At 41.1% G+C, this 71,478-nt stretch overlaps 1 protein-coding gene across 3 annotated transcripts; it reads right to left on the bottom strand.

Annotated features, from left to right (window-relative positions):
• Positions 1–27,664: 27,664 nt before the first annotated feature.
• Positions 27,665–53,252, bottom strand: MFAP3L (microfibril associated protein 3 like). 3 transcript variants are annotated; one of them, XM_030492790.1, is made up of 3 exons: positions 53,054–53,252; positions 40,766–41,173; positions 27,665–36,721 (listed from the first exon to the last, which is right to left on the bottom strand). In XM_030492790.1, the coding sequence occupies exons 2-3, from the start codon at positions 41,046–41,048 to the stop codon at positions 35,856–35,858; spliced, it is 1,149 nt and encodes a 382-aa protein (XP_030348650.1). In that variant the 5' UTR covers positions 41,049–41,173; positions 53,054–53,252; the 3' UTR covers positions 27,665–35,855. The 3 variants fall into 3 exon arrangements, with proteins under 3 accessions (XP_030348650.1, XP_030348652.1, XP_030348651.1); XM_030492792.1 differs by having other exon boundaries at positions 27,665–36,718; XM_030492791.1 differs by lacking the exon at positions 53,054–53,252 and adding an exon at positions 44,955–44,974.
• Between the last annotated feature and the right edge of the window lie 18,226 nt (positions 53,253–71,478).

Raw genomic sequence — 71,478 nt, 5'->3', positions numbered from 1 at the left:
TCATTATTACTACATTGCCTTAAAATTTACCCACTCAGGGTAAGCTTCAGTGCCTAAAACTCGCATCTAATAGTCTAAAGGAATATTGAAACTAACTCCAGGTTTATGTTGAACGATAGACAGAATGCACTGAAGGGAAAATACAATTTGACTTAGGGAATAATTCAATTTGGTCAATAAAACTGGAAATACAATTTTTATAATAATGGGCTTGTTCAGCCTGGAGAAGAGAAGGCTCTGGGGAGACCTTACCGTGGCCTTTCAATACCTTAATGGAACCTTCAAGTAATCCAGAGAGGGACTTTTTACAAGGACATGTACTGACAGAACAAAGGAGAATAGCTTTAAACTGAAAGAGGGTAGATACAGATTAGATATTAGGAAAAAATTTTTCAGTGTGAGGGTGGTGAGACACTGGCACAGGGTGCCCAGAGAAGCTGTGGCTGCCCCATCCCTGGCAGTGTTCAAGGCCAGGTTGGACAGGGCTTTGAGCAACATGGTCTAGTGGAAGGTGACCTTGCTCATGACAGAGGAGGTCGGAACTAGATGAGCTTTAAGGTCCCTTCGAATCCAAACCATTCTATGATCCTGAGATAATAATCACAAGTCTCTTCAGCAGAGCTAGGGACACTCTCTTTGTTAATGTCTACTATTTTCCACTGAACTAGTGAGCCTGAAGGGGAAAAAAATATCCACAATTTATAGCTTGGACAGTATATAAAAACCAAAAAAGTAAGAAGTGACAGTGATGGTTTTATACAAGCATATGCAACAAGTCATAACCGAGTTGTATTTTGTATTGGATTTGGTTTTGTCTTTGGATGTTGACATTAAAAATGGAATCTGATTGTAGAATTTGCTTTTTTGAGTAGCTGGATATGGAGTACATTACCATAAGCTGTAATTTTCTGATTCTCTTCACTCTTGTAGTTATGAGTTAATATAACATAAGGGACTGATTCTTTCACACTTCATAAAACAATTTTCTGTAAATTTCTAAACAAGAATAACACTTAAAATGGCACATAGACAGCATTTGCCGTAAATACTCTTATTACTGATAGATTGTTCTAAGTGCAGCTCCTGAACAACAACTTTTGAACATGTAATCTAAGAAGTATCTTAACAACAGAGCAGAGTATTGGCTTGCTGCTTCAGCTGTCCTACTAGAATATTTTATTATGTTTTTATTTCAGCTATACATAGAATGTTTGTTTATTGAATACAGATTAAAGATAGGAAATATTTTTTCAAAGCAACTTGTTGCATTTCAAATATTATATATTCTTTTTTTCTTCCTTCCAAAGACAACCAGAGCGTTTACTTGTAAAAACACCCAAACAACTGAATAGCTTTTTATAGTATATGAATAACTCTAGCACATAATTATTCTTTTTCAAACTTTGCCATTAAACATTGTAATACACAACTGTACTGCATATATCCCATACAGATGTATATAATCTGTTTTGAGTGACTTATTTTTGTTCATTTAAGTTCCACTTTTGTTAAGCTCATAACCTAGAAAGCTCTTGGCAAGAAAATTTAATGATTACTGTAAGGCAAAATGTATTTTTGGAGAACAAGTATATTCTTTACCCAGGCTTTTCCCAGAAATAACCTTTCCTTCTATTTTCACCATGTTGCCATTGCTGTACATGCATTCGACCATTTCCTGATCAGTGTGGCCAAACAGCCGCCTACCATCACATCCCCCGCGAGTCCTTCTCTATTCACAAATAGCACGTCTAGGAGGGTGTCTTTCTAGTTGGTTCGATGAGTACCTGTGACAAGAAGTTATCTCCTACTAACTTCAAGAATTTCCAAGACCTGCTTGTCACAGGAGTATGGTATTCTGAGTTGATGTCTGGGAAATTAAAATCTCCCATAAAGACCAGAGTTACCAATCTAGAAATTTCTGCTTATCGAGTAACTCAGCAGTGCTTGCATCCTGACTGGGCGTCAGATAGTTGACATACACTACGACATCTCCTTTGCTTTCCAGCCCTCCTAATCCTCACCCAGAGGCTCTCAATTACATCATCACTAACTGTAAGGGCTATACAATCAAACCTCTCCTTTACATGTAGTGCACCATCTCCACCTCTCCTGCCCACATTCATGTTTGAAATAGCAAATAACTGGTTAGCAATGAAAAGAAGTAGAAATGCATGAGAAAGAGGTGCCAAGATGATGATGCGGTATCATGAAAATAGAACAGATGTTGCTTTATTAATCAGTTAATCTATAACATTTGATCTATTGCTGCTGAAATTCTGGTTATTCTATAAATGCCTTCCATTGTCTCTTATTACCTAAAAAGCCCAAAGGCTGTTTGGAGAGGGTTGTTATTTTAAATGTTTTGCAATTTAAAATATGTAATAATCTGCTTGCAGCTCTTTGCTAGACAATGCTGTATGCAGATACTCTTTAGAGAAAGGATGAATATGAACTAAACCCCCACAATGTTCAGCCTTGTCAAACTGTGAGGAAGTTTTACTCTCGATTTGAATCAGAATTAAAAAACTTTCCTGCCAGCAGCCATCTCTGCACTGCCTTGGAGACAGAGTACCTGAAAGATATTCTTTAAGACAAAATTGAAATACTTATTTAGGCTTTGTAAAGATGGCAGATTCTGAGCCTGCTTTTTGTTTCTTATGTTGTCAGTGCTGAAATCAAGTAGTCAAAAGAGTTGAACTAAACAAATTTTTAGCACAATATAAGACCCGTAAGTGAAGAAATTCTTCATGTTTCACATGTCTATCACAGAATGTGAAGTGATGTTTGAATCTATTTATCCAGTTTAGATTACTTACATTTGCTATCCAGGCATCCCATTTCTATGGTTTTTGTAAGCAAGCAAAGGTCTAATTGCTGAAATGTCTCGTAAGAGTGTGCCATAGCTACCAAAGCATGGTAGCTTCTGTGGATTCCATCAGAAATTGTAACTTAGGCATTGATGAAAAGCAGTGAAAGAGGAAAGGAAGGTGCAATAACCAAGGCATAATAGAGCAGTTACAGAAACATGGCTAAAAGAAATACTCTGACAGTGTCACATTTATTTAATGGGAAGAAAAAAACCCCATTAAATAGAAAGTGGGAGGCTTCTTGGGCCCAGCAGAGGCCTTGAAGCTGTGAAATGATGCCGTGGATTTAGCCATATAAAAGAATGCAGGGAAGGTCAATAGGGTATGAAAGGAGAGAAAATCATACAAGGTGCCTAGAAATTTCAAATTGCATACTGATTTAGGGAAGACCATAGGAGAATAGGCATATAGGGGAAATTATAGATGTTATGTGAAAACTTCCACAGATTATGAACAGCCCAAGTAATAGGAAAAAGAAAAGGAAAATAAAGAGGTTTTGGAGGATTTTGTTTGTGTGGGTGGAGTTTTATTTCTCCCTGGGGTTAGCTGAATTGTAAAATAGCAGGATGTAAATAATTCACTACAGTCCCAGCTAACTGAAGTTTTCTGCAGGAGAATACTACTCAGTGCCTGTGTCTGTATACAGTAATATCAGCAGTCCTGATCAGCTATTCTCTGGTGGACTTTAGAGCCTTCTGGGACTTCTTTCCAGGGCAAGCCCAAATAATGTATTGTGTATTATTGGATGCAGAAATAACCTGACAAAAAAATTACCCCAAACCTCATAAGTAAGTAAATAAATAAATAAATGTTTTTCCCTAAAATATTTACATCAAGAGATCAGGTAAAGTGCTGATTATAACTAGCAGTTTCTGGGCCAGAGATATAAGGCAACCTGTTTTAATTGTATCCAGCAATGGGCAGTAGTACGGCCACACATTTGTCACATCCTCCCAGTGGGTCATGAGTCATTTGTACTACCTGCTTTCAGTCGAATGTTTTACTTGGACAAGCTAGGATTCTCAATTCACTCTATAAATTGTTTAGATTGTGCTAGTGCTGCAATTCTAATAGCATTGTAAAAAAGGCTGGTAAATAAATAGTGCTACTGCCATGCTTGTGAATTCAGCCTTCAGGCAGATTTTCAATAAATGATGAGAATATGAGAGGTAACAGCATGGAGTCCTGAAGAACTGCCAGTTTTGCAGAAAAGAAAAGTAGAAAATAAAAAAAGCAGTACGGATAACCTGCTTAGAACAGTTATTTTTTGGCCACCAAAGCATTTTTATAGAAGCACTATGCTGAAGTAAAGATGCTTAAGCAAGTACTTAAGTATTAGTCCTAACTATCGTGGTGGTTGACAAAATATGATGAAAGCAGTATCAGCTATTCGGGGTGTATGGACACAGTTTAATGTCTGAACCGGTTTCAGTCAGGATTTTTCATTTTCATATAGTATTTATTCTTTTTCAGGAAGAATCAAGGTCAGAAAGAGGGCTGTGCCTTAAAAGTGGCTTTACTGTGACTGTGCCTGGTTTCATAACATTTTATAACATAACATAACATTTAGTTACGAGATTTTTCCTATTGACTTCAGAGAAAGTTGGGCTGGGCTCTTAATGCTTGGTACATGGAACATTTAATTCACATTGTTCTCTTTCTAAATATCACAAGTTTCTTTTTTGTGGGGGGGAAGGGGAAAGAGTTCTGTGCTAATGCTCGGGCTGTGCAGAATTTGTTCGATAGCACAGCTGATGTGTTACTGGCACACCATCGCAAAAGTGAAGCAAAGTGTTCCTACTTCAGTATGCATCTATTGCTGTTTATTAGCAGGAGGGTTAAAGTATTATTCCCTTTATGTGTCTTTTTGCCTTTGATGTGGTGGGGAAAGGATTAATACAATTTGGGTCTGAACAACTGTAGTAAAGAGAGACTGATGCATAGCATAGCACTGTATACAGATGCATGTTCACCTGTGTTTACATATAAAGTGGAACTTTATTCTGATCTCATTTACATTAATGGGAGCTGTGAATAACTTACTTTAAGTAAGTGGATTTACGTAAATGCAGGACTAGTAATAGAGGCAAATGTGTTAGACTAACAAACTGCATACAGTCTAGGATACTCAATAAAGGAAAATAATTGGATTATATTTTTTGTGCAACAGTTTTTGTGATCTTTCAACAAAGGACTTTGTCCCCATCTGCAAGTGAGTATTTTCAGTGGGTAGTTTAAAAGACATTATCTTAATCTGGCATCAGTTATTCACACTTAATCATTTCTCAGTTGCGTAAAACAGGAAATGAAGTCTGCCATACTTACGCACTCTAGTACAAAATGTTACTGAGAAATGTCTTCTGCCTCACAGATCATCAGTGCCACACTCAAGCTGCCCCTTCTCTGCTAAAATTCCTACTGAATTTTGAATTATATCACTGCTTTGACCCTGATAGTCAACATTTTCCATGGTATATCTAAACAGCCAACTAAAGTCTCAAATAAGAGCCATCAAACTGTCAAGCAAACTTTCTTTGCTTGACACAGTGCAGCTTGTATGTTCAGATGTCATATGTTTTTCTGGCCAGTCTGACATGGGGCTAAATGACCACAGAAATTAGACTGACACAAACCTCCCTTCCCTGCACTTACAACATAACATGCCATTCAGATACTTACCTTCTCTAACTTCAGTACTTGGTACCATATGTAGTTATATAGTTAAAAATGTTATATGAAAAATACTCAGTAAATACTCTTTTTTTTTTTTTTTCTGTAGAGTAAGATGAGAGCAGAAATCTACATTCAAAGGTAGAGGTAGGTGGTCATGTTGCCTTTGCTGAGTATGATAAAAGCAAATACTGTGGTGTTGATCCACAATCATACAATAAGTGGTGCTGTTGCTGATCCAGACTGGTCCAGAGCTGCAACATATGCTGCAGTGATGTAGTTTCATGTAAAGGAAGAGTGGGAGGTCAGCAGTAATTTTAGGAAGAATGCTTACGGCAAAATGAAGAAAAAACATTTCTTCCTTTAATTTCCTTTTCCTGTGTTTCTCTTTTATTTATCTTAATTTTTATCATTGCAGTTGTGTTGAATTCAGATAAGGATTATTTGATGCAGCTCTTTTTGGACATTTACAAATTGTTCTTATCAGTAATGGTGAATTGTGGCAGCCCTTTGCTAAGTTTTAGTGTGTCGTGGTTTGAGCCCAGCTGGTAACTTAGAACCACGCAGCCGCTCGCTCACTCCTCCCCTTCTTCCTCACCCCGCTCCCAGAGGGATGGGGAGGAGAATCGGAGGAATGTAACTCCCACCGGTTGAGATAAGAGCAGTCCAGTAACTAAGGTATGATACAAACCCACTGCTGCTACCACCAATGATAATAATGATTAGTGAAATAACAAGGGGAGAGGATACAATTGCTCACCACCCGCCGACCGATACCCAGCCCGACCCAAGCAGTGATCTGGGCTTTCCGGGTAATTCCCCCAGTTTATATACTGGGCATGACGTGCTGTGGTATGGAATAGCCCTTTGGCTAGTTTGGGTCAGGTGTCCTGTCTCTGCTTCCTCCTGGCTTCCCCTCGTCCCTGGCAAAGCATGAGACTTAGAAAGTCCTTGGTCAGAGTAAACATTACTTAGCAACAACTAAAAACATCGGTGTTATCGGCGTTGTTCCCAGGCTGAAAGTTAAAAAACGCAGCACTGCACCAGCTACTAAGAAGGAGAAAAATGACTGCTATAGCTGAACCCAGGACATAGTGATACCAGATACCTCATTCATACCCTCAGGACAAGAAGCTGGAGTTTTAGAATATTTTGAGAGGAGCCGTAACAGCTTGTTTTTCACTGCAATACTATGATGACTGACAGTTAGAAAGATAATGTCAGTAAAAGTTTTGACATAGAAGAACTGTGAATTCTTCAGACAACTTCATCGTATTTCCTAACATTTACAACATAGTCTAGCTCTTACATTCTTCACTGGAGTTGACTGGAGTTTTGCCTAAGTACAGAGCAGAATGTCAGACTTCAATTGATACAGCCTAATGATCTATTAATTCCTTTTTTGTTCACCCTTGTTTTGCAGTTTTATTAGTGGCATTGAGTCAACTGGTCAAAGTCTGTTGTTTAAAATAGGTGGTAGATTTAGAATTACTTGTCTAGATTTCATGGAAGGTTGTAACTTTCACAGACAGTGGCTCAACATTACAGATACGTAGCACAGTCAATACTTCATGAACATGTTGTACAACAGTAGTACTTTTTCAGTGTTGCCAGTTTGTGTCTTGAATCATAGCCTTATCTCATTTAGTGTGTTTCCCTTAAATTATCAGATTTGAGATTGAGACTAGAACTGATTTGTTATCAGACACAATAGTGCTTCTATTAAGAACTATTGAGGGGAGCACTTCCCACTTCTGGGACCTGTGCAGGAGCCTTGCGCCTGCCCTAGCTCCATGCTGGGATGAGACCTTATTTCACACTCTTTCTCCTCTCTGCTTCACTTTTTAGTGGAGGTGAACCCAGCTGTGTGGATTAGGCAGGCACCCCCACAGTCACTGCTGAGGTTCTAGTCTATAAAATCTGCTTAGTTTATACGTAGCCTGGGAGCGTTAGTTTTAATAAAAGAAAGCTCCTAGCCATATTAGCTGTGAAGAAAAGCTTGAAAATGTGAACATAAATGTCCTCATATCAGAAGACAAAACTATCAAAAATCTGAACAGTTTGAGATTTAGTTTTTTTAATCAAATTTTCCTTTTTTTTTTTTTTTTTTTTTTTTAGGGACTGGTCATATTTTCCTTACTACAGTGCTGTTTGGAAATAGATTTTTACTTTTGTTGAGGGTGTCTTTCTGTTTGCTATGTTAAAGCTTGCAGAGATGATGCTTGTCAAACAGATGAATCCCCTGTGTAATTTCATTGGCTTCCCTGGAGCTTTTCCCAGTGCTGTTTCAGGAGAATCTCAGATGGTGCATAAATGCTTTCTCTGGTTGGAGCACTCTCTTGTTCTGCATACATGGAAATGATGACTGTAACTTGGCCTTTAAGCCCTTTGGCTGTTCGAAGAGCTGTGTTCCCCACTAAGCTTCATGGTGTGCGTCACTGGCGTTAAGTCTAATAATGATGAAGATTGGTGTCACATTATGTGTCTCACAGCACGAAGCTTGAAACAAGAGGTTTAGGATTCACCCTTCATCCTCTTCCGAGGCTAGTTAAGTGCTGAGCTCACACCTAGAAACACCAACCTTTTTCAAAGCAGAATGCACTTGAATGTTAAAAAATACTGGACTGTTTTAAATAAAATAGTCTTATAATTGAAAGGGTGAAGTTTATTCTATGAACCTCTTTTTCATGAAGGGAATGAAGCAGTTTTCCCTGTTCTCCATAGGAATCTTCTACAGATTTTCTTACAAAAGTAGCCAACTCCCAACTTCAGCATACTGTGCTCTCCTGGACTTCTCACCTCCTCCCCTTGACTCTGAGCTGATATATCCATCAGAGATAAACCATTTTCCCTTCTTCCTTCTCTCCCTCCCCTCTTCTCCACCTTAATAGCACCTGTTAAAGACCTGTTGACAAGCATATCAACTACATAGTCATGAGGAGGCATTAACTTCTGGCGGGTATGTATGGCAATAGGCCAACCTAGACAGGTTGTGGAAAACTCGGTTTTTGTCTGCCAGCAAAGGAATAGTGAGCCTGAGAGGAAGGATAGGAGATAGAGAGATTGATGAATCTGTGCCTCAAGAAGAAGTGCATGAACCCCTCCTTTCTGCTCCCTCTTCATCTTCTGGGTCAGACTTAACAAGTACAAAAGAGCTTGTTCCAGGAGAAAGACTGAAAGTGTGTAGACAAGGAGAGGTGGTGCTGGGGTAAACAGCATGTTTTCTGAAAGAAATGTGATGGGTCAGCTGGTTTTTAGCATGTTCTACTTAAATTGTTGGCTGATGGTAAAATATGTCAGTTGAGTATTTTATTCACTTGAAAATGATGCGAATTTAGATTAAGCAAAACTTTGTGTGAATTCAACAATTTGGTCAAGAAACCCTATCAGAAATTTAAATATTTTCATCAAAAGTCAAAGTATTTTTAGTTTACTTTTTTATTATTAACTGCTTCAGATTTCCATTTCAGAACATTTTGTATCCAAGCAGTAAGGAAGAATAGCCATTCCGAGGTGGCATCACTTTTACAGGCTTCCTTTTTTGTTTCTCTAGAGAAAAACTGAATAAACACTTCAAGCTGAGGTGTTTTATTTTTCTTCTCAGCTTCCAAGTCAGTGCTGATGTGATACAGTCTCACAGATTTAGCTAAAAGCATCCCCTATGTCCATTATTTAGCATGTAGAGACATGGAGACAAAGCCGATCAAGAGTCTCCCAGGTTTCAAGAGGTACAATTGATATTCGTATAACACATCAAAGCTGAGCTTTTCAGGGTTTTTTAATCATTCTTTTGCATGAGACCATCTTGATGAATTCATTTGTTTGCTCATTCCCAGTTCAGTTAAACATCATTTGAATGTGGATCCACTTAAAACTGATATTCAGATTCCTGGAAATATGTCCTTTACTTGAATTTGTGGTTTTACTTTAGTTTTAGTTATTCTGTATCTCATTGTAATTGATGTTAAAATTTGACCTTTGAAGGTGTTCAGAAAGATTTTGCGATTCAGTACAGATTTCATCCTTCTGTGACATGCTCCAGTTTCTGCTTATTCGAAGAATGACAAATACAGAGTTTCTAGAAGAGCAGGATTGAAAATTAAGTGCTAATTTTCTGTCATTATGTTACATTGTCAGAATGATGGTCTGCAGAGAAGACTGGCTTTAGAAAACAGTGTACTTCTATAGTGGAAAAAAGGCTGATAAAAGAGCATAAAACTACTCTCCAGAACTAATAAAAGTTGCAAATGATTACTGGTAGTGGCTTTATCTCTAACTCAGGTCTTCCACTATTTGAAGAAAAGTGCTGCTATCAAAATGAAATTCCTAAATGTGGGTATGTGGGCATCTTACAAGAAGTTTTCAAAATTTCAGTACATTTTCAGGGTTTTTTTCTTTGCCGTAATCTCATTGCTAAATGTGGTTGATAGCAATCAGTCAAAACCCCAACAATATCTTACCAAATCAAATAAAATCAAATCGAATAACTTATACTCCATTAAAGGAAGGACTGTTGGTTTTTTTCTCCTACACTGATGCAAATATCAGTAGTTTCATTGCTGTAAATAGATCAAATCAGTGCAAGTGAGAACACAGTCCGTATTGAAACGTTTGACTGTTTTGTATGGATACCAAATAAAATCAACACAATTTATGTGCTGCAGGATAGCTTAGGAAAAGAAATTATTATGCTGAAATTATCTTTGTCCATTTTTCTAAATGAATTCTTTTCTTTGAAATAATGACATCATCTTGTTATTAACAGCTAGCAGAATAGCACGTTTTTTCCACTAACAGAAATTGAAATTATTAATTGAATTGAATTGAATTGAACTGAATTGAATTTAAACATAATCTTCAGTCATTGTCACCGTACCCATATTCCGCATGCCCTTCTGTTTCCTGTGATGTAAAGTAAAAAAGTTGTACAACAGTTGGACTTAATGATCTCCTAAGGGTCTTTTCCAACCTAAGACATGCTACAATTCTATGATAGTAAATCAAATATTTAATAATCAACCACCTGTAAAAGTGGAAGAGCAATACAGATTCATGTGCTTTTAAATTAATGCCCTTCATAATTCTTTTTTAATATTGGCAGATAGAAGGGAAAAAGTTCACCAGAGATATGCAGTAAGTTAAACGTTTTATATAAACTCTTAGAGAAACACACTGGAGAGCAATAAAAACATGGAACTTGATTTCTTGTTGCTTGATTTGCTATGATTTCTTGTATAGCAGCAATGCAGAATGGCTGTGATTTACCTAATAGTTTCAGAAGACTGAGAAAATAAAAATTGTGTAGAAGATATGATTTCAAAGAGAGGCCCTTCTCTGAGTATCTGCTCAATACCAAATCAATTCAAGTCGCACTACCTTTCCAAGTGCATCTGTTTTTCTGAGAGCTGTATATCTTAAGCTTAAAGCATACGGGCCCATGTGAATTTGTCTACCAGGTCTGATTTTGTCTCAGGTTATGGCTTGTTAATTGTTGCTTTGGTTGTAGATTCTTTGAGGACTTTTTATGCAGTGTTTGCATAAGAACGTAGAAGATAGGCTGGTCCTTTTTTAGGGTACCTACTTATTATGGTGATACAAATAAGAAATAAATATTAATCACAAGAGTGTCCAGTAGAAATTTCTGGCTCATTGTTGAAAAGTTCTTAGACATAACACCAATGTCACAACATTTCAAACCACCTCCTGAGAAATACTGCTTCCTGCCAAATCGCATTGGTAGTTATACGTAAAACAACTGTTAAGAGCTTGCACTGAGTGAGAATGTGTTGACGTAATGTGCAGCTTAATCCAGGTGCCGTATCTGCATTCTTTGATATATTTACCCACATTTTGATGGTGATACATACACATGGATTGTAAAGCCACATATGTTTCTGGGGAATAAATTAAACAAAAAAATGTTTTGATTGGATTTGTAGTTTTGTAATTGGCTCACAGTTTTGACTCAAATGTTTGCTGAGATATAACACAATTTTTAATTGTGACTTAAAAAAGCATCACAAGTGACCTCTGAACAAAATAATAATGGAACAAGGGGGAAAATACTGGTTTAACTAGTATAAAAGTTGAGAAATATTTTTCATTTCAGATCTCTGCTCTCCTCGGGCACCATCTGTGGGAACCTCTTTAGAGAAGTATTGAGATTCAGCAGATCTCTGTCATTAATTTCACAGAGGGCAGGCAGTCTCCTGCAGCAGCACTCAGTGTTCTCTTTTCTCCTTTTTTAATCAGTTAGGATGCTGTTAAACAACAGGAAATTCAAGTAGTATGGTTAATGGTGATAATGAAATAAACTGCCTATCAATGCTGAAAGCAACAGATAAATAATTTTTGATTGCTTCAGGAGAAAAAAAACCCAAACAACTAACAAACCACAAAAACCCCAAACCACTCAAAATAAATATATTTAGTATATGTAAAACCCAGGTTTGTTGAAATGTCAGTGCTGGGTTTTAGCTAGGGCTGAGTGGCAGCTTGAAATGTGCAGCATTTCTAAAGATGGCAGAGATCATATTAAATTAAATTGGATTTCATTGCAGAACATGATTTCAGGGGCCTGTGGAAGCTCCTCACCAATATTCTGTCACTAAACTGAATGACAAGGTTGCTGTGATTCCCTTTTATACAGTGGATGAATTAATTCCAGTTCTGGTTATTGTCAGATCATTCCTGTCAAGAAGCAGCATAGTCCCACAGGTAAAGTCCTGGAAAGAAATACTGGGGGGAGTACTTGGAATGAATGACTGCACTAGGACTAAACTATTAAAAAAAAAATAAAAAATGAGGAAAGCTCCATGTCCATTGTGAGATACTCATTTACCCTGTGCTATTTCAAACACAAATTAAATCCAAAGCTCATTCTTTAAAGACAGAGAAAAGGATGGAAAATTACAAAAAGTGTGAAACCAGTTCTTGGCGTAAGTAGGAAAGAGTACAAACTCTTTGTTCCTGGTGACTGGTTAAATCCACTTGGGATGGGGATGGTCATATTTACTCTGGGAGGTTATTCTGGGAAGGAGTGAACCTTTCCTTTCTCCTATTGTAGGTGGCCCTTGTGCTGACTCACTGACAGCTGTGGCATGTCAGAGACAGCTTGGCTCTGTTCAATGCAATTCTTAGCCAAGGATCCACCTGGGCATCAGTCCCTCCAGCAAGCTCCCCACCCAACAGTGCCAGAGCTCCTTCTTGAGCAGACGTTTTTGGATATTCCTTTTACAGAGATTAGTCTACATTGCTCCACAGAGTAGAGTATGATCATGATTCTCTTCATATTATTCCATCACCTGTCCTACTCTGTGATTCTGCTAAGTCCACACTAAGGACTCCTTCCTTATGGTTGAATGGCTTGATAACTGCTTTGAAGGGCTGTTGTCCCTGAGTGAATCTCTGGAAAGACACATCACAGTTCCAAGCTGAATTAGCTTTTGCGTGTCATCTCTGCTGAGTTGGGGACAGAAATGTAGGATCAGTCTTGGTCATCTGTGATTGCCATCTGTGATTGCAGCACAGTGAGGAGGGGGATCACACATAGAATAAAACATTGATACTTACAAATAGTGACCACAAATGAAACTGTGTTGTCTCTAAGGCCATCTCGGAGACCATCAAGTAATTGTTTGATGTCAGTGAACTTTGCCCTTCATTCCATCTGTATTTTCTTTCCTTGCATTCAAATCATGGCTGTCCTCCCCTGTAAGTACCTGTTCATTCAGTGAGATCAGAATTCCTCATCTTAGAATTCCTCATCTTAAATTTCCTCATATGAAGAAGTTATCAACTAAAGCAGTTGATAAAGGGCTAGGAAAAAGTGGCCCCACTGCGGCAAATGTTTCTTCATCTGACCACCCCCATGCCTCCCATAGTTTCATATTGTAAGGAAGTCAGGACCAGGGAGTTCAGTCTAAGCAGATTCTGGTGAGTCATTTTTCTCTCTAAGGAGTCTGCCTTGCCCAGTTCTCATCTCTGACTCATTGTAGCTGTAAATGGTGGGGCATATAATTTTCAAAGGGCACATACTAAAACTCCTCAGAACAAGTAATCTGCTTTTACGAGTAATTTCTCTATAAAGTGCATTTTGTTCTCTTCTAAATCCTGATTCCTGGCATTGGCAAGTTCTTCAGGACTGGACTGCAGTCAGAAATGTTAAAAGTTTCCAAGTATTCCTTAAATAACACTTATTTATGTAATTCTTTCATGTATATAAAAATAAATTTTCCTGACTCAGTTAAAGCTATAAAACTTGGATATAGAGAAAAATTAATTTTTTTTTCTGTGGTTGAAACAAAGGTGTCTGCTGTTTGTGCTGTTGTACTATCCTGGATTTAATAAAAACTCTTGTATTTGATGGATTGATCTTTTTTCAAACTTTGGCCATTCTATTTCTAATTATATCGACATGTGAAACTGGCATAAACTTTTGCTGTTTTGATGCAGGCAGAACCTGTATTAATATCTGAGGTGCTTTCTGTGTGACAAGATGATACCTGTTTTTCCTTGCATGCTAGGTGCCTCAGCTGTAGGAGAAAATCTTGTAGATAGAGGTACTGAGACTCAGCTGACAGAGTGATGTACCTTGCTATGGTTATTTGACTAGCAAAGGGAAAAAACCCAGAGTCCTGTCTTTCTGTGCTTCTATTTTAGGAACTCATAATTTCTCAGAAATTTTTCCTTTGGGGTGCAGTTCTCTACTCCTGTTCTGAACTCACAGGTGATTTCTGAAAAGCAAATCCAACAAAAATGCTAAAACAATTGGTAATGTTGTAATCCTAAAAGAAAATGTTACCGGACTTGAAAGAAAAAGATGTGATGTTAGTGGATTTTTGTCAGGTTCCAGCAGTGAAGGAACTCTAAACTGTAAAAAAGTAAATACAAATCAACTACAGTCACCTCCCAGGCCCATCTTCCGTATGCATACCTACATGGTTGTAGAAGGCAAGATGCCTATGGTATAGTTCCTGTATAAGGGATTGTTACTGTTTAACACCTTACGTTAGGGTTATGGTTGGACTCGGTGATCTTAAAGGTCTTTTCCAACCTAAGTAGTTCTATGATTCAATGATTAGGCAGGAAAAATTTGACCTGTAAATTGAGCACTAGGATCCAAACTTTGCTTGGACCTAACTCCAGTTAGTAATAGAACTGCAAAATCATATCAGTAGTAACTATGATAATAATACTATATCTACTTCTTGCATGACGCTTTTCATTATGTGGTACATTGACCCTGGGTGGACACCAGGTGCCCACCACAGCTGCTCTGTCACTCCCCTCTTCAACTGGGCATGGGAGAGAAAATGTAACAAAAGGCTCATGGGTGGAGATAATGACAAGAAGAGATCATTCACCAGTTGCCATCACAGGCAAACAGACTTGACTTTGGGAAAATTAAGTTAAATTATTTCCAATCAAATCAGAGTAGTATTATGAGAAATAAACCCAAATCTTAAAGCACGTTCCCCTTCTTCCTGGGCTTAACTTTACTGCTGAATTCTTTACGTCCTCCCTCCCAGCAGCCCAGGGGAACAGAGAATGAGGGTTGTGGTCAGTTCATCGCATGTTGTCTCTGCCACTCCTTCCTCCCCACACTGTTCCCCTGCTCCAGAGTGGGGTCCTTACATGGGGGACAGTTCTAAATGAACTTCTCTAGCATGGGTCCTTCCCATGGAGTGCAGTTCTTCATGAACTTCTCCAGTGGGTCCCCCATGTTGTCACAGGTCCTGTCAGGAGCCTGCTCCAGCGTGGGCTTCCCACAGGGTCACAGCTTCCTTCAGGCACATCCACCTGCTCTGGCAGAGGGTCCTCCAAAGACCCTATGGTGGATATCTGCTCTACCATGCACCTCCATGGGCTGCAGGAGGACAGCCTGCCTCATGATGATCTTCACCACAGCCTGCAGGGGAATGTCTGTTCCAGTGCCTGGAGCACCTCCTCCCCCCACTTCTTCACTGACCTTGGTGTCTGCAGAACTGCTTCTCTCACATATTCTCACTCTCCTCTCCTGCTTCAATTGCTCCTGTGCAGCAACATTTTTCCCTTTTATCTGTTATCCCAGAGGCGCTACCATCATGGCTGATGGGCTCAGCCTTGGCCAGTGGCGAATCCGTCTTGAATCCATCTGGCATAAGCTCAATCAGATGTGGGGGAAGCTTCTAGCAGCTTCCCAGAGGAGCCACCCCTGTAGCCTGTCTGCTACCAAAACCTTGCCACATAAACCCCATGCACACTGGTAGATCATCTTTTTCCTGTTTTATGGGTGATGGCTCCAAATGCGGAGAAGTTTAGTTTATTCACCGGACTTGTTACAAAGCTCAGGTTTTCTGAATTCCAGTTCAGTGCTCTGTACTTTGCTTTGATAGAGCTATGACATTCAAGCTGAATGCTTTTGTGGTCAGGTAGCATTGGAAATTTCTGAATTGGTCATGAAGATGTAGACATTTGTACTTTATCAGCTGTTGAAGTATTGCCTTACTTCCTGCTGGAAGGTTGGCAGGTATCTGTAGTCACAGCTGCTGCAGGAGACAGTAACTGTGAAGCGTGAAGTGCTATATGCCACAGAGCTTGAGCACATAGGGAAATCAGGCAAAGCCCTTTTCCGCAGGCACAGAACAACCAAACAGTTTGCTTGCTTAGATGTTGCATGCCCAGCAGCCTTAAATGACGCAGAGAAGCTGCCAAAGCTGCCAAAGCTAGTTGATAAAATTTGCAGGAAAGAATTACTAAGTGGCATCATTTGTTTGTTTGCCCTCAGCAGAATTATGTATGCTGCAGCAAAACAAAGTTCAGACTGAGCCTAATAGCTCAAGAGCTGCAATAAGAAAGCAGCTCTTTTCATTTTAAGCACAGTTTCCATCACAGTAGATGAGTAAAAGATAGAATATTAATGGAGAAACAGACAGTATGATGATCAAGACTGAATTTCTGCATGCTATAGGTAATGATCCTCTTTAAATAATGTCTGCACTGACTACCACATTTCCCTTTGATAATTAGCATATCTTTTTACAGACACTTATATCCACTTTTGATCTGGGATTTCTAGGAATGTAACCCTGTATAAGTTATTCCAAGATACCGTTTGAAGCTTCAGTATATTAAAATTATTGCTGCAATATATACATGGAACCTAACAACAAATGAATGTTTTCCATAGAAATATTCAGTAGGAATCACAGAGAAAACTCAAGACAACATGTCATGAAAGATGTTGTTTCAGACTAGCAGAACTTCTGTAGTGTTTAGTGTCACCAGCTCATTCCGTCAATCATGTCACACAAGAGAGGTCAGCTTAGTTTTTTGCTGGAGTTCTTGTTTTATGGATATGAACATATAGCTATGAATATATAGCCTAGCTCAAAAAAGTATAAAATCCATTATCTGCAATAGTAATTATAATTATTTACCATGTGTATATATCACCTCTTATTTGTGATTCTCAAACACTTCTGCAACAGTAGTTTTATTAGAGCTGGTTGGGAAGATATCAGGGATGAATCTGACTTTGAAGGCCTTTGAAAGTTCCTTTTTGCCCGTGTTCATTTTGGAAGAAAGAAAAAAGCAGGCAAGCAAAAAAGCATTTGGCATATTTAAAGTAATGAATTTTGTTGAGGTTTTTTATTGCTGTTTGGAAAGATGTATCTATTTCAATTCCTTTCTAAACTTTTATTAGAACAAACAAACAAACAACAAACCACAAACCTTAAAATTGAATCAAAGGATTCTGCTAGAGCAGAAATGAATGTTTCGCTTTTATTCCCTTTTAAAAAAATTGTCTCTGTGCAGAATTTGGAAAATGTTGATGGGCTCCTTCCCAACTTGAAATATCAACACCTTTTGTTAGACAAAGTTCTGTTTTCCACCCAGGTCTAGTCTGCATTATACACTTGCAATCCCTGTCTTTCTGCAATAGCTACCAAATTGGGAAACTTGTGAAAGGATCTGTCCAGCATGGCAATGGCTGCTGGTAAAGCAGGACCCCCCTTGACTCCAAAGCCATTTCTCTAAGTACCAGATTTGAGAATGGAGTCAGATCAGCTTAGCCCACAGTCTCTTTTAGTGCACGCACTTCCTATTTCTTAAAAGGTAAAATGAGAGATCTGGAGGGGTGGCTGCCCACCCACTAACCTGCCAGCATCTGTCACAAATCAGCAACAGCAAATTGTCTCTTTCTCAAAAGTCAACCAGCAGGTACTGACACAAATTATGAAGCAGAGCCACATACTGTTTTTCTAATAAATACCAAGCAGGCATCAAAATCACTGCCTCTGAGATTGTTGGGCTTTTTTTTTTTTTTGAGGTAAGTATAATGTATATTGTACTATATAAACAATATAGACACTATGATATGAATAGTATGTTATATTTCATACGATGTATAGAATGTATATGTAATGTGTATTTTTATGCTATACAGAGGTATTTTGTGCTGGTAAACAGTCAAAGAAAAAATAACATCTCTGAATGGTATGCAGCTCAGCCTTCCCTTCTGCCACGAACGTTCCATGTCCTTCTGTGTACACTGTGTAAAATGCAACCCTATCCCTGTGTATCTTTGTGGCAAAACATTGCTACCATTTACCAATGTAAGATCATAATCTTGTGCCTCAATGGCACAGTGTGAAATGGGTGTTCTGAGTCTTCTGTTTCCCTGCCAATTTTCTTGCCTTATCTGTTTAGCCCTCAAGTTCTTTATTTTCTGAAACAGAGCTGATATTTTATTATGTACATGTTTCTACTACACAAAAGGGACGTGCATCTGAGTTGGAGCTGCAGAAATAAATAGAGTAATATAAATAAAATTCAGCATCAGCTGATGTATCAAAGGAAGATAAATAAAATAAGCAAAAGACAAACATGTATGCTTGAAATCTTGCCTTAGAACAACCTTTTGCTTACCTTTAGAAGCCAGCAATAAGCTTTTGTCTTTGTTTTTGTTCTGCTCAGATACTGATGTGGGAGTCCACCCTTGCATTAATATTTTTACTTTGTTGGGTTAAACTTCTGTTTGCCTGATCAGCTCAACTGACCAAGCTAAATGACCTGCTCTGAGAATACACTTAAAGCAAAGCATTTTTGTATGGTTTCTCTCATAAAAGTTTAATGCAGTGTATACTCAGGAAAGGTTTAGTGCTTCCATTACTTTGCACATTTTTCTCACCCATTTATTCTGATAAACCTAGTATTTTGCTGACAGGATGTATCTAGGCTTGATTAAAGGTGTACACAAAGACATTGTACCCTAGAAACGACATCCTGCAGGAAGGGAAACAAACCAGGAGTTTTCAGGAGACGTTTGCTGTCCTCTCAGAGCTTTAGGGAAGATGGAGCACTCTGTGGGAATGTTAAAGTCTGGGAATCCCAGATATGTGCTTAATGGAGCTGAGCGATGTGCAGATCAGTAAGATGTCCCAGAGGAACTGGTGCCTCTCCGTTTCTGTTGCAGATCCCTTCCTCTAATAGCACACGCTGGGCAGAAAGCACGATGTTGCCATAGTCATGTAGCAGCAGCAGTAAAAAGAAATCTGCAAGAGTTAATATTTCTTGAGGCATCATTAATTCCTAATGGGACCTGAGGAGAACAATATTGTGACGATCCAATCCTGCTTGAAATCCCATGCAGTCTAATCCCTCTGTGTACCTGTAACAGTAGTGATGTAAAACTATGCATAGGTCTCTTATTACATCGTTTACTTTGCTCTCTGTTTATATCTCTTCATTGGAAAGACGGCAAAAATGAGGCTTTCTTGGGAATTTGCAGAAAGATTTATCCTTAGGATTATGACTTCAGGACTCTGAATATTATGTATATTTCTGTTTTACTTTGTGGTTATAGCAGCTTCCAATAAATCTTGGAGAGTACTATGTAACTTCTTACTGAAATAATTTTAATACTTTCCAGACAGTATTGCTAACTTCAGAATCGAATTAATGTGGAGCAAATCAGTCCACAAATGTGTCTTACAATACTCACCCCCCTTTTTTGTTGTCAAGTTTCGATGCAAAATTTTGCTGGAATGCATATATTTCCATATTTTAGTACACTGAGCTACATGTCTTTAACACAGTCACCTCTGATCATCTCAGGGAGATGATTTGATTAGTCTCTGTTGGGTGGCCCCAATAATATGTGTGTGTGAATTTTTGACTCTTCTGGACCCAAGAGTACAGCAGCCTTTTACCTCTCCTTAAAACACTTCACACTCCTTGGCAAAATAACACTTCAGTGATTCCTGAGCTGGTAATTTGGCTGCTGCATCAGTTCCTAGCAAGGTCAGCACTGCAGCGTGTTGTAGGTAATGGAAGGCAGCTCTTAGAACAAATGTGTATCCTCTTCCCGCAGAACTATTCCCCTCTTTTGTGCTTGTATCTAGGGAGGGCTCTGTGTACGTGCATGAGCTTGCATTTTAGCTTTTTTTCTTTAGGTTTAGTTAGTTCATCACTGGAGTATGAATGTTTGGAAGTTAAAAGACTTTGTACCTTTAATAAAAATTTCTAGTAAGTAGACACTAAACATATGTTCAGATTGTTTCAGTTCTTCGTACTGCTAAGATGTCTGTCCTACTCTCTGCACACATACAGGGGTACAAATTTAAGTTACCTGTCTTTGAACATCTTTCCCATTTTTCCAGAAACAATAACTGTATTGCAGTATTGCTGCAACAATATGATTCTGTTCCTTAGACATGCACCCAGATTTTCTGAAGGGCCAGGAAAAGAGGGAGCAAGACTCAAGAGCCAACTGTCTTCGTAAGAAAAAAGTCAGCAACGTTTTCCTAGAAGAACTGAAACATTAACCCACAGCCAGATGTCCTAACTGCTAGCTGTTTCTCTGAACCAGGCCTGCAAAGTTACTCCAATGCTTTTAATTTGTAGCAGAGCATCTAGCACGTAGGCTATAATAATCTCTGCCATGGTGCCACTGAGATTTGTCAGGGATGTCAGGAATGGATTTGGCTCCACTGTTTGTTGGCCTCTTGTACTTTGTCAAAAAGATTTTCCATTGTCTGTTTCCCAAAACAGTTGTGTCTTTCCATAGAGGGCTGTACTGAGTCTAAAGGAGAGGGAACAGATGCCTCATCATCCACTCCAATTAAAGAATTTTTAGAGAGAAGGAAATCCTGCCATGGTGCCTGAGTCACCAAGCTAACATCAGGGACCAGCATCTTGTTCCCATTGTGTGTTGAATTGATACTTCCTGATATAATTAAAATTATGTAACTTTTTCCACTCTTAGGAATGTGGGAAATGATTCTGGGTTCCTTGTTGTATTGTAATGGGTGTCTTTTACTGAAATTTAGGGTAGAAGTCAGGGATACAAATACTCATGAACTTTCTGAACAATTTATCTGAAGCAATTATGGTGCGACAGAGTTTTTGTTTCAATTTTAAAAAATTGAAAAGCAAAACAAAGAAAAATAAATTAAAATATTCCAAAGCCTTACTTGTCATGATTGTAAGCAAAACCTTAAAACTGTTCCAGGCTTGGTTATATGATGTTATTCGAGAACAGGTATTCCCGACTAACTCCATATGTGGGTATTCTTATTCCCTAATTAGCATGAGTCTCATTTTTAGCTTAACTCCATTTCAAAGTGCATTAGGTTGAGCAAAACCGTAGCAGTTTGGAAGATGAAGTGAAATTTAAAACCATCCGCCTGAGGAATGCCTTCCTGTCTTAGTAATGTAGTCAGTTTACAGGAGGCTTTGCAGAAGGAAGATGGGAAAGATCGTAACGAAACAACTGCCAGCCCAAAGAGGTGACATTATTATCACGTTTGCAGTATAGAGCTAGTAATAAGGCTCATGTTAATTTCTTTTTAATACAAATTTATGACTATGCAATATGGACCATAAAGGTCAGGTAGGAAATGCTTTAAACTGAAAGACGTGCATTGAGTCACCAGAGACAAGGGAAGAATTTTGCACCTTGTTGATAGAAGGAGCCGTATGGTGGTTCCTTGACCCTGGGTGTCACCACAGCTGCTCTATCACTCCCCTCCTCAGCTGGACAGGAGAGAGAAAATATAACAAAAGGCTCCTGGGTGGAGGTAATGACAAGAAGAGATCATTCACCAGTTGCCATCACAGGCAAACAGACTTGACTTCAGGAAAATAAGTTAAATTATTTCCAATCAAATCAGAGTAGTATTATGAGAAATAAACCCAAATCTTAAAACTCCTTCCCCCCACTCCTCCCTTCTTCCTGGGCTTAACTTTACTGCTGAATTCTCTACATCCTCCCTGTGCAGTGATACAGGGGGACGGGGAATGGGGGTTGTGGTCAGTTCATCACATGTTGTCTCTGCCACTCCTCCCTTCATACACTGTTCCCCTGCTGTAGTGTGCGGTCCCTCTCATGGGAGACAGTTCTACATGAACTTCTCCAGTGTGGGTCCTTCCCATGGGCTGCAGTTCTTCATGAAGAAGGGTTTTCTGGTAATGGGTTATATCTGATGGCAGAAAAATACTGACAATGAGAAAAATACTGGAGAATTTTCAGAAAGATTTATCCTTAGGATTATGACTTCAGGACTCTGAAGTGGAGAATACTCTTGGACTCTGGCTGGCCCAAGGGCAGTTCACTAGTCAGCAACTGTTCTTGGCTTGCACAAACTGCAGTTGCAGCACCTCTAGTTTGTTGGAGCAGTAAAAAATAGAAGTATCGCAAAGCACATACATAATACCTCAGTACACAGGCCACACAAGAATGGTTATAAGGAAACACACAGGACAGCTCTGTATAGCACAGGGAGACTTCCAGAGTCTGCCTCAGTGACTTCATGAAGTCTTTGGAGACTCTGTGGTGGTTTTTATGGGTTGACTGAAATTGGAAGGAATTGTCTGCTCAAGTGTTGAAAAGAAATAAAAGGATCCTTTGTGAAAATAACACATCCAAAAACCTCTGAAAACCACTGCTCCTTGTTTTGTGAGACTATGTACTTCCTCTTTATGCATGGAACATAAAAAGGAGTTAACGTTGCTTAGAAGTGAGGAGTAGGTTTTATTTTTGTATCAGTTTGTTCTTCTTTAGCGTATTTGAATTGTTTACTTTTTGCTATTTTCTTTCTGTTGCCTGGCAACATTTAATAAGTTGCCAGCACTATAACTTTGGTGGATTTAAGATTCAACCAGAGTGAGTTTTAACACAAAAGCTTGTAGTCTGTTTTTTTAAAACACCCCGCAAATATTGAATTAAAGGGTTTTTTGCTTTGTCAGGTTCTGGACAAGTAGGAATTAATTTTACTAGGACAACAGCATTGAATGTACTCTTACAGTAAGATCAACTTCTTGTCCTTGACCCTGTATACACTGCTGAGGCAAAATTTCTCACCAAAACCATTATCCCTTTCTCTCTGAACCAGAGTGATGACGTTGCATGTGTTACATGTCACTAACTCAATACAGGTTTTTCTTAAATTGCTCTTTCAACTTTCTTTTCTGATTTTAATCGCAGAAAGCTGAGATTAAAAGCCCTATCACATAGGTATCTGCTATGTGATAGGGCTGTCAGGACTTTGACTCTGCCAGATTTAAACAGCTCCCTGAGACAGACTGTCAACTCCCATCAGAGTTTATGACAGCTGATGATGACGAATGTTTGACCAGCATTGGTATTTCTGCAACACTGACCACAGGACTGAAATAATTCGGTGTGAAGTTGCACCATGTCAATGACACAGACCTATCTGCAAAGAGTTCATGTCTGGCATTTTAGAGTAAATATCCCATCAGCACTTTTAAATGTCTGGTTCAGGATGTGGGCATCTCCAACAGGAATTCCTAAGCCTAAAGCTGGATAAATAAAATGACCAGATTATATGAAATTGTTTCCAAGAGACTTCACATTAATGATCAGTCTTAGTTAATACCTATACCTAAATGTTTATTTTGCTTATGGGACTGCTTGAAACATGTTAATATCTCTCCGCTAAATATACACCACTACTTATAGGTGAAAGAATATTACTAGGTTCAGAATATCATAGAATCCACACTATTTATTTTTAAGTAGTTTAATTTAGAGGATCTAACGCTTAACGTCCCAACTATATTGTAACTCATAAATCTTAACTACTTCTTCTGCAGTGGTATTTCCCTAACTAAATGAGCTACCAGGATGATCTTCCTAAAAATTCAAGCTGAACAAGCAAGATAGATAGCCAACAGTTGTTCTGATACATGCTAATTGATTGGGATGAAATGCAGTGCTGAGAACTGACATCTCATTTTAAACACAATTGTGTATTTGTGTCTCCATTCTTCTGAGAGCCTTCTCCTCTCAGTCTTTGGGAATGATCATATACATATACATTCCCAAATGATTCACTGATTCACCCCATTATGAATCTGTAGGAAAATCTTGGAAGAAACAAAAAGGCCACATGTAGGCAGTAATGGGGAACAAAGAAGCACTAGCAGAGAAAAGACTGATGGCAAATATTGGGAAAGAGCCTGCACCCTTCACAATGGTGCTATTCATATATACAAATTGCGTGCTTATGAGTTCTTCTGGATCTGGGCCTAACTGCACAACTGGATTTCTTTCAAGCAGCAAGTAAGTGCAAGCAAAATCAGAACACAAATTTAGATTTAGATTCCTCTGGTGGAGGGTGCAGTTCAGGTCCATAACTCAGGAAGTCAGGGACTGTAAAGGAAAGCTGCAAAAGACCTGGAAAAGAGAAGAGAGTAGAAAGTCGCTTTGCACGGTGGTAGTTTAATGTTCGTATTTAAAATTTGATGCTTATTTGTTCAGCTTGAAAGTTCATTTTCCACCTTCTGTTAATCTTTGGTTGTGTGTTAAGAGAACGGGACTAGATGTGGACTTCAAGTCCTTCTGAGGTAAAGAACAAGGGTATGTTTTGGTCTCTGAGGAGGCTGACTCCTGTTTCACTGCAGAATAAGGTTTTGAAAGCATTTGTAATAGTGCATTATGAAACCCTGGTTTGGTAGCGGGTGGGGACTGTGAAAGATATCAAGGGTATGAGATGTAGTAACAGATTGGCGAATATCCTGCGTGCTGTGCAGTGTAGAACTGACATGCATGTGGGTCACAGCAGATCCCCTTCAGATCTGAATGATGTTAATATGCAGAAGGCAGATACAGCTTGTTCATCTGATGGATCAGAGATCCTGCTTCCCTGCTTAATCTGTTCTTTTGTCAGGTAGCCAGTTGGCAGCCTAAGCTCTGTCAGGTATTTTCTTCTTTTTAACGTTTGCGTGTTGCATAATAAAAAGAGGAGAGGTGTGAAAATTGCAGCTTGGTCAGTTTCATTTTGAAGGAGTTAATTCAGTTGAATGGAAAATTAATGGCTATTCTAACCCATATTTTCCTCTACATATACATGGAAATAGAAAAAGCATTTATTAATTGATGATAAATTAATGTAATCTAAAGATCTAGTGAAACAGGAAGATAATTGGATTAATGTGTAAAATACAATCTTTGAGCCCATCAGATTTAACAAACGTGACACTGTGCTTTATTTAATGTGTGCAAATGAAGCCTCCCATGAGATTAGAGAATGCAGAGCTTTGTACTGCAGAATCTTCCATTCCCATTCCGACCACATAGCCATAATCATAAGTCATTCATGACAAAAATCAATGATCTTAGTTTTCTGACAGCTTTTGTTCAGTGTTCCTAGGAACTGTTTTCTATTTTTTCTCAAGAGGGCATTTAGAATTTAAGCTCCCTCTTCTCTGCTTGTTTATTATGTATAGTGCCATTCATTTGCCAAGTGACCATGGTGCCAAGTTCCAGCTTGGCATTTGTGGAACATTTTCCTTTCAGTCCCTTGAGAATACATGCTTTGGCCTCTCAGAAGCCAGCAAATTCTCAGCACTCTAATGAAGTGGTGTGGTCTAGGCTGAAGTGGGCAGAAAAGTTACCAGCATCTGTCTCAGTGTTTGTGGCTATAACATGGTACAAATGATGGAGTTATTCATGATAACTTTTGAAAGAAAAAATATGAAGGAAAACTTTTTTTTATCTTTTCTGATTCTGTATTTGAATAAAATCTCTCTAATTGCATGGGTAGAGCATTAAAGTTTTGTAGTACATATTATATCCTATAGGAGACTCTCAAGAGAAAAGAAAAAATGTGCAGCCGTAAGCCAGACTTGTAAAAGACTGTGTAGTTCTGCTCCAGTAAAGTTGGCCTTTTACAATCCATTATATGGCAAGTCAATATAAAGGGAGCAGACCTCATTTACAAACTTGGAATTCCCGCTGTAGTTGCTTTCCAACAGGGTACCTCATCAAAAGCATTTGCTACCAATTCTGCTAACTGACAGTGCCTTAAAACCTTTTATTCTGTTATGTAGAGGCAAGCTAAGGACAACCACTGTCACTGAAAAAATATTGATTTTGCCAGGATATCCTGTGTTTGTTCTGCAAATTGCAAATAGACACAGAATACAATTTATAGCATTGTGAGAAGAAAGTGTTGTGATTAAGTCTGGAATCTGTTCTCTTAACCCTTCATTGCTCAATTTGCACAGGTTAAAAAAAAAACCCATATAAACCTCTCCTTTAAAACACAGCAATAGGTCAAGTTGTAGTTTGTCAAAACTGGCCAGCACCCTGCCATTACAAAATGAGAAGATGAATAAGCATACAGGGCTTAACCAGGCAGAGGCTTTAAATCTATTAATTCATTTTGAAGTGCCTAGCTTCTGTACATCCTCCTTTAGAACAGAATAGTTGGTCTGTTAGGTCTCTGAGGACTAGCTTTTTACTTGTGTGCTGGCAAGTGAATCCCATGCCTTCTTGTAAGTTAGTAATAGGGAGAGACAGGGCAAGAAAAGCCAGAACAAATCTCCATTAGGATTAGACAACCTCGTAGCTGCTCAATAAAAAGCAAAAACTGGCTGGTCAGAGCCTGAATAGGCAGAAGGACAAGGAGCTGTTGCTGAGCTGACGATGGGTGACAGTTCTTTGGAGAAGAGTGTGTAGGGGCAGGGAGCTGATTTTGGAAGAGATGTTTTCAGCAGTAAGTGTGGGACTGTCATCTTAATTCCGTGTCTATTGGACAGGGCCACTGCCTCCAGCTCACTCCCCCCTGCCTGTTCTCGTCTGCTCCCATTTTTTCTGGACTCCGAGCATCACTGCCCTTTTTCATTCAATGCTGGCAGGCCTCTGGGAACGTCTTTATCTGGTATGGTACAAAGGCAAGCTCACATCTGTCAGTACAGCTAAGCCGCATTTGCATGGTCTTCAGCAGTTGCCTCACTGAAGAACCCATACTTAGTCTTCCTTGAAGAACTATGAGGTAGTGCTACAGCAAATAAGAAGAGGGGTAGTCTGGTCACAATATCAAACCAAAAGGAAGGAATTGGGTTCTCATGAAAGGGTCTGACTCCACCATCCCAGCACAGAGCCTTTAGTGATGCTCGCAGTGCCTTTCTCTAGTCAGGAAACAGGCTTGAGTTTCAGGTGCAGTGCCATCAACTGAACCGTTTGGGGACTGCATCTTGTAGCATCATCCATAGACTCCAGGACATCACCAATTTACATGCTAAGGAGTAACACTGCCCTTCTTATAGTATCATGGGTTACTGTGAGAAGTGGCTTTAGTTACTGTCTGACAACTGACAGCTACCTACTGGGAGTGATGAGTTTCCATGCTGCAGTGAGCTCCGTCATTGGTGATGGAGCTCCTGAATCAATTTCACAAGGAAGAACCCCAGTAATTACCTAGCTGGTAGTTGGGGGTTGTTGGCTTGTTTTCTTTTTTCTGAAAAACATGTGAAACATGAAGTACCTGAGAGGCTTGCAGTCCCTGCTTCCCTGCTGAGAAGGGATGGGTTTTCTCTGGAGCTTTTTTCCCCGAAATTGGTGTAGAGTAAGTGCATAGTTCTCAGTGGCACTGCATTGTGGCACTGTATCATGTAACATTTGGCTAATGCTCTGGGGCTATTTCTGGTAACTGCAACAGGAGTTACAGTGGCAGAGTAGGTATATTATATGTTCTAATAAAATAACTAGTAGTCTGATGCAAACTACATTAATAACAGATTTGGAGCCTTTCACCTCATTTGTGATGTATATGTTAAAGAATCAGCTCTGTGCTTAACAGAGATTACAGGGGGATTACGAAATGTAGAAACTGTAGTTGCAAAAGCAGCTTTATTCAGCAGCAGATTACTGTCATTTTACTGCACACTTGTGAAAAACTGGAGTTTCTAGTTAAAACAGAAAAACAGACTCCATCGATCTGTAAATATCAGCCTATATAGAAATACAGCATTTCAGTTAAAAGAATGTGAAAAAGCATTTATGAATGCATTTGAAATAAATATCATTTACATAGTGTCACCAAGCTGTCCACAGTCTTTTCACAAATATCTAATGTAGAGAGGCCCCTGCACTTGGCATGCTATCCGATGAATAAGATAAACCAATCCAGATAATGGATAGCTGATGTACAAGTGTAGGGACAGTGCAAGTGTGTTATTCCATCAATGATGAGAGGCTAAGACAAAAGAAACATGTTATTTAAGGCTTTTTTGAAGTGAACAAACAGAAGAACATATATTCATAGACCCATATATGACTGAAGACACTTATTTCACTTGTATTTTGGGAATTATGGCTTTACCTGTTCTGTTGGCACTGCTCTGCAAAAGAAATCTGCTGCAGCCTGTTGATTAGTTCATCCTGCACCAACCTAGGTATAGTAAAATGTACATTTGTATAATTAAAATTGAATTATACAGATAGGTGTGAGTGATCCTGCCCCAAAACAAGCAACTGAAAAAAAAATTAGGATCCTCTGATTTATTTTAAAACACGAGGAACTTTAGGGCAAACAATCCAAAATCCAAGCAGTAAAACAAAACACACAAAAAAAGGTATCAAAATGGGATGGGGAGGGGAAGCAAGAAGATAAGTCCTCAATGGAACATTGATTTTTATACATAAAGAAGAGATCATATAGGGTATAGAATATTTAACCAAGAAGAAGACAGCAGAAAAGAAATGCACTTTCACCAATCTCTTAAGGAAGCTGCAGTCACCTAAGCAGAGCCATAAAAAGGACTAGAAATATCTTCCTTGATAAATGGTATCTTGAGAGAAGGGCTGGGCAATATGTTTTGTACTTTTGTGATAATTTACTACGGGGTTGGTGGTGAAAATGTCATTGGTTTTAGGCATCTCCTTTTTTTCCACTTGAGTATGTTTAAAAGCACATCAAAACATGATTAAATGAGTTAGAATTTAATATACTTTGAAGATAAATCACCTCTGGATGTTTTGAGTGAGGAGAAAGATTTTCCATTTTAATCTTCTTAAATTTCTTTCTATTTATTACCACCTTTTCCTGAGGCTGTTTACTCTGTGCGTATTAGAGAGAAGGATAATGAAGCATTTTTAACAGGCAGGATCCATGCTTGTCTCCTTAGAAGGGAGATTCTTTTCCGGCTGAAAATTTTTATTATTATTATTTTTTTAATCCTGCTTTCTGGCTAAGGTAGTGTTTCCCAGCAGGAATGAGTTAAAGGATACCCAAACAACTCAGGAGCTGTCTGTCCATCAGGGCTAATCTTGAGGTAGAAGCGATAAGAGGCTTCAGAAAGAGGGAAGTGGTGGCGGCATTTATTTTTCTTCTCTGTAATTACCAATTGAGAATGACTGGTGCCATTAATAAATGAGTGGTTTATTGGGTGGTATAATCAAAACCTATGCAAGAGAAGACAGACATCTCAGAAAAACCAGCTCATGCATCTTGAACGGAAGCTCCCAAACTCTGTGGCTCAACACCAGGACAGGGCGGTTGGCCAGATCCGGTTGGCCTTTGATGCATAGCTAAATAGTCAGAAATGGTAGATGAGGAAGACAAGGCTCCTTCTGATAACTCTTGTACTATTTCTGCACCTAAGGTGCTTGCCCACATAGGGAAGTTCTGCTTAGAGTAGATACTAAAGGAATCTGTTCTCAAAATAAAAAGCAGCTATAGAAGAGCAAATTGATTTGATACTGGTGCTAAATTTCTACTTAACCATAAGCAGGGTTTTACATGTATTCTCCATGCTATATAAGGTTGGCTATTAATTTTTCTCATTCTTGCCTCATCTTATTGTGGTATGAAATAGCTTTTAATTGCATAACTTGAGCATCTTAAGTCTGCCATGCAGTCTGATTTTGTATAAGAAATAGGGAACTTAGCTTCAGTTTATATTATTGTCTTTAACCAATTTATAGACTTATATATGATGCTATGGATTCACAAGTCAGCCTTTACTCTAAGAGTATAATGACTCAGTTTGGGCCTGGGAGCCAGAGAACTAAATATAGTACATAGCATTAGAGCCTGGTATACAGCTGGGGGAAGAACAAAATCCATTTTGGGGCTTAATGAAAGGTCAGTTTGGAACAGAAGTACCTGGAGTGCAGAAACACTTGCCCTGACCACTAATTTCGCCCTGTTCTCACTTGAGAAGTAGCACTGCAGAAGTGGTGGGGACAGAAAAAAGCACAGGAAGGTAAGATGGGGAGAGGAAGAGATGGAAGAAACGGATGCTGAAAAGGAACTGATTCTCAAGTCTTAGCTGGTTATTCCAGGCACTAGTGCACAGTGCAGGTTAGAAAATCAGCAGTCCTGTGGAAAAGTAGTGTTGTAGCACTGCCAGTATCTGAGCTACCAGCCCTGAGCTATGCACCGGCTTTCCCTGGCTCCAGTCTTAGCAGGAGAGCAGAGGCCCCACTGTCCACACATTTATCTCTGTGCAGATACTACCCACCAGCAGCTTTTAGTTTTGGAGTGCCTCTGTAGTACTGATGTAAGGCAGTCTCCTCCACATGATAAAGATCCTCTCATCATAAGAAGCACTGAGACTGGGAGCAGCCTGTTTCAGTGTTCAGGAGCGTAGCTCACGGGGACCAACTGCTTGGTGGTACCCCACCTTCCTGAAAGATGCTCCAGCAAAGCTGCTGGAGGAGTTCAGCGTGCTGGAGGGGAGCAGCTTGAGGTGGTGCTGTTCTAGATGAAAAAAAACCATCACAGCATATCGAACTGCAAGACAAGGTCCCATGCTGAGACAATAAAATAGCATATGGCTCTAGCCATATGTATTCCATTTTTATGATCAGTTTGTGACTCCTTCACTAGTTTTTGTAGAAATTTGTCCACAAATTGTGGACGTCTCACCCCCATTAACTCAGCTGAAACTGTTAAATAACAATGCTTCTGAAAATATTTTTCAGAATTGGAGCACTCTTTCTAACAGCAGAGTTGAAACACAAAATAGCTATTGTTTTCCTACTGTTGGCTATGTTCTTCAGCCTAGAACAGGCAGCTGGCAAGAGCAAATCTTTCATGTGTGAAAGGGCAAGTCTCCCCCATTCCATCTCTGTCAATGACTGCCAGTGGCTGCCAGCTGTGTAGCAGAGCCAGGACAAGGTATTACAGTGTCTGCTTCAACCAAGTCCTGCAGAAGACTATTAGGGAGTGATACAGTCCAACTGCTGTGGTACAGGAAAGCCACTTCACCTCATCCTTTTAGGGTGGGCGAAGAAATGGGGGCGTGGGTATAGCTACTCAAGATTTTATTTTGTCTTGGTACTAGGGTGCCTCTGGGAGACACTTACTCGTTGCCCCCAATTCTGAAACAGCAGCAATACTTTTGCAAGGCCCCATGACAAGGCTCAGAGAGGAAACAGCGGACAAAGGAAGTCCTTTGGATTACATGCAGAACTGCTGACATGCTTCCAAAGAGAGATTGGTTACATACATGAGCAATTTAGGCTGTTGATAACAATACTGATTAATGATTAGGTCTATATTCTGATAACAACAACAGCTCCTTTTCAGAGCTTTATTAAAACTTCCTTTCTAGGTAATTAACTCTTTCTCCTGATCAAAGTTTCTGGAATATTAGCAGATGTACAATGGAATACATAATTCACTTCCACTTGAGCTGGAGCCACAGCATACTCTTACTAAGAAACTGTTATCCTTTTGAGTATGTACAAACTCAGCATACTCTGTGCAAATTCTTTATTGAAACAACAATCAATTTACAAGCTGGATCACATTTTATTTTGCCACTTCAGCATGAACTGGTCTCTTTGTGGTTTATGGCTGTGAACTATAAAATCGTAAGTTATTTCAATCAAAATAAGTAACCGCTTCTCAAAAGAACACATTCATATCTGTCTTACATTTCTTGTAAAATCAAAGAGGATTTCATAATAAATGAAATATAACTTAAGATACTTTAGTGCAAGCATTTCCTTTGCATCTAAGAAGCTTTCAGCTGCCCCACTAAGTATGGCATAGTTAAGAGGCCTACTCTTAAAACAGCATGCTGCCAAGAAATTCCATGAGAAATTTTAAAATTTGACACTGTTAACACTTTCCAGAATTAACTGATCTGAACCAAACTGAACGTCAGAAAGCCCTAGTTATACATTACAGTACTTGTGTCAAAGAGTAACTGCAAATTGAGGAACTGACATAGTATGTACATTAGAATAAAACAGGCACTGATTTAAAAAAAAATCAACATCTGCCCATATATGCCATTCTGCAAATCTTATAACTATACAGTAATTCTTAAGCACAGGAACAAAGTGCTGTGCCTTACCTAACACCAATAAACCTGCATTAAAATGCTGATGTATGGGTTCTTTTAAAATTGTTAAATGACAATCTCAAAAAATGACTGAAGGGCAGGTTTCATCAGAAGCATACTCAAATCAGAGAACAAAAAAGGACCAGCAGTAAACAAATGCTGCTCAAAAAGAAAATGTTGAGTAAGTAGATAATACTCTGTTCAAGTGGTCTGATTAATGGGGTCTTAGATTTAGTGAGAAAAGAATATTAAGTGTAAAATTCAAATCTAACACTGCTTTCTTGTGCTGCAGAAATGTAGTCATGTTTCATGAAGTTTTGGCAAAATATTTTACAATGGTGTAAATATATTCTGCAAGTCTCTTTTCCTTTCTCAGCCTGGCCCAGTGTTCCTTATACATTTAGAATGCATATTCAGTTGGACTGGATTTTCCAGATTGAGTGTTGTAAGAACCATTAATGTTTAGTGTTATAATAAATAGAGCATAGTCTATGATGGGAACAGATAGCTGTAATGTCCCTGAAAGTGCTTAAGTTGCATGAATATATATTACAATGCAAACACTAATATTTTCTTAGAGCCATCATTATTTTTATATTTGTTAATTGTGTTCTTGCACCGTAAAATGGCCATTCCCTAAGAAATACTGCAGGATAGAATTGTCTATTTTATAATAGCATAGACAGAAAGTTTGGAACAGGGAAGATGGGTCTGGGTCTTGCTTCCCATCTATCTCCCACAAAGGATGTGCCTGAAAGCATGTAGAAAGCTTTAGGCTTTACAGGTATTATATCACAGAGTCATAGAACCATTTATGTCGGAAAAGATCTTTAAGATCAGTAAACGAATGCATAAAGATACTGAGCGGCATACATGAAAGCAGAAAACATACTTAAACCAGAACCATTACAATCTTCAGATTTTCTTCAGATACAGTGCTGTTCTGCTTTTATTCCCGTAACACCACAAAACTAAATGTCTGAAGAATTTATAGCAGACTGGCTGGAGCACTAGACCTGTTACGTGCATCTAAGCCAAAACACTGTTGCTCATATGTGGTTTGCAATGTACATTTGTGTGTGCTTCAAATACATGCTCTTTGTGGGCAATCTTTGGGGAAAAAAAAATAAAATCTGTATCTTCACAGAAGTTTACACAGAGATCTTGAAGAAAACCATAGGGATTGATTGCTCTCTAATGTATCTCAATAAATAAATAATAAACAGGCTAGAGGATAGCCTGAGGGCAGCAGTTGGATCAGAACTGCCTGGTACCAATCACCATATGAATACACGACGGGGTCTGGTCTCTACTCTAAAAAGCTCATAATTAGAAAACAGTTAAAATACTCAAATAAATAATTTTGAAACTTTTAAAAGTGTAATTTAAAAGCTATTTTTATGTTTTCAAGGAAAACATCCTTGCTCATCTGTGCAATCTTAGTTGCGCACCAGGCAGGTAACTTCAGAATGCGTGAGCATTGTTTGTAAACACTGGTCAGGCAGAAAAATCAAGATGCCTCTTTTCAGGAGGTTAAGGTGAATTAAAGGAATTTAGTGCAAGTTCCTGCTTTTGTTTCTGCCCTCAGCCTTTTTCATACCAGAAGCAAATTAAGTAACTTGAAAAACTGATGCAAACACTAAATAGAAACATACTTTGGACACAGACAAGAAGTTAACAGTTTGCATCAGTAGTATTTTCAATCACACTGGTCAGAAGTGAGGTTCTTTATGGTATTCCCTTAATTTACCCTGTGTTCTAGATTTATATTGCTTCACTGGAACTAAAATGTTTCCAGCCATAGTCCTAAATGGGCTTTGCCCTTGTTTCCCTTTGGGCATGTGCAAACATGTATTTTGTATAGATGCCTGCCACTGTGGTGAGCACAAGCAAACATTACGCAATTAAATGCTGCAATTTTCACAAGTTGGTCGCAAAATCTGAAGTCCCTTATTAAACATGTATTTCTTTTAATAACTGTAGAAAGGTAAATATGGAGCCTTCTCTGCATCATCTACTTAAGTCATGGGGTGTTCCTCTTTTAAGCTGGTAGTGAAGCTCTGCACTTTAATGTGAGGAAGTTGAGATAAAATGTCAGTTCATTTTCAAGGATTTTTAAAGAGAGCTGCAACATTGGCTTTGTTTGGTCTCAGTTCCCTGTGCAGTTAATATACCTGACTGCCTTGAACAGACACCTTATGTAGATGTAGCTACTTCAATAAAATGTCCAGAGAGCAATCCATACCTCATCTCCCCAAAGACCTAAGTAACTTCTTTTTCTGCAATATGCTTAATTCCAGATTGATTTTGAGTATCTGTACTTACACTTCAGTCCTTCTTAAAAACTATAAGGTGATAGTTTGTTCATTAGTTCCAAATTAAATGCGTGCCAGGTAATTAAGTAATATGCTATGAATCTTACACAAACTCCTCCCTGGAAGTGCTTTCATTCCAGTCTCACTCCAGAGAAGGTCCTCTTTACTCTCTGCTTACAATAGAAATTATCACTTCCTTTCCCCTCCTGGCATTTCCTGGCATAAACATTGACCCTTTTTAATGCCCCAGCTGCTGTGATCATTAAAGCTTTACTGGGGTAGGGACACGTACTCAAGCAGTGAACATCCTACATAGGTAGGAGGTAAAATACCACAGCAATTACAACACAGTAAACAGTTCATGTGATCGTCATTGGAATTTCACAGGACAATTATTTTTTTTTTTTAGTTTGGATAAAACACTGTCAAACTTATGCTTATAGATGAACTTAGGTTTGGTCTTCAAAATATGAATCTGCACCAAATTGAGAATCCCAGTAAAAGGGTCTTCTGCCATTTCAGCCTTGTTACCAGCTGATGACTGGCATTTGCAGGACTGTTAAGGAACCTGCATATCTTCTGGTAAGGTAGTGCATACTTACCCCTATCAAATTACTACAAAAAAAAAGACATCTTGCATATTTGCAGTTGTTTTCCATATAAACTTCTGGCAAAGTGAAAAATGGTCCAATATATGCAAAAAACCCTGCAGAGCAGTTGGACTGCAACTTTCTGTAAGATGTTTACAGGCTTTCCCATCTGTAAAATACACTTCAAAGTTGTTTCTTGATGTGAAAACCTCCCAGTTGTTGGCATCTTCATTCCATGGAAAAAGGAAAACTATTTCCCATGTGCCTGAGCAGTGTAGTCTCAAATGAAATTGAAACATTTCAACTTTCTTTAATAGCCCTCTAAATGACAATGCAGCTGAACAAACAGGTTTTGTAAATGGGATCTATTAGGATTTTATTTGGCTACTGGAGTGCTGCCTCTTGGGCAGTATTTCAAATTCACAAGGTAATATTTGCAAAAATGCAATAGATGGAAATAACGAGAGTCAAGTTGGAAAATGAAATCCAGTTTTAAGTTTAGTAAGTTCAAGTGTCCTACATTGAAGGCTACCAATGACTTTCAGGAGGCCGCTATAGGGGACTCCAACCTAGAAAATGCTGAGGTAAATGTTTCTTGGAAATACTCCTAATCAAAAAGAGCAATTAATATTAATGTAATAGCAATTACTCTGCCATACATCATGGTAAACTAAAGTCAAACTGAGAAGAAAGTGCCAAATAATCCACATACATGCTTTTGCTATGATAGTCTCCAGGTAAGGCTTAGCGGCAATTACAATATGTGTTTTTAAAAGAGCTCCACCTGATTTTCCTGCTATGCATAGATTCAGGAGTAACTATCATACATGGCTTTCATATATAATGCATGTATTTTTGTCATTTGCCAATGCTGTGTCATCAGAACTGAGTTCAGCAGAAGGCTCAGGAAGGGGTTCTGCAGGAAGTGCTGGTGTTTGAGAAGTGTCTTCTTCCTTGGTGTCCAACTGCATGCTTTCTTGTGACTGACCGTCCATGCAGTCCTTTTTAGATAATGGGTGAACTGATACTTTTATTGCAATCTGTTGAGGTGGCTCGTGCAGTGACGATGCATCAGAGTCAGCTGTGGGAGAGTCACTGCGCTTCAAAGCATTTGGGATCATGTACAGCTCATCCGTTTCAGTGGTTTCCTGGCCTTCTGCTGTCTGCCGTACAAAATTCTGTCCTTGCTCCTCCAGACCGACAACCTCCATAATTTCTTCCATTATAGTCCTACAGTTCATGATGAGAGGTGGCAAAGGTACGCTCCGAGCAAGCTCTTCGATATAGCGAGCAAATTCCATGGTCTTGAACTGGGTTACTTTGGCAAGCTCAAGCGTTTTGGCTGAAGTGATAATTGGGATACGCTTTGCAATCTCAAAGGCTTTCTGGAGTTTCTCTGCCCCTTCTGTTCTGAAGAATTCATTGATTGCTTTCTCAGTTTTCTTCAGATGACTGCTCATCATACATAACCGAGTAATGTTCAGTATCATAACAATGGTAAAAGCTACAAGGCAGACAATCATGTAATAGATTCCCATATCTCCGGAGGTGAAGACAACCCTCAGCGTCACAGTATTGTTAACACTGCCATATGTATTAGATGCAACACACGTGTATTTACCTCTGTCTTTGAAAGACACGCTGGTAATGTTTAATAGCCCATTGTCAAGAAACCACCATTTTCCTGCTGGAGAGGAGACAGAATAACTTAGTTAGAAGTATTTTGTTCACATGATCAGCATAGTCTTAAACATCAGCTTTGTCAAACTGGCTTTAGATTTTGGAAGAAGGAAATAATGTTCACAAGAAGACAAAGATTTTACCATCACAAAGGCCTGTCTGTCCCTAGATGTGTTACTATCAAATCCCTGACATCAACTGTGAATAATCAGATCATGCCCTGAAAGAGTCCTATGAAAAAAGTTAATATGCATGACATCTATCACAATCTTACAGCCAGTTAAGTTACAAAGATAGGACTACTTACCCCAGAGAGCCTCCCAAACACCACGTCACACTTCCTTAAAAAACCAGTAACAATGGGATTGTGAGGCAGACAAACCTACTAAGCCCTCCTTATTTTGTTCCCTGACAATGCATTTTCTTACAACTGGGTTATTTTTGGTGTTTTGTTACAGTATCTCATATAATTCTGTTAATGTAAACTTTAAACCCCTAAAATTTCAGAGATCATATACTACACTGCCTACTCTCTGAGGTTTTCAAAATCTAATTTTGAAATATGATTTTAAAAAGAAGAAATAGGAACCAGAGGAGTAAAATGGATGGGAAAGGGAAGAGCCGTGACAGAGAACATCTTTTTTGCCAGTGTGAACTTCTACACATCACAATGGAACTTATTTTACTTTTAAGAGTCGTTTCTATCAATAAAATATAAGTGGTATCTTTGGTCGTAATTGTACATGTACATTTTATATCCTTTGAACCTGGCACAGCAGAACAATTTAGCTATTAAATTGAGACTAAACAACATGTTAAAATCCAGCACTGCTATCACTACTAAAGTGATTCAAGATTCAGCTCTTACTGTGTTTGCCATTATATATTGGTAACGAATTAGATTTTTAGTTCCCCAAGTGAGCTTCATTTTTATTCAAATATCACTACCATTTTAGAGCTGAGGATGTATATTTTTTTCTCTGCTTTATTTGGTGTGATATGACTTATTAAATTGCAACTTTGCTATAAAAAACATGATTCAACTTCAATGGGAAAATCTAGTATCAATTCTTTCATGTAAACCCACCCCTAGAAGGGGTGAACCCTAGAAGGTTTACATGGTGAAGAGAACAGCCAGAAAGTGTCGGAGTGCCTCTGTGCCTTCTGAACACTTTACACAGGGTGATGTCATACAGATTTCCTTTTAGAACAATGACATAGGCTGATGTAAGACAGTAAGATCATCTAATACTACTGCTGAGAAGGCAGGCTCAACTGTTTTCAATCTCTGTAACACAATCCCAAGCAGGCACCTGGCAGGTATCTGCTGAAGGCAGTAATGGAATCTTCCACAGGAAGGAATTTCAGGTGTTCAGCTATCTTTACTATCAGAAAGTTGGCTTTCCTTAAACCTAACCAGTTTAAGTCCATTAACATGGAAGTTTTTACTTGGGGTTGTAACACACCCTCTTTGTGGCAAAAGTTATCACTAGCCCAACCAAGCCCCTTTGGACCCCAGATGCCTTTGTGCAAGTTCCCACATGTGCCCACACACGCAAATTTGCTCACAGCTCCGTGGAGAACAGTTGTGCCACGCAGCACAAGTGAGAAATGGCTCCAGAAGCTCTCACAAAATGGACAGGTGACAGCAGATCCTGTGGGAGCAGGTCAGGCTTTGCTTTCATCTGTGTGCCAGCCTGGAGAGCTAGCCTGGTGGTAAAAAGCAAATGCCAAACGATGTGCTGAAAGTAGGTTGAAACAAAATAGGAAATTCAGCTTTGCAGTCTTACTAGCCATACTGAATAATGAAGAAAAAGCTGGAGAAGAACTTTTTACAAGGGCATGTAGTGATAGGATGAGGTGGAATGGTTTTAAACTGAAAAAGGGGAGATTTAGATTAGACATTTAGGAAAAAATTCTTCATTATGTGGGTGGTGAGGCACTGGAACAGGTTGCCCAGAGAAGCTGTGTCTGCCCCATTCCTGGCAGTGTTCAAGGCCAGGTAGGACAGGGCTTGGAGCAACTTGGTCTAGTGGAAGGTGTCCTTGCCCATGGCAGCGGGTTGGAACTAGATGATCTTCAAGGTCCCTTCCAACCCAAACCATTCTATGATTCCATGATTCTAGTAACACAGGTGAGCAAACACACAGAATCTGTGATTAGAGGACTAAAACCCCTGTGCAACACAGGTAAATCACACACAAGGTCTGCAGTCCTTTCACAGGCTGGTGTATACTTTGCTTCTCTATTTATTTTATCCTTTACATGAAAGTTCTTTGGTTGTTAAAAAGATTATTATATATAATTTTTTTACATTATTTCTTTCAAGGAAGAATCTGTGGGCAATTTTGAAACTCATTAGTCAAAAAAAGCCTTTATTTCAGAGTAGTTACGGGCTTTTACCCTTTTGAAAGTTCTTCTAATTAAGCATGGCTTATCCAGATCGGTTTTTTACATTATCTCCAGTAGAAGCCTATACAGAAAGTATTCCCACAAGATCCTTGCCTCAGTTCCTGTATGTACAGCTCTTAATTACATCTTTTTATCTTCTTACTTAGAATTTTTAACTTAGCTGAAACACTGTTTTTTGCCCTAGCGTAATTCTTGAAAACAGCTGCATCACTTTGCCTGAAATTTAAAAATATAGAATAAATAAAAAGCTCAGTCTAAAGCAGACCTTCACATAAACAAATCACCCCAATCTGCTAAAGGTAGGCAAATTCAGAGGAAAACTCTCTTATAGTGGAAATGTCAGCATCTGTAATAGGTGACACTTCTTTCTTCACCTCTAGAATAAGAACAAAATACAGAGTATTGGCTGCTCAGTATTTCTTTGAAGGCCTTGAGCTAGGAAAGATTTCTTACAGGAAGACAGTTTTTTAAAGGGGGAAATACACTGCTGAAAGTCCAAGTGATGTTGTCTTAATACTACATATGCAATTTTTACTGACTTGGACAAAGTTTTTGCTCACCTACCTAAATACCTGTGTGAGTACTATACAAAGACCTAAAGTTAGATGCCTAATGAAAGGGGAAAATTTCTGTTAGTGAGCCTTAGGAAAACACTCTAGTGCAGATATCACAGTATGTTGCCATGACTGCACAGATTATATCTGAAACTACTAGCTCAAGTAGTTCCTTTCTCTAGCTTTACTCAGAGAATTACAAAATACTATCATGTAAAAGATAACCAATTATGCAGTAATCTTTTACAGATACACTATGCTCTTGAACATTCAGCTGGGTCAATCATCACTCCTGTCATAGCAGAATTCTCCCTCAGGTCAGCTATTAGTTAGGCAAGCCATCTTGAATTTAGTATGAATAACAAGAAGTTTATTTCATCATGCTGTGAATAAAGCAGTCAGTATGGAAGTATTACATGAGCAAAACACCTTCCCCCCCCGTAATGAAATGTTCCCTAGAAGCATAACTAGGATTAGCACCTAACCCTTCCATTTAAGGAAAACAAGCTCGTGTAATTAAGGTCTCTGGCAAATGCAACTGAAGAGTCTTAACTAAAGCCAGGAAGGCTCAAACGTGGCTTGTCCTTCTGACTGCTGCCCTATATAGGTTTTTCTGTTGGTCATTCAGGGCATCTCCTGTATCTCACCCTCCACAGCACTACACATAAAGACTGCAGGTGTATCAGGGAGTTAGCTGTGTTGAATTCATGTCAACAAGTTATTCTCATATGTCAAGAGAATCCTCTCTTGAGTTGGAAAACAGCTTTTTAGTCTTTTTTGGTTTCCGAAAAGAACAAAAGAGGACAGAAAGGGAAACAGGATCAAACCTGAAGTCTTCCAGTGAAAAGAAGCCTGTCTACACTTTCTGTTGTTTCAGCTTCATGCTCTGTGTTGCTATAAATAACACGTTAAAAAAATGTTATTGTTTTCTTCCAAGGTGCACACAACAAATTTATGGCTGCTACTGTGCTTTCATACAATTTCACACAGGAAAATACCAAAGTTAGGCTCTTAAATTCAGTCAACCTGCTGAAATCCGAAGTGTCTCTGGACAGACTACATCAGTGAGAATACTAAGATCTTACCTTTATTCTCCTCCTCTTTGAGCAGGTAGCCATTGGAATTGTACCATCTGTAATGTGGACTAGGACTACCTTGGACATTGCAGTCGATCAAGGCACTACTCCCCTCCTTGACTATAATATGGTCGATGCGGGAGATCACCACAGGCACGGATCCCATGTTCATGTCAGTGCGGTTGAAAGTGCTATTAGTCACATCCTCAGCAGTTGTCAAAGCTGCTAATAAGATGACAAGGCGTGTGGTAGGTAGAAAGTACAAAAAGTGGTGGCTGTTCAGTATGTTCATTTTCCTTCAGTGGTATACACAACTGGCTGGGAACTGGGATTGGTTCTGTTCAATACAGGCCCTTGAGGTGAGGAGGTCACAGGAGAGCTCTACTTTGATCTGTGCAATTTAATGTTTAAAATATCCTATAAAATAAATAAATAGGTACAATGAGATGGCATGTATAAACAAACCATTAGATGTGCTCTTTTAAAATAGTGACACATCCATTAATGCATTTCACAATCATCAGCTCAGTGTCTTGTCTAAATGGTAGTTATCACAGTCCTTATTCTTACTGGAAAAAGATGCATACGTTTTCCTGACAATAGTGTTGTTCAGAGTGGCAGGCGTGGGAGAAAGCTTTTATCACCTAGACACTTAGCAGCAATTTAGCTAGAGCAGCAGCTACAGTTGTATGCCAAAAGTTTTACGGATTTTTCTTTTTTTTTTTTTAACATTTGCAAAATCAACAGGAGAAACAAAGGTACAGCACATTAAAGCTGTCACTACCAGTTCAGCGCTGCAGCTATGTCACGTGCACAGTTTTAGGTGAATTGTGGAACACGCTGTAAGAAAGAACTGCTCCAGGAAAGGTTTTTGGAGCTGCTCTTGGAATCCTTAATATACACAATTTTGTCCAAATACAATAGCACAAACAGCAAAGTATCTCAGACCATTCACTTTTTTTAAGCTGCTGCATTTTTTTAAGTTATCTGAGATAAAACACAGCAAGGAAGAATATTCTTAAAAGAGGATATTTGGTACTTGGTAAAGTCATTTCACTGTCATTTTTAGAACAGATTGTCATGGTTTAAGCCCTGCCAGCAACTAAGTACCAAATGAAGTTGGGACTTTTCCATTCCTTATGTGGCATGAAGCATTTTGCCTTATACTTTCTGCACACTCTCACTAAATATTTTCCCTCAGCTGATCATCTACAATGAGCCCTTTCTTACATAGTGATTTCAAATTGTAGACAGAAGAGGGGGTTTACAAATGTGCTCTGTATTGGAGTCATTATGCTCTCAGTGAACACAACTGGCATTCAGTACTGAGTGAGGACACAGTGTCTGCCTCGAAATGAGCACCTTTGAAAATTTCACTCAGGAGTCTAAAGGTCACAAGTTATGCTCAAATCACATCAGAGTATCTATATTGGTTTTACTCATGTTTTTCTAAGGTAAATAACTGAAACTTGGTGAAACTTACTAGTTAAAGGAGTCTACGTGGAATCCAAATATAGGTAACTAAAAAAATTTCCCTGAATGAGTATTTCACTTGCAAAATCGTTTACATTTTGTTAAAAATCCAGTTAACACCATGGTGACTCCCCTACCATAGCACAGAAAATGACTGCTGACAAGGCTACCTCAGTTCCATATATTAAGGAAACACTAAAATAAAAACAAAGGAAACACTAAAGTAAAAACAAACAAACAATCCCATTCCCTCTTTTCTTCTTTATTCAAAAAGGAAAGAAAACAATATTACTGTTTTTCACTGTTAATATTTGACTTAGGTTATTTTCTTCTCTATCCCCTGTTCTCTGTAAAGCGATGAACTTCATTTCATACAAACAGATACAACTTATTAAAAGAGCAAAACAGTCTCCTCCATTTTGCAGGACAATAACAAACTATGTGTTTTTAGATAAGCTGCACACATGGTGTGGATGCCTGTCACAGCTCCAATCTTGCCCTCATTTTTTCTAATTACTGAATGTGGAAACCTTTGTCTTGAAAAGCTGAAATAATTTTTTACTTTAAATTAATATGCAAATCTCATTTGTTATACAAAGCTATAAAAACAATGACTTTAGAAATCCATTTCCAATTATGCAAAACATGTAGAGCCTGCAGGTTTGAAGTTCCGTACAGGTACAGCCTGTCTGAATCTGCACGTTGGAAAAAATCCTTTAATTCTGCCTATTCACTTCAGTAACTATTTACATCTCATTTCTATTACTCCATTAACCTTGGAGACAGCCATTCTATATGGTCACACATTCACTCTATAAAATGTTTCTGTGCAGTGTTATAGATCTGCATTGCACCATACAGAAAAGCCAAAAGACACATCACGCTTCCTGGCAAGGGAGCAAGAACAAAGACTAGCTGGATTAAGACAATGGGAAGGGCAAAAGAACAACATAAATTGATTATGCTTTGTGTTGCTAATTACTAACTGTGGCTTGTTATTATTGTATTTGAGCCTACTGTACTTTTTGATGGCAGAAAAATCAGTAGCAATCAAAAAAGGTGTTTACCATGGAGAGCAATTTGCATTCCAGAAGGAAATTAAATAGCATCATCCCAATGGGCGAATAGAAAACCTGTAAGGAAGGACCTGTAGTGTATTGGGAAGCTTAAGGCAGGTGCCTACTCTGTATGTTTACTCATGTTTAATGCAGAGCATGTGAAAGAAAAACCTGTACCTTTGTGTAGCAATAACAAACGTGGCTGGTTCTTAATGTGGTCAAAGGGCCACATGTCTGAAAATAACAGCGACTCCCTCACTCTGGCACAGAATTGAACCATAAATAGCTACAGTAAATGTTAAGAAATAGAGCCAAATAATTTGTGCCTACTGTGGGAAATCCATACCTACTCACGTCACTGATGGGAATGTATGTTCCCATATATGTTCCTGGAATGAAGAATATTAAGAAAACACTAAATACCTCTGCAGATACGTTTCTGTTTGAAATAAATATAGTTTGATGGCTAGTATGAGGAATAAGCAGGCAGTATGTTTAAAGCAGAATATCTGGAAATGGTGGCTACTGCTTTCATGTGCCATCCCGGGAAATGCTCTGGATGTTCCAAGGAGTCTGGGAGACAGATCTCTGAAGAATGATGTTTTAAACTGCAAGTTTAAACAAATGTTCCCAGGGCAACTAGGAAGGGGTAGCGAATCTTTTCTTTGGCATGTATGCTCTGCACTGCTAGTGAGGAACAAAAGAAAAATGGAAGAAACCAAGGTTTTCTCAGCCTCACCTAGCACAAAAAGAAAGTTAAAAAGGTGGACATGAAAGGATCTGCAGGTCCAAGACCCTCTGCTAAGCTGCTGGACAGGACCAAAAATGCTGGAGTCATGTTAGGAAAGCAGGAAGAAGCAGAGAGAAAGAACTGAAAGAGCAGAAAATGTGCTCACATTGGACTCTGGTGCAAAGGGAGGTTTCCTGAGGGTTTCTGTACTACCACTTTGCTGCAGGCACAATAGCAGCCTGAGGATATCAGGGAAAACAAATTTGGAAGCCAGCTGCTTTGTTAAACATAAGTGACGTAATGGGTTATGATTCAATCACACAACTAAATGGAGAGAAGGCTAAAGAGACCGAAACAGGACTGCTAGTGACATCTGCCCACTTCCGGCAAAGAAGCAAGAGAATCCAGAGTATTGGAGAAGTGGGTACAGTGCTGCCCTGGATCATGGCCATGAGAGGTGGTAATTAGCTGTACCCCATGATAAATCTGATGAAGGCAGGCAAAATTGTAACCTTTTAATCTGACTCAGAGCCAGAGAAAGCTGGACTGACTAGACTAAAACAAAGATTCCTGTAATAATTCCTCAAGACTGAGAGTAACTCACAAAACTAATGAAGGAGGCCATCTGCAATACTGAGTATCGCTCTTTGGGAAGAGGTTGAGTCTCTGGGACCATCTTTGCCACAAAAGGGTCATTATAAAGTTAAATTTCTGGTCATGGAAAGAATGTAAGCATTCCTTTCTCCCAGCCCCAAAGCACGTGACCTACTTGTAAAAGACTTATAAAAAGTAAAAGTTCATAATATATTTAATATGGTTACATAGACTTTTTTTTTTTTTTAAATCTCTAACCGTGGTGCATGAAAAGCAAAAAGAACACCTCCAGCTACTCTGAGTTACCTTTTCCACCCAAAGTTGTAGTCAAGGACAGGCTTACCTCCCAAGATGGAAATCAGAGGAATCCCCAAACTCTTCTCCAGGACCTAGAACATATATATATAGGTAACTGACCCTGCCATATTCTATCTGTAGCAACATTTACGCCTGAAAGATGGTTGCCAATGATCCTTACATTAAACAGTTTTGGTTTTTTCTTACCAACCCCAAATGGTATAAACTGAAACTCTGAAAGTAACAAATTTACTGCTTACGGATTAACTTCCAAGGAAAACTGCACGAGACTTGAGCCACATGAGGGACCTATGACAGGCTTTTCTTCCAAGTGACATGATAGCCACCTCTACTGTGCTCTCTATGCACATCTATCCAGAGATGCGCTCCAGAACAAACACAACTGCAGGATCATGGTACTCTGTGAATCAGGGACAAAAACTGAGGATTAAACTTCTCCGTCCAAAATCAAGCATCAGTCTGAACAGAAGACACAGCTTGGATTGACTGGGAACATTAATCACTCAAGAGACATGTTCTGATTGACCATTTACTTTTTCACGTCACAGATGACTTCGCTTCCCAGTACCACCACCACCAAAGAAAATGACTGTGGGTGAGGGGCCATGTTTGCAAGTACTGCATTTGTGCAGAACAACATGATGACAGAGAACAAAAGAACAGAAAAGCAGGGCAGTGGTGCATACCTTTTCCTGGCTCTGTCACTTCTGTAAGACTGCCCTGTTCTTGTTCATGGAATAATGTGTAATCCTATTAACTGTGAGGTTATTCAATTCAGAAGTAAAAAGAAAACAGCTTGTTGTATAATGCATAAATTATGTTCCTATAGCTTTAACATCCCAATGCTATCTTGCTTGGCTTGTAAGTCATCAAGAAAACAAAATAATTTTCATTCTAGTTCCCATTTGTCTATAAATAAGTATCAAGGATGATGCTACAAAACAAAACTAGATCTAATTCAATATTATTTAGAAACTAGTTACTACCTTTCCTGGTTTCCATGGGAAATGCCTTTACAGAATGGGCAAAAGTAAAAGCTAACAGGTTTTACTGGAACAGGAATGCAAATGAAGGAACTTATGCCACATAGAAGGCTAGAAGCTCACTGCCAGTTCACAGGCTTAAGAATGAGAAAGGTTAAGCTATTGGGGCCCAGACATGCAGATGAAATGTCACTCATTTCCAGCTAGAAGAAAGTTTCTAACTTATTTTTCTAGTCATATGCTAGTCAATAAAATATTAATGCTTGGTTCCGAAAGAGTTGCTCTGTTCATTCCCTTTGGGGGGATTTCAGTCCTTCATAACTTCATGTTTTTCTGTATCCCTGGCTATGTTGAACAGGCCGCATGCTGGCGATGCTTGTAAGATGAAGAGCTTTCTTTTGCACATCTAAACTGGGGCTTCATACCTGCAGAGCAGCTCCCAACTATGTGTGTGTTTCAGCCTCTTTAGCTGCCTGAGAATGGTTTAGAAACTTCTCATCAGGGCTGTGTGGTACTGCCCCAGCCACGTATGCTCAGCCACCTGATGAAAGAGTGTAGAGAAGACAGACTCAGGCTTCTCTCAGAGTTGTGCAGTGAAAAGGACAAGAGACAAGGGACCCAAGCTGCACCAACAGAAATTATGATTGCTTATGAAGAAATTTTTAAGCAGGAGGTCAGTGAAGCCCTGCAACAGGTTGCCCAGAGGGGCTATGGAATCTCCGTCCTTTGAGATGTTCAAAACATGACTACACAGATTCTGAGCAAACTGGTCTACACTGGCCCTGCTCTGAGCAGGATCAGATGGCCTTGAGAGGCCCCCTCTAACCTAAAGAAACTCTAATACTCAAGAAACACAGATATAAGAATTGCCTTGGAGAAGTTAATGTGAAAAAACATGGCTACTCTTAACAATTTCTATATGGGATGCTGGGAAATTGCCTTCATGATCACCATAATCCTTTTATTTTTGAGTAGCAGTACTTTAGAATGACAAGACAAGCTGAGGATGTTGACTACAGCCTGAAAAAAAACCTTGTTTGGCCTTCTCCATTGTACTTACATGATAAGTAAGTACAATGATAAGTCCTCTACCATACAGAGAGGACTTATTTCCAGCCTAAATAACTAATGAAATATCACTTATCTGAGGTGTCTGCAATAGCGAATGTTGTTTTTTTTCCCCCATGTAGATAGCCAGGCTCTCAAGTTCATGGGTTATTATCTGCTGATAGAACTGGCTTCTTCATGCTAGAGAACTGTCAGTTGTGCTGAATTTAATCTTGAAATAGAATAAAGGAGAAATAAGCTAGACTGAAAGACCAACTAAGATAACTTTGTTTCAGACTACTGACTTCAGAGGGTTGATGAATAAGAAGAGATGTTGTTAAAAATATACACAATATTGAATGGTGTAAAGAAGACAGCTGAGGCATATGTATTTACTGCTTTTTATAATATTAAATAGAGACAAATTGCAGTGAAACTGAGGTGGAAGATGCGGCATTGGGAGGAAAGAGGTTTTTTTGATTAACAACGACTAGACTGCAACTCCTTGACACAAGATAAAATAAAAGCTGGGAATTTAGGAAGATTCAAGAGCAACTAATATATAAGTTACCTCTGCAGGTTCATAGGTTATGATGGTATATGCAGAATGTGGGGACTTAACTGCTTTCTGTGTATTCACTGTCTTCTGACTGTATGGCCCTGGGCAGTGAAGAACGGCTGTCAGTATGGCAATTTGGAGCCCTTTTCTAGGACTCCTGTCTAAAAGAAATGATAATGAAGAAGCCTACAAATTAATTTTATGTTTTGTAGGCACTGTAAGCTATTACAGACAAACATTCGTCAATTTGTTTTGTAAGGTGACAAATGATAAATAACAAAAGAAAGAAAATGGAAAAATCCAGGGCAGTAGCTTATTCTGCCATTAATGGCAGAAACAAAGTACAATTTGTTATGAGTATTTTCTAAAGTTATTTTGCTCTGAATACATTCAACACTGTAGGGGGTAACAGAGTAAAAGTTAATGACTGTAAAGATTCAGTTATCTTAGTTTCACAGTTACACAGTGTATGAATTAAGGCCAGGCTGGATGGGGCTTTGAGCAACTGATCTAGTGGAACGTGACCTTGCTCGTGACAGGGGTGTTGGAACTAGATGAGCTTCAAGGTCCCTTCCAACCCAAACCATTCTACGATTCTGTGAATAAACTCCAGCAAGAAAGCACCAAGCAATAAGGTCATTCCACATTTTATATGTGTGATTGAAAATAAATGCTATACCCAGATTTTTGGTGTAGGGAAAGAAGCACATGCCATTCTATTCAGCAATGGTACAATGAAGGAGCTCTTCATGTTGCCTTTATGAGCGTGTAAATGTTTTAGAATATTTTTACTGTAAATTTCTCTTTGGTTTTGTTCCTTTTTATCCTACTTCATGTCTCGATATTGCAAAACTAGTGAGCATATGGTATCATAGAGCCTTTAAGACCCCTTCACTTTAAGCATTTGATTGGACCCATTGATTTAACCATGTCTTTTGAATCGTCTGATGTGCACTCCCCTTATGTCAATTAACACTCAGAGACCTTAATCCATTAGTTCCCTTTTGGTGTCACAGCTCCTGTAATCCCAGCATCTCTGCTCTATCAAATCCACTTACTGCAAAACACACTGAAGTAACAAAAACACTCAGGCAACTTGGATACTTAACTTTTCATTAAATAAGCTGTAGTTCATATGTGCATTTTTATATGGACTGAGCGATTTTAGTGTTCTTTCTTTGAGGTTTTTTAATGACTGCAGTGAAAACATAGTTTTATATCCGGTTGAGAAACTTGCCGTTTTTAATCAAGACAGGTACTGGGGTGGAAACATCCTACTGAGTTGTGGGATACCCTGATCATAAAGCAAATTCAACACTATGAGTAGTGGAGACTTTTTAAGGCCCAGCTTATGCTTGATTAGGTATGCACTCTTTACAGAATTTTTAATCTTACAGATAAATACTTTGTTTACTTAGATTATCTAGATTTATTTAGCATTTATATTTATTTGGAGGCTGGACAACTACCACTTAATATAGTTTTGTATACAAAGCTATTATTCCAGAAACATCTGTATGGCTTTAAGAGACACTTAACTCCTTGCAAGCTTTCAGCATAGCTGCTGTCATGCTGTTGCAGTACATGCAGATGGATCAATGCTTAAAAGTCCCCTTTGTTGAGAAAAGGGGAACAAAGAAGATGCACAGAGAATCTCTCCCACACTTCCACATATATCTTTGTGCTGCCTGGCCTCACCAAGTTCTATGTATCTATCATTTTCTTTACTCACCTCTTTTATTTATACTGGCACTCTGTAAGCATTATTCTGTCAACAGTTTAAATAACCAAAGTCAGCAAATACAACAGATCTCATATGCTCTTGGCATGGCTTACGTGACCCTGCTAAGGACACAGCAATGCAGAATGCATTCACTTTACTGATTCACTTCCCTCCACTTCCTCTTTTGAGCTGTTTGCCAAAGCTAACCATCCTTTAAGCACACCTATTTGTTTTCTTTTCCCAAATGAAGAATAAAAATTCCAGATGAAAGACATTCAAACAAGACATAAAATGAAAAATTAAGTTTTGCTTAAGCAAAGACATGATGGGCTTTGCAGGGCTAAAGATGTCTGCTATTTAAACTCTAATTTTTTTATGTGCTTTGAATAAGTGAATGTTTTCAATGCACTGATAGAGTTTTCATTATACTATTTTAACAAAAGGCTCCCATTTTAGTTGGAATATAAAAAAGAAAAAAAAAAAACCCCAAACCAAACCAGGAGAAAACAGACATGAGTATGGCTAATTCTTCTCTATCCCTATAGAATTGCAAGATGGATATAATTTTTAATGACTGGCTTTCACATTTATTTGTTTCTGGGCTACAGGGCAAAGAGGTTACACGTGGATGCCGTGATTAGAACAGGATTAACCTTGTCAGAGGGGGAGTTTAAAGGAAATCTAACCATTCATGACTGATGGCAGTAGAAAAGGATCATTTCAGGTTAAAAGTGCTTGTGCCTATTTCCTCCTCAACTAACAAAGGAGATAGCAGATGGGATTCAAATGAGTTTGCCCTGCACCACACAACAACTTCAGTCTTGCTTGTACACAAGAGCAATCAATTCCTTCCTTTCCAAGCATGTCTATAGAAGGCCATGTATATGCAATAATTTAGATGGAAACCCTCAAGAGTTTACTAAAGAACCTCTATAAGTTCAGACTTTTGTGCCAGTTATTTCTACATCAGATTGAAGTGTAACATTAAGGTAACATAACTTTCTCAGCATCCAGTATTTTCAGTAGGACTATGTACTACAGTTAGGCACATACGACTGGGGACTGAACACACAGCAGTGCAGCTGCGGTGCCACATACATGCTCTGGGCCTGCATGACTTTAAAATATCAGCAGAAATCTTTTCTTGGTATAAAACTCTCAGAGTGGCAGAACCATGTCAATTAACAGTTAAGTTTGGGCTAGGTAGGTTATTCTTAATGCAACTCCTCTGCACACGGTGGCCCTCTCCAAAATAAGATATTTACACACATCTGTACAGAGTTCCTTATTTCTGATAAACTGGTGCTACTCATTGTAACTACTTTTACTCTGAAATAAGAGCCTACTACAAAAATTTCTTAGATAGCTAAATCAAAATCACTAAATCTGTTTGAATTCTTCAATCTTGACACAAACAAGTACAAGTTTTGTCTGCCCTTCACAGTCTTCCTGGCAGATAGAAGATATGATGCTCTAAAATGCTGCAACAAATGATTTCAATCACAGTAACAAGTGAAAAGTAATAGCATCTCCACTGTCTTGGAAATTATGTTTCCAAGATGGGTCTGTATGTGGATGGAAAATGCCACTGGTTTAGATAACAGAACTAAAAAAACAAAATTAAGACTACAAAGAGACGTTTGTGAAGGCACGCGAGTCAGCATGGATGGACAGCAGCTCAGAACCGCAGGAATGAAAAATTCCAGAAAGTATCCAGGAACTTGGTCTTACACCACAGTCTTTTGGTAACATTAATCTGGTCCAGGATCTCTCAAAGTAGGATCACAGGTGTTCATACCTGCAAAAACTTCTAGTAAAGGTGCGAAATGCTTACAGAGAAATAAGACCCTCCTAGCAAAGCTCGGTACAGGCTCCTTTAGCTCCTGGCAAGCTCATTCTTCCTGTTCTAAGTTGCATCCATATCTCAGTGGTGTCTTCCACTGGCGAGAAATTTAAACCACAATAGAAATGACAGTCCCCAGATTCCAAACTTTCTAGGTAAGAACTGAAATGGAGATTGGTTTTGTTCCATTTAAATGACTCCCCACAGCACTGTGCCACAAACGTGAGCCTCTGCTAAACTGTATGGGTTGGCTTTGCATATTTCTGTTGGTCGGGTTTGTTTTTTTCCCCTGTGAGAATGTGATGAATATCACTTTATTTTAAATTTAAAGCTCTCCTAAGAAGCTAGTTCCTGTGCCAACTCCATCTTCCTCTATATTAGCACAGGACCTGTCTAATTTCAGGGAGGCAAGGGGGACAGGACAAGGAGATGAATGCAGCTGTACAATACAGATCACTTCAGAACTCACTGTCACATTCCCACCATGTGTTAAATGTTTTAAGAGCAACTGATTTTATCTCGACACTTTCAGAATGGGAAACATGCCTTGGACAAATACTCCATATCACTGTGTTAAAGTAGGAAGAAAGCCTTTTTTTTTTTTGGTGGATGTTCTGCTGTTTATCTAGGCCTCCGAGACCTACAAATTCTTCGGAAATAAAGGGTGTACAATGTGCACTCCAGCTGTGTAAGCTGCACTCAACATCAACTGATGTTGATATACTGCAGTCTAAATGAGAAGGCTTTCTAATAAAAAAAGATTCCGACTACACCAACCACAAGTAGATCAGTGGTGCTGTTGCTAACTGCACATGCAAAGCCAGACAAAAGATTCCTGCCATGCAAACATTATCTCCATTGAAGAGAGATCGGCTGTATTTTGTCATACTGCAGTGAAGAGAGAAACTCTTCCACAATGTTAATGGCTCTAAACAACTAAAATGCTACATTTTCCCCCTTTTAACTCCTTTGTCCTTTTCCCTGTGAACTAACTTTACAGTCTTTCAGGCAAATACGTAACAAATTAGGTCGCATTTAGTATTTAGCATTGCTTACACAGCTGATGCTTTTATTTCCGGAGCTGGGTTATCAAGGAAGCTCCATTTGAGATGCTTCAATTTAACAACTGGACAAGGACTGTTAGGAAGCATAGTCTCTTACAATGCTCTCTAGCTCAATGCACGAGAAAAGTGCTTCCTCAGTAGAACTCTCTGTTCTCAGCTCCCTCCTCCTGTACTGCCCAGTTAAGAAACAGTATCTGATAGTTATTTCAAGACCGCTCTCAAGTTTTAGATCGTTGTTCCCTCAGGGCCCTTCTGAAACTGAGTTTTATCTTATGAGACCATCCTGTGAAGTAAAAGGTAATTAAAGCAAAGCATCAGGAGGCAGCCTTTATTTTAAATTTAAAGCTCTCCTAAGCAGCTAGTTCTATTGAAGAGCACGGGATTGCTGCCTTCCTTTCTCCGTCCCAGCGTGGGACGGCATCCCGAGCTGACGGTCTCCAGCAGTGGACTCGTTAGCTCTCGTGCCTGAAGCAGCACATCTTCCAGCAAGCCCCGGTGCTGATCTGAATTCATCTCCTGAACTTTGATGCTGACAACAGCACTACCCTACTCCCGTTACACAGATAGCTACTGGTCTCTATAGCGGGCTACCCGTGAACTGCCGGGGACAGCCGCCGCGGGAGAAGCATGGTGCCGGGCATGTCAGGCTCTCAGCGCTCCCCTCGGGCACAGCCACCGTCCCCGCGCTCCGGCCGTCCGCCCGCTCAGGGCTCACCGCAGCGCCTCCGCGCCGGAACTGCGGAGCTCCGCAGTCCCCGCAGCACGGGGTCCGGCGCAGGTCGCCGGCAGCCGCGGCAGGTGCCGGCGAGGCCGGTCGAAGCGGCAGCGGGCAGCGCTTCCCCGGGACCGCCGCTCGCCCTCCCGCAGGAGGAACCGCGGCCCGCACCCCCACCGCGCCCGCTCACCTGCCCGCCGGCTGCTCCCGCCGCCCCGCGGCAGCGCCCGCTGCTGCCGTGCCCCTCAGCGCGCCCCGCGCAGCACCATGCCGGCGCCGGGGCGGGGGGAGCGCGGCGCTGCCGCAGTGCCGCGCCGCGCCGCGCCGTGCCGTGCGCAGCGCTGCCGTCCGCTCCGCTCCGGCGCTGCCGGCTCCGGCAGAGGGAAAGTAGGTCAGGACGGCACTGAGCATGCTCTGGGCCGGGCCGGGGGGCGGCCCCGGGGCCGCCGGGGAGAGGAGGGGGTCGGGGTGCTGGTGCCGCCGTAGGGCCGGCGGGGGCCGTGCAGCGGCCGGGAGCGAGGCGGCGGCGCGTGACACGAGCGGGCAGTGCGGGGCAGGGGGCGGTAGGGACGGGGGTGTCACTCCGCCGTCCTCGCGAGTCCCCTCTGCCCGTGCGGAGCCCGCGGTGCGGCGGGGGTGCTTTGCCGGGCCGGCCGCGCAGCCCGCCTGGCGGGATGCGCACGCCTGTCCTCGCATCGCTGCTCAGCGATGTCTGCGGGAGCCAGGGCTGCAGGAAAAGGGGGAAAGCCCAACCTGTTCGGATAGTCTTGGAGATCAGAATGCTGCGCTTCAGAGAAACGGCACGCGTGGTTTCCCCGCGGGGCTGTATTCGTAAAGGGTTTATAGCACCCAGCTCCACTTTAAACCCAGTCTGTGGAGGTCCCCAATCTGCGGGAAGCTGGTACTGGCTCTGTAGGTATCCAAGTCACAAGAGGATAAAGCTTGTCTTTTAGCCTGAGCAAAACTGCTTGAATGTGGTTGGTGTTACTTGTGCAGGCTGTGCAGTTGCTCAAAATGGATTGGGATGTATGTGGGCAGCTGCAGGCAGGAGTCTGGCAGGTACCTGCTCTGTGCGCGTGCTGTCCTGTGCCAGTTGCCCGTACTTCCTCCCCGACCTTGTGACATCAGAAGAGAAGGTTGAAGGACTACCTTCAACTGAGCATCAAGGGCACTGGGTTATACCATGGAGGTCTATGTTTCCAGATGTTTGTAATTCTTCTATAGAGAATTGGCTTGGACCTTGCTCTTGATATCCTCTTCTGATTGCTTCCAGGGCATCAGTAACTGAAGATTCTCTGCTCCTGATAGTAGTAGTCAGATGAGTGAGCATTTGCTGAAACTGCTGGAAAAACGAGGCTTAGGACTGCCTCTCATTGCAGGGGGAGGAATACATGGTGCATTTCAAGGCAGGTCTCCAGCCTACCTAGGGAAACCTGAAGAGGAATAGCAACAAAGGGCTCAGAAACAGAGAGGAAGACCCACTCCAGGAAACTGGACTACTTAACACCAAGGTTTTGGGCACCTGGACCCACCATTTTGTGTGCAAGAAGAGCAGGGGTTGAACATGGATGCAGCCAGTGCTCAGGAGTAGTGTAGGCACAGTTCAGGGTCTCCAGTGGCTTATATTTATTGGTTAATGATGGAGCAGTTAGGTAACTGAGTCCCCAATCTCACAAACTCTTTCAAGCCTGGTAGCACTTGGTGGCTCTGAGTGCATGTCAGGTCTATGTGAGATGAGGTTGGATTTTTGTGTTTGGAGAAGTCACGCATTTTTCCTTAGCCTTAATGAAAGTGGTTAGCCTTTCAGTCTCCTCACGTTCCAGTGAACACAAGCCTGGTGTCCTGGGTTCAGCTATAGCAGTCATTTTTCTCCTGCTTAGTAGCTGGTGCAGTGCTGTGTTTTTTAACTTTCAGCCTGGGAACAACGCTGATAACACCGATGTTTTTAGTTGTTGCTAAGTAATGTTTATTCCAACCAAGGACTTTCTCAGTCTCATGCTTTGCCAGGGAGGAGGGGAAGCCGGGAGGAAGCAGAGACAGGACACCTGACCCAAACTAGCCAAAGGGGTATTCCATACCACAGCACGTCATGCCCAGTATATAAACCGGGGGGAGTTACCCGGAAGGCCCAGATCACTGCTCGGGTCGGGCTGGGTATCGGTCGGCGGGTGGTGAGCAATTGTATCCTCTCCCCTTGTTATTTCACTAATTGTTATTATCATTGGTGGTAGCAGTAGTGGTTTTGTGTTATACCTTAGTTGCGGGACTGCTCTTATCTCAACCCGTGGGAGTTACATTCTTCCCATTCTCCTCCCCATCCCTCCGGGAGCGGGGGGAGGAAGAAGGGGGGGGGGAGTGAGCGAGCGGCTGTGTGGTTCTGAGTTACCGGCTGGGCTCAAACCACGACAGTTCTTTTTGGCACCCAACGTGGGGCACGAAAGGTTGAGATAACGACAGATCTGACCAGAGTGTGTTTAATCATATTTGTGATAAGAATTCATTGTTACTACTCGTCACAATGGTGATTATTTGGCTCTCAGACTTGTTGCGCTTGATCTCAGAATTTCAGCATATTGTACCTTACTTACAGCCACTATTTGCTGTTTTAGCGTTTATCGGCTGGGGGGCCTGGGCTAAGGTTCTTGTTTCACTGTACTTCATGGTAATGACTTGTAGTACAATAGACTCATTGATCATGAAACTGGTCTGGTTTGTGCTTCCAGCATGGCCATCACCACTATACATTGGGAGGTATATAATGAAATATTTTAGCAATTGCATATCTTTTTTTTTCTCCTCGGGGGGTAAACTTACGAAGGAAGCATTCTCTTTCACTCCCCGTTCCCCCACCAGCCTATTTGCAACAGCAGTTGAGAGTTCTGAAGGTTTTAGATGGCCTTTGAGTACCCTTGAAACCTGCCTGCTGATTGTGCTGGGGATCAGCATGTTGGCAAACATACGGAGTGTGTTTTACCCACGGCCATCCCGTCGTAGGAACATCCTATTTCGTTTAATGTCAAAAATTCAGCAGTATCAGGTTCGAATCTGGTCTAGGGTTAGACGACGATATAGGAGGACCACCAGGAGATTTTCCCTGAGGCTGGACAGTTATGAGTGGCAGGGTGTGTGGGATAGTATGGGCAAGTACCTAGGCCAGTGGGCCCCTCCAGTGCTTTGGAACTTCACCACTGAACAAGTGCAACATCCGGAAAAACTAGTAAAACACTTAAACGAGGTGTGCTGTCGTCCTGGTTATACCAGAGAGGGACAAATTTCGGCAACGTGCTGGGGCTTGGCCTATGCCTACAGAGCCCTGCTCAACACTATCCAGCACCTTCAAAGGGAAAAAAATGTCTCTGGATCTGATGGCAAAGCAACAGACAACGCAGCTATGCCAACTACAAGCACAGCAGCTACTCAGACCCTGACCACAACAGTCAACACAGCTACTCCAAGTACAGCAGCTACATCAACCCCAGTGACAAGCACAACAGCTACTCAAACCCTGACCACAACAGACAACGCAACTACTCCAACTTCAAATACAGCAGTTACACCAACCCCAGTGACAAGCACAACAGCTACTCAAACCCCGACAGCAACAGACAATGTGGCTACTCCAAGCACCGCAGCCACACCAACCCCAGTGACAAGCACAGTAGCTACTCAAACCCCAACAGCAACAGACAATATAGCTACTCCAAGCACCACAGCTACACCAACCCCAGTGACATGCACAGTAGCTATTCAAACCCCGACAGCAACAGACAATATGGCTACTCCAAGCACTGCAGCTACACCAACCCCAGTGACAAGCACAGTAGCTACTCAAACCCCGACAGCAACAGATAATGCAGCTGTTGGTGTTACTCAACTCCCAAGCACAACAGCTGCACCAACCCCAGCAATAGACATTGCAACCACTCCAATCCTAGTGGCAGACACTGCAGCCACTCCAACCACAGTGACAAACACTGCAGCTAAACCAAATGTCCAGTTTGTGACAATGTCTGTTGCCCCTGTAAGCAAAAGCAGATGAAAGGCACAAAGAGCAACCCGCGAAGCGAAGAAAGATGAAGACCCAGTGCCATTACTATATGCAACAGCACCTGAACAAGAGTTACTACTACGTGGGTCAGAGGAAGAGGAAGAAGAAGAAGAGGTCACTTCTCGACCCCGGACCTCAACCGAACTACGGAATATGCGAAAAGATTTCACCCATCTTCCAGGGGAGCACATTGTCACCTGGTTGCTCCGGTGCTGGGACAATGGGGCCGACGGTCATGAACTAGAAGGTAGGGAAGCCAAGCAGCTGGGATCACTTGCTAAGGAAGGAGGAATTGACAAAGCGATTGCAAGAGAGAAGCGAGCCCTCAGTCTTTGGAGGCGGCTCCTGGCAGCTGTGAAGGAAAGGTTTCCCTACAAAGATGATATTACGAATCGCTCAGCCAACTGGACCACGATAGAGAAAGGCATCCAGTCCCTGAGGGAATCAGCCATTATAGAGATGATCTATCGTAGGCCGGATTCCAGGAACACATCCGTAGACCCAGATGAAGTCGAATGTACACGACCCATGTGGCGGAAACTTACACGGAGTGCGCCATCATCATATGCCCACACATTGGCATCAATGACCTGGAATGACGGAGTATCACCAACAGTGGATTTCCTGATTCGTCAACTCCGAGAGTTCGAAGACAATCTCACCCCTTCCATCATTTCAGCTGTGGAAAAACTGTCCCAGGAGTTCAAACAATTGAGAGACGATTTATCCGATCTATCCAGCTCTCCACGCGTACCAACCCATGTCTCAGCTATTAACAGAAGGCGCCCTACTGCTCGAGAAAGAAAATATACGAGGTACACGCCACGGGCCACCCTATGGTTTTACCTGCGGGATCATGGAGAAGACATGAGAAAGTGGGATGGAAAACCTACTTCAGCTCTGGAGCAATGGGTGCGTGAACTGAAGAGGAGAACAATGGTCAAGGATGATCCTCCCAGGAAAGCTGCTGCTCCAGTCTCTGGCGAGCAGTTTCCCAGATGGAGCGAAAGAGCTGATTTTACTCCAGCTCCTGTGATAAGGAATACTAATCCCTTTCTACAAGACAGAAGTGGAGAATTTTGTGATCACTATTAGAGGGGCCCTGCCTCCAGCCAGGTGGAGGAGAGGGATAATCGGGTTTACTGGACTGTGTGGATCAGATGGCCTGGCACATCAGTCCCACAGAAGTATAAGGCTCTAGTAGATACCGGTGCACAGTGTACTCTGATGCCATCAAGGTATCAAGGGGTGAAACCCATTTCTATTTCTGGAGTGACAGGAGGATCCCAAGCGTTAACTATGCTGGAAGCTGAAATCAGCCTGACTGGGAGGAAGTGGCAAAAGCACCCCATTGTAACTGGTCCAGGGGCTCCATGCATCCTTGGCATAGACTATCTCAGGAGAGGGTATTTCAAAGACCCAAAAGGGTATAGATGGGCTTTTGGTATCGCTGCCTTGGAGACAGAGGAAATTAAGCAGCTGTCCACCTTACCCGGTCTCTCAGAGGATCCTTCTGTTGTGGGGTTGCTGAAGGTCGAAGAACAACAAGTGCCAATTGTGACCACAACAGTGCACCGGCGGCAATATCGCACCAACCGAGACTCCTTGATTCCCATCCATAAGCTGATCCGCAGACTGGGGAGCCAAGGAGTGATCAGCAGGACCCGCTCACCCTTTAATAGCCCCATATGGCCAGTGCAAAAGTCTAATGGAGAGTGGAGATTAACAGTAGACTATCGTGGCCTGAACGAAGTCACACCACCATTGAGTGCTGCCGTACCGGACATGTTAGAACTTCAATATGAACTGGAGTCAAAGGCAGCCAAGTGGTATGCCACAATTGACATTGCCAATGCATTTTTCTCAATCCCTTTGGCAGCAGAATGCAGGCCACAGTTTGCTTTCACTTGGAGGGGCGTCCAGTACACTTGGAACCGACTGCCCCAGGGGTGGAAACACAGCCCTACCATCTGCCATGGATTGATCCAGACTGCACTGGAACAGGGGCAAGCTCCAGAACACCTGCAATACATTGATGACATCATCGTGTGGGGTGATACAGCGGAAGAAGTTTTTGAGAAAGGGAGGAAAATAATCCAAATCCTGCTGAAGGCCGGTTTTGCCATAAAACGGAATAAGGTCAAGGGACCTGCACAGGAGATTCAATTTTTGGGAATAAAATGGCAAGATGGACGCCGCCAGATCCCCACAGACGTGATCAACAAGATAACAGCAATGTCTCCACCAACTAACAAGAAAGAAACACAAGCTTTCTTAGGTGTTGTGGGGTTCTGGAGAATGCACATCCCAAATTACAGTCTGATTGTAAGCCCTCTCTACCACGTGACCCGGAAGAAGAATGATTTCAAATGGGGCCCTGAGCAACAACAAGCCTTTGAACAAATTAAACAAGAAATAGTTCATGCAGTAGCCCTTGGACCAGTCCGGGCCGGGCCAGATGTGAAAAATGTGCTCTATACCGCAGCTGGGGAGAATGGTCCTACCTGGAGCCTCTGGCAGAAAGCTCCAGGGGAGACTCGAGGTCGACCTCTTGGCTTTTGGAGTCGGGGATATAAAGGATCCGAGGCCAGCTACACTCCCACTGAAAAAGAGATACTGGCAGCCTATGAAGGGGTTCGAGCTGCCTCAGAAGTGATTGGAACTGAAGCGCAGCTCCTCCTGGCACCCCGGTTGCCTGTGCTGGGCTGGATGTTCAAAGGCAGGGTCTCCTCTACACATCATGCAACTGATGCTACATGGAGTAAGTGGGCCGCACTAATTACACAACGAGCTCGAATAGGAAATCCCAGTCGTCCAGGAATTCTAGAAGTCATCATGGACTGGCCAGAGGGCAAAGATTTTGGGATGTCACCAGAAGAGGAGGTGATGCGTGCTGAAGAGGCCCCACCATATAATGAACTGTCAGAGAGTGAAAAGCAATATGCCTTGTTTACTGATGGGTCCTGCCGTATTGTGGGAAAGCATCGGAGATGGAAGGCAGCTGTGTGGAGTCCCCTGCGACAAGTTGCAGAAACTGCTGAGGGAGAGGGTGAATCGAGTCAATTTGCAGAGGTGAAAGCCATCCAGCTGGCCTTGGACATTGCTGAACGAGAAAAATGGCCAGTACTTTATCTCTATACTGACTCCTGGATGGTGGCAAATGCCCTGTGGGGGTGGTTGCAGCAATGGAAGCAGAGCAACTGGCAACGCAGAAGTAAACCCATCTGGGCTGCTGCATTGTGGCAAGATATCGCTGCTCGGGTGCAGAACCTGGTGGTGAAGGTACGCCACGTAGATGCTCATGTACCCAAGAGTCGGGACACTGAGGAACACCAGAATAACCAGCAAGTGGATAAAGCTGCTAAGATTAAAGTGGCTCAGATGGACTTGGATTGGCAACATAAGGGTGAATTATTTTTAGCCCGGTGGGCCCATGACACCTCAGGCCATCAAGGCAGAGATGCAACATATAGATGGGCTCGTGATCGAGGGGTGGACTTAACGATGGACACTATTGCCCAGGTTATTCACGAATGTGAAACATGTGCTGCAGTTAAGCAAGCCAAGCGGTTAAAGCCTCTCTGGTATGGAGGACGATGGCTGAAGTACAAATATGGGGAGGCCTGGCAGATTGACTATATCACACTCCCACCAACCCGCCAGGGCAAGCGCTATGTGCTTACCATGGTGGAAGCAACCACCGGCTGGCTGGAAACATACGCTGTGTCCCATGCCACTGCCCGGAACACTATCCTGGGCCTTGAGAAACAAGTCTTGTGGCGACACGGCACCCCAGAGAGAATTGAGTCAGACAATGGGACTCATTTCCGGAACAACCTCATAGACACTTGGGCCAAAGAGCATGGCATTGAGTGGGTATACCACATCCCCTACCATGCACCAGCCTCTGGGAAAATCGAACGGTACAATGGGCTGTTAAAAACTACACTGAGAGCAATGGGTGGTGGGACTTTCAAACACTGGGATACACATTTACCAAAAGCCACCTGGTTGGTCAACAGTAGGGGATCTGCCAACAGGGCTGGCCCAGCCCAATCAGAACTTTTACGTACTGTAGAGGGGGATAAAGTTCCTGTGGTGCACATAAAGAATTTGTTGGGGAAGACAGTCTGGGTTATTCCTGCTTCAGGTAAAGGCAAACCCACTCGTGGGGTTGCTTTTGCTCAGGGACCTGGATATACTTGGTGGGTAATACGGGAAGATGGGGAAGTCCGATGTGTACCTCAAGGGGATTTGATTTTGGGGGAAAACAGCCAATGAACTCAATTGTACGCTGAGGCCTGCTCTATAACACTTTTATAGCCCACCAGCTAGATATCTTCAGGTCACCAGCCATTGACCCTGACTTCCCTCCGATCATCACCTCAACAAAGAATGAATTTTGAGGAAACCAGACGAGCTCAGCAGTGACCAGATGAGTTTGGCGGTATCATCAGCAGGCAACAACCCAACACTATGTACCGTCCCTCCTGCCCTGAAAGACTATTACAAGAGATGGAGCCTGACATCATGGACTGGATGAGTTCAGCAATTTTACAGGGATTGGTCCATGGACTAGGGAATGATATCTTTCTCTGTGTGTGGGTGTGGGTGTATATATATGTGTATATATGGGACAGGGGTGATGGTGTGCTGAGAGATGTGGGATCTGAGCATGACGTGAATGGTATGGAATAAGGGGTGGATACTGTCCTGGGTTCAGCTATAGCAGTCATTTTTCTCCTGCTTAGTAGCTGGTGCAGTGCTGTGTTTTTTAACTTTCAGCCTGGGAACAACGCTGATAACACCGATGTTTTTAGTTGTTGCTAAGTAATGTTTATTCCAACCAAGGACTTTCTCAGTCTCATGCTTTGCCAGGGAGGAGGGGAAGCCGGGAGGAAGCAGAGACAGGACACCTGACCCAAACTAGCCAAAGGGGTATTCCATACCACAGCACGTCATGCCCAGTATATAAACCGGGGGGAGTTACCCGGAAGGCCCAGATCACTGCTCGGGTCGGGCTGGGTATCGGTCGGCGGGTGGTGAGCAATTGTATCCTCTCCCCTTGTTATTTCACTAATTGTTATTATCATTGGTGGTAGCAGTAGTGGTTTTGTGTTATACCTTAGTTGCGGGACTGCTCTTATCTCAACCCGTGGGAGTTACATTCTTCCCATTCTCCTCCCCATCCCTCCGGGAGCGGGGGGAGGAAGAAGGGGGGGGGGGGAGTGAGCGAGCGGCTGTGTGGTTCTGAGTTACCGGCTGGGCTCAAACCACGACACCTGGACACAGCTGTAGGAATTTTGATGCCCATGGGCTTGGGACTTTTGTCACTTCCCAGCACTTTCACATCTTGATATGACCCCACTGCTGACAGCAACGGCACGACATGATTTGCTCTGTGCCCTTTCCAGGGAGATCACTGTCTGCTATGCGTGGTGTGGCCTGTGCTTGTCCTCCAATTCACTATAGCTGTTCTGGGGATAATTCCACAGGGAGATGTAGCTACGTAGACTACCATGAGAAGTCTCTCGTTGATCTTCATGGTCTGCAGCAGGTAGGAAGCAGGACTTACACCACCACAGCAGTTAAAAGCAGTAGCTATCCTGCACAGCTTCCTTCAGTTCAATGCTTCCTTGATGTCCCTTTTTTCCTTCTGCATCTCCTACTTTTGCCACCAACATGTAGTAGCCCTGAGGAAGACAGCTGAGCTGTGAAGGCAAACTCCTTTTCCAGCACTCGTGGCACACAGCTGCTATCTGACCATGAACTCCTGAAGACCAGTGAGGAACTGCCTTCCGGTAGGTCAGGCTGCCTTCCCCAGGCTTGGAATGGCTGATCCTGTCCGTCACTTCCAGCATTAGGTATACCCAACTGGTGTATCATTTGTACCTCAGAAGATGCAAATTTGGCAAGCTTTCTGAACTGACTCTGTGCCCTGGTGGCTAAGCTTGATGTCTTTGGTGCATAGGAAAAAGCAGCTGAGGTGTGTGGGAGAAAGGGTGAGAGCCGGCTTCCAGTTTGTGCTTTATCCAGCCTGGAGCAGGGTCTGAAATACCAGTGTGTCAAGTGAGCGTGTGGACTTCTGGGGGCGTTCCTCCATCCCCCCTTTCCAACAGTGCTGGCACCAGCTGCATGCAGAAGAGTGGTGCACTGAGTGGAGCAGGGGCTGTAACACAGGTCTTCCGGATGTGTACTGTAGCTCAAGATTAGCAATAAAAATCTCTGTAATCTATCTAAGATTAAGGTATACACAGGTGAAAGCACATATAGAATAAAATTGGCAGTGGTGTTATTTTCTTTGATAATGCCTGCCATGGTGTTTTATACATAGTACTACAGTGAGCACATTTTACTCCTATAAAACCATAGCATCGTTTAATGAGAGGCAGCCTTTTACCTTAGAACCAACAAAACTTTGGTATTGCTGATAGTTGTATCTGAACAGCATAATCAGGGAAGCCTTGTAATCATGTTGTTAGAAATCTAAGATAAGATTAAATTGTACAATCTCTGTAATTACGGTCCCTCCATCCACTAGGCAGAGTGGGACACGGGAATGGCTGAGACAAGCTTGTGTGCCACACAACATAAAGTAACAGCAGAGAGACAAAAGAAAAAAGGGAAGTTTTCAAATAATATTGAGGAAAATAGCTGTATTAACGTGCCAGTCATAGATAACATGAGGGGATATTTCATTTGGAAATCACGTTGACATATTTCAGGTAAAGTAGAAAGGAAATTTTTGACGACCAGAAATGCCTTTTTCAGTGTGGTGATATTACTCATTTCTTTCTTTTTTAAAATTTCTAGACCCCAGTACAATTAGATCTTGCATGAATGCTAATGAAAAAATGCTAACTTTCTTTATTATTATATATGTCGTCAGCATGCTATATTAACTCAATTTAATTGTTTTCTGAAAGATGCGCTGCATTTTAGTTTTACTGGTATCTGTTACTTAAGATTGTTACATTAGTCACTGTAATCTGAAAGACTGCAGTTCCAAGCTACACCAGCACTGCTTTCTTGATTGAGTAGCACCCCAGTTTTCGGGAAGGATATGGACACCTGAAAGGCATGGATCTGGCCTGCAACTGATCTTGGTTGGGAGGAAGATGCAGAAATGCTATGGTCCTGGGAGCTTCAGGCCTGCCCCAAACGTGCCAGACTGGTGTGAGAGGAGGTGTCGCAGGAGGGGATGGGTGTTCCTACCTCGAACCAGACAACTGGGGTCTATCTAGTTCAAAATATTTTATTTATTAACTTATTTAAACCATCATACATTCTTGTGGCAAGTGAAAAAGGACACACTTCTTTTGATGCCTGATCAGGGAGAGAGCTTGCTTTGTATCAGTCCTTTTGGAAATATCTTACTCTGAATTGTGTCCTAGAGCATCGTGGCTTGCATCGTGGCTTACATCATCATGGCTTGTGTTTTGTTCTTGTTTCTCCTCCCTACCTTTTGAAATAACTCAAAATAAATTAAAAAAGATTAGACATGAAGCTCGTGATCTTACAGTGATTTTTATTTGTACCTCATAATACCGTGTAACGATAACTATTTCTCTTCTGCACTTCTGGATGTTACTTTCCAATTTTGTTGGTGGTTCCTTCTTCCTATTCCTACTTCCTCTACAAGTGTAAGAATGGGAATGACCATTCAAATTTTATTCCTCCCTATGCCTTGTTTTTTAAGGCATGAGGTTACAAAAGTAACTTGGTTTTATGCGTTTACTATGATCCTTCTTTTTGCTTCTACCAGAGGAAGAAAAATCCTCATCTTGTTGAGGAAGACCTTCTCTGCAGTGATCCACTTTAATCACTCACTTCTGAGGGAAATTCCTTCCTGAACTATATTGCAGACACAGACCATAAATGAAACAAACCCACCAATTACATGGTTGCTATAATATTATTCTTATGCAAATATTATTATTCTTGAAATTAACAGTGTATCTTTTATGGTTTCATTTCCTCTTTGGGGTTCTCGTGGCTTTGTAGTACACTTTCTTGATGTGAAGGTCTCTCCCTGTCCTACAGCATGTATGTGGACAGTTTCTACATGTGCTGTGTTGTTGCTCAGGATCTTCAGTGATGTGTGCTACAGGAAGCCTAGCCACGTGGATATCCAAGAGCAGATATGTCTGCATAAATTATTGGCACCTGAGGAGAGGGTGAAATCCACACCTCTTGTGATTAGAAGGGAAAATTCCACAGTGAGGTCACAGGAAGCTGAGTTCAGAGAGCTTGGCAACTCTGTTTGAAAGCTGCCAAGCTCTTTAGGACATGAAGAAATAAAAGAAAGACTGGTGAAAGCCTTTCTGTCTCTGTCCTCTCGCCCACCCCCAGCGACTTGCAGAAAAAGCTTTCCATGTGTAGGTGGATACCAACTGACAGAACTTCTTAAAGATAAAAAAGTTTCAATTTATTTCTTTTTCTGCACCCCACCGCCGCTTCCCTGCCCCATGCTGTCCTGTACATTTCCTTCTAGCTATTGAAAGCTACAGTCATGGTATTGCTTCAGAGGACACTGACGAGATGAAACTTGAGGCTGGAAATGAAGAGTCGCTGAGCCAGGAACAGAAGGATCTCGGTTCTCTGTTAAAGCCTAAGAGGGCTTTTGTCTTCAGACAGAAATATTGGGTGACAAATGGATTAGTGAGCACCCTGGGTGAGCCAAAGGCCTAAGGGTCAAAAAAACAGTTGGTTTATGGTTACCCTAATAATGTCAGATGCCTCAGATTCTTTAATTATGTTCCTTTCTGCACAAAATAGTCTTATTTATTTCAACTTTCTATTGTATGAAATAATGATCATTAATCGCCTTTGCTGACCTCGCCTGGCCCATAGCTCTCCGGCTGAATAAACTGAGATAGGGTAGTAAAAAACAAATCTACACCACTAATAAGCTTTTGAAACATTAGTGTTTACCATTCACTGCATGAACTGACTATCAGGCATTATACCACCATGGAAACACTCTACAACTGCATGTCATGAATGTGAAATAATATGAGGCACAGAATACAGTGCTGAATTGCACATGAATGAGAAGATACTCGGAATGCTGCATGACCTTCAGCAAGATTCAGTGTTTATGTCAGTGAGAAAGATGAGCCAAATTATTCATGAGGCTGAAAGGGGGAGAAAAGACATGTGATCTTGGAGCAGTTAGAATTATGTTAGTCTTGGGGGAAAAAATTCAAGATGATCATGTTAATATTACCATTTCTGTTACACTCTCACCACAATCAGAATTTTAGGAATGTGTCAAGCTTTGTGTGTATTATCCAACTGCAAAAAGATGATAGGATTTTACGGCATCAATTGATGCAGGTTTTATTTCTTTTTGGGGTTGTATTTGTACCAAGCAAGTGCTTTCAGAAACAAGGTGAATCAATAGGTGTGACTTGTCACTAAGGTGTCTATAGGATGAGGGAAATGTTTAAGGAATATAATGTAATCATGCATTAATGTGTAAAAAAAACCCCAAAATATGACAAAAAAACTATGAAGGATTTTATAAATAAAAACAAACCCCAAAACTGTTTTCAGTGATGTAGTCAAAGGTATGTTCTTTAGTGACACGCCACACTTCCCAGAGGAAGTTGAGTATATTATTGCAGGAAATAATAGGAAACGTGACTTTGAAGATACTGTTTATCACTAAGAATGAGAATTCTGTTTTTCTGCATGGTCTGCAGTCGGGTAGTGCTACTGAGGGGCACTGGTGCAATAAAGGCAGAATTTGTCCTCACACAGAAGGTGTGCCAGGCTGGGCATGTTTCAGAAGCCCCATATGTCATCAACCCATGCATTTTCTTATTAGATCTTCACAAAAGAAAGCATGTAACCTCTTTTTATGAATAAATATAGCATTTCCACTAATCCTCTAATTCCACAGTATAATAGTGAAATTAAATATCTGAGTAGTTTCAGTGAGGCAAGCCAAACCTGGCACAGACCAAATGAGAAGCAAAAGTATTTGGTGTCTGATGTCTGATTCTTTTTTGCTAAAGAAAACCATATAAAATGTGGCCTGCTTTTTTTCCTGCAGCCATTTCAGTTTACCTGCAATGTACAGAGGTTTGATATTAGTGCTTATCCACAAATCATTTCAGAAGCTGTTGACACAACCTGAATGACCACATTTATATCCACCTCATGGAAATCCAGCTATCCTTCAAGCATATGCCCAAACAACCTTGGGACACTTATAAAGGAATTAACTTCCGAGAATCATTATGAGTGTTTGAAATACAGTGGGGTGCTTCTTGCTGCTTCAGCTGGAAAAGCAGATTCAGAGAATTGTTGTTTTAAGAAGCCAAAGCCTCGTCCATTTGCAGCCAGTTATTTTGAAGTCATATTGGGCTGAGCGTTTCAGTTCCTGGCACGTAAAAAAGCATTTCTGAGATCCTCAGGGTGCATGAGGCTTTCCTCCCGGCTGTTTCTGAGGGGGGTCCCAACCTATGAACATGTTCTCTACCCGCTGAGGTCATAATTTCTCATACTGACAAACATGGTACAGAATTCCCTTTTTGGGGTGCTCTTCTTCTGCTCAGTCTCCAGGAAAAGGTGAACACTACCCTGTCCAGTTGAACTGATTTTGGTCCTGAAAGCCACTTTTGCTGATCACTTTCAGTAAGATTTGTGAGGCTTTTTGCTTTTCCCATGTCTTTATTCTGCAGCTGGCAACTGCAGTGGATTCTCATGTTAAATAGTATGTTTTCTGTCTTGTCAGTTTTGTGGCATAAACTGTTGTCTAAATGAAGCTCATTTTTAACAAAGCTCATTTTTAATACTGTGTTTAGGTTCAAGATTTGTCACTGTCTTAAAATCTAACTTCTACATTTCCTAGCTCCGATTAGATCAGTTAATCCAAGGTGTGTTTATGCCTTTTCAGATATAAGTTCATTCTGCTAATTAAACATACTTAGCCAGTACTTGAACGTTTATCCAGGAGCATTTTCAAGTCGCGACTCTCAGCTTTGTCACAATGTAACCCTGCCATCTACTGGAAAGTCTTTAGTAATGGGTTTTGTTTGTAAAATTGGGGTGGGGAATGTGTACAGTTTCTACCTACAAGGTGGCCACTTCTATTCTGAAAAGCAGAGGCTGATTTCCTGTTGTTCAGGGGAAACATGCATCTGAAATGCATAGATAATTAGTTTTCTGGGAAGGGATCAAATATGTAGTAAACAAGGTCTTTTCCTTTCCCTCTTGACAGCAAACATTTTCTCCATCAAAAGGTTTCAAATCTCTTGTCCTCCCCCTCTAGCTACTTTCTGGGTGGTGTCTCAGGACTAGCAAGGATCGCTGGGGTATCTGTCCCCTGTCCTCCCAGATGTCTGCATGGCTAGAAAGATTGGGAGCTCAGTGGGCAGTCAGGAGTGCACAGCTCCTTTGACAGCTCAAAGATTCTGCATGTGTGCACCTGATTTCCGGTTGAGTGTGCATCTGGACCCTGGTGATCATGAGGTATTCATCTGGGGAGAAGGAGGAAGCAAGCATCTGGATAGATCAACTGTGATAGATCGCCTGTGCTGGAGGAGCTGTGCATGTTCCTGTTGCTAGTCTCTGCTAGCAGGTGATGCTGTGGAAGAGGCTCTGGGGCTCCCTGGTCCAATTTTGTCTTCTTCTCTGTACGTTACTTTGCAGCTGGTACACTGCTGGCATCTGGAAGTACTGGGTCTAGTAAAAGATGAAGGCTTTTCTTGGCTTTCTGAGCTCATGTTTTTCTTCCCCTGTGTGTTTGTGTAGCTGAGAGGTGCGAAGAAGTTCTTGTAACTTGGTCAGACATGTACTGTTATGTCTGTGCTTCTGGAAGCATCTACCCTCTCTTTGGGGGTGAGTTTTGCTGTAGTTATTTCATAAGACTTCCCCCCTGCCCACCCTACCCCCCAGAATTAAGCCTATAGCTTTGTGTAAAAGTCAATCTAAAGAGCAAAAGGAGTTATCTCCTCTGAAAGAGAGGGGAAGAAAATCCAACCCAAAATAGTAAAGCAAAATTTGTCCCATAAATAGTTGAAGGGATTCATAAGTCATCTGGCATTGGTCTGCAAGGTCTGGAAGCTATGTTCCTGTTTAATCAAGTGCCATGCAGAGATTCACAGCTAAAACTGCCCATACAGGGGTCTGTACCCTTAGCACAATACAGGCAACTTCACGAGCTCCAGTACAGCTGTATGTTTTGCATAATGTTCAGTCCCAGCAAATAAACTCAGTGGTGACTTTTACTGTGCTGAGCAGGACATGGTGCTTGATCAGACTTGGAATCTTGGGTCGTGTCCCTGTAAGGGGCTCTCTGCAGAAGGAGTGAGGTTAGATGTGCCAGCACGTGGCAGTGCAGCTATGCCAAACTATGACTGGCTTAGCAACTGTGACAGCTCCCCATTAGCAAGCAGAAGCTTCTCCAGAATGTTTTTTTAAGTGTAGACAGCTGTGCAAATGAAGTATATTGAGCATCTGCTTCAGTTTTGGTTTTAAGACTAGATTAAACAGCAAGATACAACAAGCAAGTAATTTTAAGGATTATCATGTAATGGCAGAGATGTAATCAAAGTGTCATTAGTGCTTTCTTTCCTCCACATACTCTTTTTCAAAAGAGATGGTACTTAGTAGGAGACCATTCTTTTACAGGGGAAATGATGTAACTTTCTCTTTGCTAGCACAAAAGACCAAAATTGTTATCTACTCTCCATTAGAATTGTCATTTTACAGCTCACCTGCTCACAGAAAGACCTTGAAAAGGGTTCGTATTACTTCCAGATAGCAAAAGAAAAAAAGTAATTGGTACCAGCACATTGTCTGGATGTTAATATTTCAGCTTTACCTTTGTTGAAGAAATAATTTATTCCCACCATATATTAGAAGGGAGGAGGCTTGGCACACTCATAGGCTTACTTAAATTTAAGCTCAAAACCGTTTTAGGTTATTTAATCTTACGGAGGATTTTCTCCTACACTATAATAGAGGGGAGTTTTAGATGGCAAGGTTTTGAAGCCCCAGACATGGGATATCATTTATCTGGGACTGAAGTGGGATGAACTGCAGAAAGTTCTGTATCAGAGATGGAGCTGGTGGGGTCAGCCTTTGGACTTTGCAGAAAAATCTTTGCTTTAAGCATAGACGGGTAGTTTTGTAGGGAGAGAACACAGGAACTGCTCAAGCTGCTCATGAACAGAAGACAAACAAGAAGGCTATTTTGGGTGGTTGCCACTGAAATCAGTTCTGATTTTCTGGTTCAGCACCAAACTAGCACTGCATGTACTTAGGCTAAGAGAAGGGTAGGACGGGGTGGGACAAGGTGCTGTGATGTTGGTCAACCACCTGCAAATGCCATGTCTCTTTCATGCAGTCAGCCAACTGATGTGGGTTGGGTTATTTTTTTTCCTTCAGCTGCAATTTATCTCTTACGTATTACATTGAAGTATTTCTTGAACAAAAGCAGGACAATTTCAGGCATGGCTAGCTTGTAAAGGGAACGAAGGATATTCTGGTCTAGCTTCTCCTGTCACATCATGATACGGTGTGTGGGGCAGTAGTAGAAAAAATCTGTTTCATCTCCCCTGCATTTCACGTCCTGAAAAAACATCTACTGTCTAACAGTAACACTCTGCAGAACATGTTATTTTTTGCCCATATGACTCCTTTTTTTCTTCTGATAGTTTTTAAAAGCTCATTAAAACTGCTTCTTCCTTTCACAATCCTTTTCACAGGGCTCTGATATTTATGCATTGTAAAACTTTCCTTTTGTCTACAATACAGGTTGATTTTGCTGCCTGCTCTCATTGTTCCCAAGCCTGCATTAATGAGACATTGTAGGAGAAATCCTAGCAGGTACTGGCAGATTGCCCAAGAGGGAGAAAGTGGTACCATCTACTAGAATAAATAAAATTGCAAGAAATTCCAAGGCCCGCAGACTGCCAACATATGCATTGTTGCAGAATCAAATAGGGTAATTCTTGTTTGCAGAAAGCTACCTATGTACTTTTCAGAATAGACAGATGTACTAAACTTCTTTGAAAAACAGGAAGCACAGAGCAGAGTGTCCCTCTGCCCAGCCTCTCACCAGCAACTCTTCCTGCTCTGAAGGTGGGAATGGCTGCTGTGAATACATTGAGTGTGATCAGGAAAGGGTAACCACAGTAACTCCAACCGGCAGAACAAACAGGATACCTTTGCTTTCTTCTGTGTTCTGTAGAATTTTATTCTGCTTTTTATTTTTGTTTGTGGCAAATACCTGTCACCTTTAGCACTTGCACTGAGTCGCAGTGAGTTGCCCATCCACTCTGGAGAGGAGGATGGTGTCTGTTCTTGCTTGCAGTGGAGCTGCTGTGGATGAAAGCAATGCAGTGGCAGTACACTTGGAGATGCTCTTTCTCCCATTCTTCCCACATGTACAAGCCAGGAGTCATCTTAGGTCGTAAACCCAGCTGGTGTGAGCCATGTCCAGCCACCTCTGGGTGTGGTGAGGCAAACATATTCAAGCTAGCCACATCAGGTATTTGGTGGGAAGTGTAGCTGTCATTCCAAGCGAATAGGTAATTCAAGGTAATCAATTC

Source organism: Strigops habroptila, chromosome 7 (assembly GCF_004027225.2).
Source record: "Strigops habroptila isolate Jane chromosome 7, bStrHab1.2.pri, whole genome shotgun sequence".
Lineage (NCBI taxonomy): Eukaryota > Metazoa > Chordata > Aves > Psittaciformes > Psittacidae > Strigops > Strigops habroptila.
The sequence above is the reverse complement of the archived record's forward strand: the minus strand, read 5'-3'. Positions and strand labels throughout refer to the sequence as shown.

What these genes read in the sequence shown, in the direction of transcription:
- MFAP3L (XM_030492790.1), bottom strand. Translation starts at nt 41,048, where the DNA reads ATGAACATACTGAACAGCCACCACTTTTTGTACTTTCTACCTACCACA. An exon ending in CAAAGAGGAGGAGAATAAAG is followed by an intron (nt 36,722 to 40,765) that starts GTAAGATCTTAG and finishes TCTCCTCTCCAG; the next exon opens with CAGGAAAATGGTGGTTTCTT.